This window comes from Salvia hispanica, chromosome 2 (assembly GCF_029641045.1).
Source record: "Salvia hispanica isolate PSC_SH4W2 chromosome 2, Shi_PSC_v1, whole genome shotgun sequence".
Lineage (NCBI taxonomy): Eukaryota > Viridiplantae > Streptophyta > Magnoliopsida > Lamiales > Lamiaceae > Salvia > Salvia hispanica.
The window spans coordinates 31,278,219-31,350,307 of NC_142693.1; the positions used below are offsets into that span (position 1 = coordinate 31,278,219).

The 72,089-nt window shown below is 35.7% G+C and overlaps 4 protein-coding genes, 1 non-coding gene and 1 pseudogene across 5 annotated transcripts; 4 read left to right on the forward strand and 2 right to left on the reverse strand.

Annotated features, from left to right (window-relative positions):
• Positions 1–11,319: 11,319 nt before the first annotated feature.
• On the reverse strand, positions 11,320–12,276 carry LOC125192498 (proline-rich receptor-like protein kinase PERK8). Its single transcript, XM_048090096.1, has one exon. The coding sequence runs from the start codon at positions 12,274–12,276 to the stop codon at positions 11,320–11,322; it is 957 nt and encodes a 318-aa protein (XP_047946053.1).
• Positions 12,277–23,431: 11,155 nt separating this feature from the next.
• Positions 23,432–24,271, reverse strand: LOC148932174 (uncharacterized; annotated as a pseudogene).
• Positions 24,272–28,919: 4,648 nt separating this feature from the next.
• LOC125192508 (uncharacterized) lies at positions 28,920–29,887 on the forward strand. Its single transcript, XM_048090106.2, has one exon. The coding sequence runs from the start codon at positions 29,034–29,036 to the stop codon at positions 29,694–29,696; it is 663 nt and encodes a 220-aa protein (XP_047946063.1). The 5' UTR covers positions 28,920–29,033; the 3' UTR covers positions 29,697–29,887.
• Positions 29,888–60,859: 30,972 nt separating this feature from the next.
• On the forward strand, positions 60,860–60,966 carry LOC125202872 (small nucleolar RNA R71). Its single transcript, XR_007173209.1, has one exon. It is a non-coding gene; the product is annotated as a small nucleolar RNA R71 (small nucleolar RNA).
• A 2,898-nt stretch (positions 60,967–63,864) lies between these two features.
• On the forward strand, positions 63,865–65,730 carry LOC148932175 (uncharacterized). The gene has a single exon (XM_089065019.1). It carries the CDS (start codon positions 63,865–63,867, stop codon positions 65,728–65,730), a length of 1,866 nt encoding a protein of 621 aa, XP_088921145.1.
• A 3,556-nt stretch (positions 65,731–69,286) lies between these two features.
• Positions 69,287–70,676, forward strand: LOC125204225 (F-box/kelch-repeat protein At3g06240-like). Its single transcript, XM_048102824.2, has one exon. The coding sequence runs from the start codon at positions 69,422–69,424 to the stop codon at positions 70,532–70,534; it is 1,113 nt and encodes a 370-aa protein (XP_047958781.1). The 5' UTR covers positions 69,287–69,421; the 3' UTR covers positions 70,535–70,676.
• The last annotated feature ends 1,413 nt before the right edge of the window (positions 70,677–72,089 follow it).

Consider the following 72,089-nt stretch of genomic DNA (forward strand, 5'->3'; position numbering starts at 1 on the left):
ATGCCTGTGTATGTAACTCACATATAGCCTCTGCAGCACTGCATGCTTTTAATTATTTCAAATACTTTGATAAACTATCAATTTACTGGATGCATATATTTAATGAAGTTATCCATGTACTAACGTACACTCCACTCCTTTCTCTATCACATGTTTCTCATTCATTTTTTAAAATACAATAAATTGATGATTATGTGTCTTTGGTTTACCTCGTTTTTATTAGTTATGTATTTTCATTAAAATTATGTATTTTTAATTATATACACACCTTTCAAAAAAATTACGTATTTTTGTTTTTTTTAAACATATGTTTTAACAAACATATATTTTAAATTATCAAATAGTACTCACTCCGTCCCCGATTAATTGTCACTCTTTTCCATTTCGGTCTGTCCCTCAATAATTGGCACACTTCATTTATACCATAAATGGTAAATAGGTCTCACATTCCACTAACTCATTTCACTCACATTTTATTATAAAACTAATATAGAAAAATGAGTCACATATTCCACTAACTTTTTCAACTAACTTTTCTTTAAATTCCTTAAAACCCTTGTCCGGTCAAATAGTGACAAATTGACAATTAATTGGGGACGGAGGGAGTAGTATATTGTGTCGTTTGGTTGGCACGATTAATCATCGTATAATAATCCACCTATGATTAAGTTATGACATTATTTTAGATGGAGACATGACTTATAACTAATTATCAAATGATTATCCATCTAGATGAGAGTATTTTAGTTGGAAGAGGTGACTATGACTAGTTATCATATTATTATATTAAAATGAATGAAAGAATAAAATAATTTTATCATTCACACAAGAGTACCGAGGATATTGGCATTCTATTTCCAATTCATCTATATTTGTGTAGTCTATCAACCGATGAGGAAGATAAATTCACAATGCAAGAAGGGCCTCGGCAGCTATGGAACCACATGGGAACTGTACCCCCAAAACATTTGCACATAATTTATTTAGGTATGCACATAAACAATTCATATCCTTGGCTCAGCGGTACGCGGCCTTCTATCGCTGGATAGCCTCGGGTTCATTCCCCATCAGCGCCGCCTCTTTTTTATACTTTTTTGTATTACGCCCTTTTTTTGTTTATTAAAGCATTCCATTCAAGTGTTATCACTATTAAAGGGCCTCCCATTATTAAAGCATTCCATTTATGTGTTATCACAGGCCCTTCCATTCCATTTCATTTCCACGTCATCATTATTTTATTTTACTTTTTTTATACTACTACATTTAATATGTTATCAAATTAAACAAATTTATGTAAAAGCAGGAAAATGCATTACTCGCATCGTCCACCATTAGGAGTCCCAATTCTTGGTGTCCCGATTTTAAGAAATGTTAAGAATAGTGTGTGGCAAAAAATTAGTAAAAAAAATTAATACATAATGTGAATTGTGTAGGCCTCAAATGCATAGAATATTAAATAACATAAGAATGAAAATTATAAAAGTGCATGAGATTTAATAAAATAAAAGAATGCGTGCATATGATGGATTTCTATTTTGGAGTCCAATCTTTAAAAAAGATAAACAAAAAAAGGGCGGCGTAATACTAAACAGATTGAAATAGGCGGCGCTGAGAGGAGTCGAACTCGTGCTCACCTGCAAAAGCAGGCAACATACCGCTGGGCGAAGGATATGACTTGTTTATGTGCATACCTAAATATATTAATATTTGGGGGTACAGTCAAACCATTGTTCCCATGTGGCTCCACAACTGTGGGTACCCTTCCATTATGAGTAGACTACACAAATATAGATGAATTGGAAAAAGAATGACAAATTGGCGTGTTTTGTGTTTAGAGGAGAGAACTCAGTTATCTTGTGTGAATGATAAAATTATTTTTATTCTTTCATTCATTTTAATATAATCATGCTATACTTAGTCGTAACCATTCCCACCAACTAAAATACTCTCGTAATTTAATCCTAAATGGATAATAATTCGATCATTAGTTATAGTCACGTCTCCATCTAAAATAATTTCATAGCTTAATCATAGGTGGATTATCATATGATAACTAATCGTGCCAACCAAACGACACAATATACTACTCCTTCTGTTCCATAGTAGTAGAGTCAATTTGCCATTTTGGTACGTTCCATAGTAGTAGAGTCTTTTCCTTTTTTGGTAAAAGTCAATACATTTCTACCCACCTACTTTACTCTCTCTTACTTTATTCTCCTTACTTTTTTTCATTTCCTACTTCATTCTTTATTTACTTAACTCACCTAACACAACTTTTCTTAATCTCAGTGCCGAAAAGGAATGTCTCCACTACTATAAAATGGATGGAGTTCTATTTGATAATTTATAATATATGTTTGTTAAAACATATGTTTAAAAAAATACAAAAATACATAATTTTACTGAAAGGTGTGTATATAATTAAAAATAAACAGTTTTAATAAAAAAGACAAGGTAAAACAAAAACACATAATCATCAATTTATTGTTATTTAAAAAATGAATGAGACACATGTCATAGAAAAAGGAGTGGAGTGTACGTCAGTACGTGGAGTGTATTGAAAGCTTCATTAAATACAGAGAGAACTACACTAATAATCTCTAATCTTGTCGAAAAATGCATCAATGGTTCCCGGAAAAATTTTATATCTTTTTTGGTCCTTAGAAATTACATTTTTAGTACCTGTCGATCTTTTATACCCCTCTTCATTTGAAAAATCTCCTAAATGCCATGGAGGACATTTTTGGTATTTAGAAATTACAATTTTTCAATCATGCAATTCTTTTTTACATACATAAAAATACATTTTCGAATACTAAATATTTACATTTCTAATACTAGCCCATTTTATATTTTTACAAGAGAAAACATTTTCTTTTGAAATAATTCACTCAATTTTTTGAAATAATTACTTTTATAACGTATAGTTAAGCTTTATAATGAAAAAATTACTATAGTTTACTTTAATATTTTTAGTAAAAAATGTTACTTGCAATAGTTCGCTTTAATTTACGTTAGATATAATTCACATAAATTTTAATTACTATACTTAAAAAATATTTTACACTATACTAAGTTTTAATTAATGTAATTAAAATATTTATTTTTCACTTAAGTATAGTAACATTTAAATATTTAAGTAACATTCTTTATATAAAAATTTACTATAGTTCACTATAATATTTTTTCTTCACAAATTTAATAAATTTAAGTAAAATTTTTAAGTAAAAATAAATCCCACAATGAACTTTCTATAGTTCACTTTAATATTTTATTAAAAAATGTTACTATTATATTTAGTTTTGAGATGTACAATAAATAATATTTATTTTTAAAAATAAATAAAGCATAATCAAAATATTTTGTTTTCTTATTTAAAAATTTGAAACTATAAAGAATTAAATATTATTTAAATAAAAGTATCATTGAGTTTTTTAAGAAAATGGTGATGGAAGAAATAATTAAAAAAATTAAGGGGAGAATAGAAAGATCTGAAATGCCCCCAAACTATAAATATTTACATCAGTGGTGCCTAGGGTTATTTTAGTCTTAAAGTATCAAAAATGATATAAAATTTTTATAGGGACTATTGATGCATTTTTCACAAAATCAGATACTATTGGCGTAGTTCACTCTTAAATATATGAGTGTTAGTATGTGCAGTATGGCTGTTGCAAAACATTTAATACACACTCTTTTAATTTTAGTCTCTGCTATATAAAATATTGTGGCAAAAGAAATGTCTCGCTAGCTGTATGCCGGAACGAATGTAGTGGAGTATTAAATATCACAAATGTTAGCCCACGCGCTATGCGCGATACAAAATATTTTTATTTTATTAATTAGACATTGTGAATAATTCAAATAAAATAAAATGTAATACGTTATAGTCACAATATGTTAGATAATTATAAATATAAAATTAAATAAATTTTAAATTAAATCAACATGAAATATTTGTTAATTACAATACTTATATTGGTCTTTATAACAAATAAAATTATCTTCCTTAACTCATACACACTTTAATATTAAAATACTATCAGTATTCAATTGATATAAATATTTAATATACACCTAAAATATGTAATTAAGACAATGATATTTCCATAAAAAGATAAAACAATAATCAACAAAACAAATAAAAAACACACGTATATAAACATTAGAACAATAAAATAAAAGTTAGTAAGTCATGAAAAATAAAGAGAAGAGATATAGTAAAACACAAACCACATCTTCCGCGGACTCTTCTTATGCCTTATTTTTCTCCTTAATCTCTAAATTGATGATTTATGTTGTGTTCATATATGCAAAGATACAAATGTGATATTTTATGGTTTTTGTCTTCTTTGCTTCCTTTCGTTAACTTTAGGTGTTTTTCTTTGCATGAAAATGATGAAAGTGACGAATGTGTAACATTGAAGGTTCAAAATATTATAGATAATCAACAACTCATGTGATTTCTTTATTTGTAAAAAATAAAATATTGTAGCCTTGACAGTAAAATAAAACAAATTAACATAAAGAAAATACTTAGATATGAACCAATATCACTAAAATAGAATCATCTTCAAAATAGGATTTAAAAGTGTTTTTTGCCTTTACCATCTTTTGCACAACTCTCTCTTCACTACCTCCGACTCACATCTTCGGCTCTTCATCTTTCAATCTCTCACATGACACCTACTGCTCATTTACAGTTTCCATAATGATAAAACATGTATTTATAGACAAAAATCACCAACAATTTCTAATACCTTTCAAATGCAACCACTATTATTCAACTAATATAAAAAACGGCTAATTGGATGAATAAAAAAAGTAACCGCTAATCAATTACAATATGATACGTGCATAAATTGAATATCATTATGAATTATTATCATTATCATTATTATTATTATAATATAAAAGAGAGAAACATTATTATAGAATAAATTAAACCTTCTCTATGTAATATTTAATGACATCCGTTTTTAACAGGAAATGTTTAATTGGAAAAGTCAACTATCTTATTTGTATTTAATATAGGAGTATATGATAACATTTAGGAGATCTTTTATGAAGTTCATTTATCACTTTAACCGTTATTTCCATTTAACTTTGGAGAAGTTAGATGGTGTCACTAATTCTTTTGGAATTTGACCAAATGATGTAATAGTTAATTAGAGGGTGTCATTAAATTGATTTTGCATCTAATAATTTAATTATGCATCATTAAAAAGTTTTTAAATTATATCTAGCTAATAAATGGTAAATAAAACAAATATTAATTTATATTATAAATAAAAAACGTTAGAAATCATTGGTATAATCATATTCAGTTTATACTTTTAATTGATTATTATTATTAACTTAATGATGAATAATTAAATTATTAGATGCAAAATCAATTTAATGACACTCTCTAATTAACGGTTACATCATTTGGTCAAATTCCAAAAAAATTAATTTACTACCATATTAAATGAATTAAAAATAAACAATAAGAATAATCATTGTAACTGCTACATTAAAATTTTCCACAACTAAATTTATTTTTAATTATTGCATTTACATCTTTTGCATAAAATAATTATCCAAAACCTCCTAAAAGTCGCCTTTTATATATTTATTTTTAATTATTGCATTTACATTTTTTGCACAAAATAGTTATCCAAAACCTCCTAAAAGTCGCCTTTTATATATGTATAGATAACAAGATCTCATAGTACAAATAAATAAATCAAATTTTTAATATGTCCATTTCTAATCTTATGTCAAATATGAAATTGTTATATAGTTATTAATAAATATTTATTACGTCCAATAGTATATGTAATTATTTTTTACTATGTAACTTCAAATATTTTAATAATTGAGACTGCATGTATAAATGATGCTTTGAGCTTCAATACTGAACATTAATTAAATCTATTATATTTAGCTTTTATTTTAATTCTTAGTAGAATTAAAATAGTAGTAATAAATAAAATAGTGAGTAATATAAAGTTAATGTTGGAATATAGTGTATGAACCAATAATATAACCTGCAGGGATGAAGGTAGTAACTATTTGAATTATAGTAGTATCTTTTTATATACAGTACTATATTGAAATGACGTCATATTTCCACTCCATTGGTTGATCCCTTTCTTAGCCATTACTTCTTCTTTGTGTTCCTTACTAGTACTACTATTTTACCCTGTAATTTATGTTACATGTTTCAGTATTGATTTATATTTTAATTGTTATTTATTTCTGCCAATTGTATTTAGTTCATAATTTATATTTTTACTAATTATTTATCCTGATTTTCCTTATATTTTATATTATGTTTAAATATATCTCATTTAATTTTAAATTTTGATTTTTAATTCTAAAAAAGTATTTTTATTCCATTTTATCATTTACCTTGAAAATAAAAATAAAGTTCTATAAACAAAGGTACCTAGAAAAGTAATAGAAGTTATATGTATGATATGAATGATTAATAACATCCGGGTGGAAAAAAGAAAGAAATTATATAGTGGAGTAGTTTATTTGACGTTTCGATCCTCAGTCATATGGAGTAGTTTATTTGTAACAGTAATGTCTCCCAACCGAAAAAAAAATGAAATCCCCCCACCACCCAACCGAATTGTTTGGACTTCGCCTCTTTTTATACCAACATTGCTGGATAATTAGCGTAATTGAAGTATTTATTTTGGTGGAACGAAAAAGATAAGATTAATGTAATTAATAATGATTAAATAATTCATACTATAAAATTGATAAAGAAAACCGTCCAACTCTATATACTAGTAACTGATAGTGGTGCTTTAGAGCATCTCCAATGCTAAATAGGCCAGCAATAGGCCAATCACTCTCTCTCCCTCCCACATCAGTAGTACTAAAAATCTACCTACCACATCAGATTTAGGCCAGCCATAGGCCAGCCGCAATAAAAATAATTCACAATATACTACATTTACGGAATTAAAATCACGATTAAATTACCGAATTAAATTTACGAGACATATACGAGAAAATTCATTAATTTTATTTAAATAGAAAAAGTACATTAACTAAAAATCAAAAAAATTACATAATAAAAAAAAAATCCGGGTTTCCACACACAAGCCACCGCCCCACTCTACTCCTCACTAATTTATTAAAAAAATACATAAAAAAAAATGTTAGTATGCATTGAATCCGTTATAGTTTGCCGCTAGCCGAACGAGGGTCAAGGGGGGCGACGCCCCCTTGCCATGGGGGTCCGGGGGCGCGGAGAGGCCCCTGGCCCGACGGTATGACATGTTTCTGTTTTAGGTCTTAATTTTGTATTGGGCTAGTTGTTGTTGTCCATCGCTAGATGTTGCTTTTGTACAGAAATTTAGAGATAGAGAAAATCGTGTTTATATAGTTTTTCAAAAATTTTAAAAAAGAATTTAAAAAAAATTTAAAAAGAATTTTTAAAAAAATTAAAAAATAGCACTGACCGATCGCTGGCCGATCGGCACGCCACAATGCCGGCCTGCGCATCGGCCAGCGCGTCGCGATCGGCCAGCCCACGCCGAAATATCGCCGATTTCCCGCTGGCCGCCTCCAATGGTTCGGCTAGCCGGTCGCTAGCCGACCATTGAAGATGCTCTTATAATGCCAATCCATCTTTAAATTACTAATTACTATTAAATGATAGACATTAAATATTTATATCAAGGCACTTATCATTCAGTACTGAATATCAATACAATAAAAAAAATGTCAATTAAGTATAATTGTTATTTAATAACAAATTAATTATAACTCACTTTTAAAAAATATCTCAAAACATTAAATTCATATAACTATCTCAAATTAAAAAAAAAAATTTCTCACAATATATATCAAAGTAAATGTGATTTCATAAGGATTCTAACGATCGAGATCCCAATTGTATATATTCCGATATCAAAATTTGATTTTTTTTATGAAACTTGGAATTTTTCGACTAGCAGATTAATAATATCAATATAACTGTCTTAATATGTCAACGTAATATGTGTATAATGTTAATACCAAATTGTGTTGACATATTAAAATAATTGGGTTAATATGTTTAACATACTATATTGACATCTAGATTCAATACCCTAAATTTGCAGTATTCTTATCTTTTTAATATTAAAATATAAAAAACGAAAAATACACATGGCAATTTATAGACTATTAGATCTCTAACATCTTATAGTCGTAAATAAGTTGTAGTTTAAAATTAAGAGATGATTTAGCGATTGATCACACTTCTAAGTAATTATATGATATGATTGGTTACTATATATTCCAATATTAATTTTATAATTATTCACCATTATATTTGTTATTTTAAATTTATTGATCGAGAAAGCAATACAAAGGCTAAAATATATCATCCACTCTCAATTGTTAACTAAAATTTGAAGTTACATATTACTAAAAATATACTCCATTATATACACTAATGAATGTACTTATTAATAACCATACACACGAATGAAGTCTACGAGTATCTATCATATGAGTAGTATATTTATTAGTATATGTTTAGGGTCTTTGATTGATATGAAATATGGTGGCCAAGAGGAATTTTTATGAGAAAAGGTTGAAAAGGAACACGAAATGTAATTTGTGCATAAGACATAGACTGCCCACAATATTTTTTGGGGAAAAGTACCAAAGGACAATTTGTGTAGTTCAATTCTTTTATTAATTGTTGAACGATTTAATTTGGGAATTGGGAGTGTACTAATACTCGGCAGAGATCAAAAGAGAGACAAGACATAAAAACAAAAGTGAAATTCAACCAGAGGTTTTAGAGTTTATGATCACATATAGTTAGTTATCTTCATTGTTGTTTGTTAGTTTGTAATCTTATTCGCATTGAGAGTCTGGTTTCGTCCGTGAATATAGATATTACATCGAACCACACAATGTGTATATATATATATTGTGTCGATCATTTTCTTGCTTTTTACACTATTCATAACATTATTAATGAATTGTAGGGATAGTTTTTTATATTAGTAATTGGATAATTCAATTTTCAATTTATTAATATAAAAATGATGAATTGTAGGGATTGTATTCAATGATGATACAAGTAGTATATCTTTATGTATTTATTAATATGAATTTATTTAGCTAAAATAAGCATTAATGATATTAGTAATTATTAGATAATTCAATTTTCAAGTAACGATGCCAAAAAAACCTTATTAATTACTTATAAATTATAATATAAGCACATACCTTGGTCCATCATTTTATACTAAATAATAAATTTGATTCGTTTTTATCCTTTTAGTCAAAGAAATGTGAGAAGCGTACAACATGTACACATTTTGATTAGATTATAAACAAATTTAATCTAATAGAAACAAATCTATACCTATATAAAAGGTGAGTTTTGAGCGCTTTTGAATAATTATTTTATGCAAGGGATGTAAATATAATTATATTTATTAACTCTTAGAATTGTATTAATAATATTTAATGCATTATACTAATTATCATATAATAAGCATTAGGGGTGCGTTATATGGCTAAGTATTTAAGTTGTTAACTCTGGTAACTCATTAATGTAGTGTATTAAAAATGTCAATACGGTGACATTAAAATGTCAACATATAATATCAACACAGAAGTTCAACAAAATCATGTGTTGACATTTTAATGTCATCGTGTTGACATTTTTAATACATTGCGTTAATGAGTTAGCAAGTTAGCAAGTTAAGACAGATAGCAATTGATCACACCTCATAAGCATTATGTATCCAATAACAAATTTAGAGGAAATACTATGCGATAGTTGACATAGCATAACTAGGTTACATTGAAATAAATACTGCATTATATTAGAGATGAAAATAATTAGGTTGTGGAAAATGAAAAGATTTAGGAGAAGAATATGAAAAGATTAAGAATAATACTAATATATTTTTTAACTATAAATACTACTTTCGAATCTATACATATATAAAAGATGAGTTTTGGCATTCTTTTAAGATATTTATAAGTTTTGAGATTTAAATATGAATATTTATGAGTTATGGGTGATTGAGTATAAAATAGATGATGATTGACATTGTAATTATAAATTTTTAATTATTATTTAGAAATTAATTATAAATTATTGCATGTATACAATGTGAAGTAACGGCCAATCATCATGGTGGACTAAACAAATCTGCATTGAAACTCATTTATTCATAATAAGAAACGTATTATAAATTTTAATCCATGGCTAATAACAACAAAAATGAATAAGAAAAGTCAAATTTTGTAACCTCTATTGTCTTAATTTTATAATTATTTTGTTTTAATGTCATAATCTCTCATGGACTAATTTTGTGTCTATAAAAGGCATAGAGTTGTGGATAAATCACATACCAACAAAAACATTTTCCATTCTCTCTCAAGTTCTCAACATTTTATTGTACATTTTAGGAACATTGTATTACTCAATTTTCGGAGTCTCATCGAGTTCATCGGTGCCTAGCGGGTTTGAGATGTTATGTACGTTAGGAGGATTTTATCTTTGGGATAATACGTCAATCCGGGAGCACTAACCGTAATGTAATTTGTCTTGCTGAAAGAGGGGTTTTCTCAACTGGACATATATTTCAGTTTATTTTATAATTTTTATTGTAATTTCCATTTCATGTATTGTTGTTTTTTTTTTCTTTTGATTGCAATAGTTAGAGTACCGCGTGTATATATGGTTCGAGAATTTTATCCCGATATTTCGTACAATTCTCAGAGAGGGAAGAATCGTAACATTCTTGACCCGAGAATTTTATCCCAGTATTTCTTACAATAGTTAGAGTATCGCGTGTATATTTTGTGATTTACATTTTTTAGTAGAGAGATATGAATGATTGTTTTAAACATATTTTTCAAAAGTATCAACGCATGATACTTTCTTCTTCGTTGTCCAAATAATTATTTTTGTCTTGGTTCTATTTTAAATAGTGGAGCATATTTATTAAATTTTTATTTATAGTATATTTTTCTATTTTTAATCTTATATAGTTATATTATTTTTTATTATAATTAATTAATAAATAATTAAAAATAATATGATGAAAATATATTTCGTTGCGCATCGCGCAAGTGGGTTAATACTAGTTTAATCTAATTTGCGAGTGAGAATTCATAATAATACCGCGGATAGGTAAGTCAAATAAAATACTCCTACATATATTACAATAAAGCACGGGAATACGATACATTAAACAAGCAAATTACATAAAATCTAATAGAAGGAAGAACAGGATAGTCAAACACAAAGCAGAAAGTTTAAGAAAGATAGTCAAACACAGAGAGGACATGGACGCCCTAAGCATTGCCAACAGCATTCCTCCACCTTGCATAATTGGCGGCCCTCGGGCAGGCCAAGAGCACATCGCGGATCTGAATAAAATTTGGGCGTTGGGCCACGTCTGGATTCAAACACCGACGCGCAATTATGACACAGTCCTTTAGAGCCTCCGGGATGTTTGTGTTCTCTCCATCCAGTGCAGCAATCATCACGTCGGGCGCTTGCTCCAAGTCTCTGAAATCTTCGTGTAGAATCTCTTCGGGCAAAAGCCCTCGAACCCATGTGTCCAATCGGAATGCCCTTCCGAAGCGATCAATCTCAAAGGCAGGACGTCCACTCAACGTTTCTAGGATAACTACTCCAAGCGAGTAGATATCCAAATGAAACTTAACATTTTCAGTCTCATCGGGATTCAAATAACCAGGATCAGTGTAGCCCATGGACAAAATAATCGGATGGGGCTCTTCATCGATCATTATTGCAGCCCCGAAATCACTCAATTTAGGAGTGAAATCGTTCAGCAGCAACACATTCTCCGATTTGACGTCCCGATGAATGTAGCCGCACACGTGGACGTGAGTCAGCGCTCTACAAAGGCCAAGCAAGACCTTGATCCGTGTACACCATGGGAAAGTTGTCATTGAGTCTGGACGCCGAAGATGGTAACTCAGAGTTCGATTCTGAGCATACTCAATCACGATGGTCTGCAAATCTTCACAAACGCCTAGAAGGTTAATTACATACCGACTTCGCACAATATCGAGCACGTTAACCTCTTGTCGAAAATAGTCACCCCGCAAAACCATTTTGAAGGCGGCTGCACGGGTCCTCTCTCCATGGCGTCGGATGGTCCCTCGGTAGACCACCCCAAAGCCACCGCGGCCAAGCTCGTGTCTATTGCGAATTGCGTGCTGGATTTGTGGTACAGTGAATCGATAAATATTGTTAATATTTGGGATGGGATTGAAGGCCATTGAGATAGAAAAGAAACTACTGTAGTAGAAATAAAAGGAAAGAAGGAAAGTGTGGTTCTTTGTTGTGGATGACATAACAAAATATATATAGATGATTCACCGGCGGATCTACGTAGGGTACAGCTGTACACCTAAAATGTACCGTTAATTCTATATAGAATCTACTTATTTACATCTGTAGCTGTTGGCCGAGCGGTTGAAAGCTCACCTCTGCCACTTCGAGACTCGAGTTCGAAACCCACTTAAAGCGTTCTCATATATACTATTCTCTTTGGTGGGAATTCTCTTACCATTCTTTATTACTAATGCCTTTTATAATGCGGTAATGCCTCTAACTTTTTCTATCAAACATATTTAAATTTCGTAAGTTCTAATATATTACAACTCAAGGGGTCCGGATCCGAATTACTACTTATTAATAGTTGCATAGTTTTTTCGATGTTTACTTCACCATAACTAGTTGTGGCATGAGTAAAGTTATAAGATATATAAATTATGGTTAATGACAAATAATATAGGGGTGATGACAATAATTAGAGATATAAATGATTATTGTCGTTAGCGTCAACATTGCAAGAGCCAATATTGTTACTAATACTCATAATATCAACTACTATGCATATACGATATGGAGTATTTGTTTTCATAATAATAATAATAAAAAAAAATAATGATTTATCTTGAATAATAGTACTAATAAATACAATAACTATTTAGAGAATTTTACTTATTTCCTGCAAAGTGTGTATAATTTAATATTATTAAAATGAAGAGTGAACTATAAAATTGACCTCTACGTATGACAAGTGGAACGCTAGAAGTATCCATGTTTAAAAAACGCATTGTAAACCTCTAGGTATGGGTATAATATCATTTCAGACCATTTTCACTATTTTGAGTCTTTTATACCCTTTTCCCCTCACTTTTAATCTAAATGTAATTCCCAGGGTGTTTTAGTCTTTCTCATTTTTATTATTATGTACTATGTTTATTTTATATTAAAATGTTATTTTTATTTAATCCATGAATATTATAAATTTGATTAGATTGATAAATTAAAATAGTTATCAATAGTTATCATAAGAATGATTTATGTTTTTATTTTAGTTAAACTAGATGATGGATTGTCGAAATATTAGGATTTATGTTTAATATTTTAGTTAAATATCTTCTCTTTAATTTTAATATTAACCTAATTGAGAAATTAGGATTTATTTTAGTTTAACTAAAATATTTTTTTCTTCTTCTCAATAGTTAATTTACATGAATCATTCTTATGATAACTATTGATAAGTATTTTAATTTATCAATCTAATTAAATTTATAATATTTATGGATTAAATAAAAATAATATTTTAATATAAGGTAAATATAGTGTATATAGTAATAAAAATGAGAAAGACTAAAACATCCTTGGAATTACATTTAGGTTTAAAGTGAGGGAAAAAAGGTATAAAAGACTCAAAATAGTGAAAAGGGGCTTGAAATGATATTATATCCATACGTAAAGACTTACAATGAGTTTTTCAAACATGGGTGCCTCTAGCGTTTGACTTGTCATATACAGAGGCCAATTTTGTAGTTCACTCTGAAATAAAAACTATGTGAAATAGAAACACAACTGTGCAAAAAATTATGGTCTATATAGGTGTCAAACTAGACTCTCTCAATTGCAAGACTTAAATCTCCGCCACTTGCCCCAACAAAGCTACATACAACTTTTGTAAACCTCCAATATATACACATTGACCCCCAATGCTCCATGTACGTCCACTACTCCATGTTTCAAATTGATGACGTGGTTAAGTTAATTAGTAAATTATTGAGAAAAATGATAAGTACTCATGTGTTGTTGAACTTTTCTTATGTCACATTACATATAATATCACAAAAATTAGATCCCATGAAGAATTTTAAAATAAATTCACGATTTTAAGGTTTAACTTTTTAAAATTGTGGAATAAATCAAAACTGATCAAAATTCATGATTTTTTCAAGCAATTCACCGTTATTTTAACTTTAAGTTTTAGTGGAATGAAACGACTACATGGATTGTATTACTAGAGTTTAGGAGATATGTAATAGAAATACAGCAGTACTCCCACAGTTCGCTATTAGGAGTCTCATTTTTTGGTGGCACGGGTTTTAAGAAACGTTCAGAAAAGTGGATGAAAATAAGTTAGTGGAATATGCGTCTCACTTGTATATATTAGTTTTAAATGAAATGAGAGGGGAATGAATTAGTGGAAGGTGGGACCCTATTATTATTTATGGTAAAAGTGAACCGGGACTCCTATTCGCGAACAGACTAAAATGAATAAATGAGACTCCTATTTGCAGACGGAGCGAGTGATATATTTTGACCTGTTTATTTTGGCGAAAGTTTTACCAATAGTTTACAAAACATAGTCAATTTTAGGATTTTGTTTAAAGACAACAAATATAATTGGATGCTTTGTTGCATGCATAGTCGGTAACACACAAATAGATAAGATTTCAAACTTGAGAGAGTGCGTATGTGTTATACTTCATCAATTCCACGTTAATAAAGTCATTTTTCTGTTTTGAGCATTTCACGATAGTAGAATTATTTAAAAAAGTACTCCCTCCGTCCGCAAGTAGGAGTCCCGGTTCCGTAAATGTTTATAGGGTCTCACCTTCCACTAACTCATTTCACTCCCATTTTATTTAAAACTAATATATACTCGCCCTCCGTCCCACTTAAAATGAAACATTTGGAAATCGGCACGGGATTTTATGTAGTGTTGTTTTGTGAGTTAATGAAGAGAGAGTAAAGTAAGAGAGATGAAAAAGTAGAGATAGAGTTATTTCCATTTTAGGAAACGTTTCATTTTTAATGGGACAACCAAAAAAGAAAAACGTTTCATTTTTAATGGGACAGAGGCCAGAGGGAATATATATAAGTGGTACCCCTATTTCACTAACTTTTTGCCACACACTATTCTTAACATTTCTTAAAATCGGGACACCAAGAATTGGGACTCCTAATGGTGGACGATGCGAGTAATGCATTTTCCTGCTTTTACATAAATTTGTTTAATTTGATAACATATTAAATGTAGTAGTATAAAAAAAGTAAAATAAAATAATGATGACGTGGAAATGAAATGGAATGGAAGGGCCTGTGATAACACATAAATGGAATGCTTTAATAATGGGAGGCCCTTTAATAGTGATAACACTTGAATGGAATGCTTTAATAAACAAAAAAAGGGCGTAATACAAAAAAGTATAAAAAAGAGGCGGCGCTGATGGGGAATGAACCCGAGGCTATCCAGCGATAGAAGGCCGCGTACCGCTGAGCCAAGGATATGAATTGTTTATGTGCATACCTAAATAAATTATGTGCAAATGTTTTGGGGGTACAGTTCCCATGTGGTTCCATAGCTGCCGAGGCCCTTCTTGCATTGTGAATTTATCTTCCTCATCGGTTGATAGACTACACAAATATAGATGAATTGGAAATAGAATGCCAATATCCTCGGTACTCTTGTGTGAATGATAAAATTATTTTATTCTTTCATTCATTTTAATATAATAATATGATAACTAGTCATAGTCACCTCTTCCAACTAAAATACTCTCATCTAGATGGATAATCATTTGATAATTAGTTATAAGTCATGTCTCCATCTAAAATAATGTCATAACTTAATCATAGGTGGATTATTATACGATGATTAATCGTGCCAACCAAACGACACAATATACTACTCCCTCCGTCCCCAATTAATTGTCAATTTGTCACTATTTGACCGGACAAGGGTTTTAAGGAATTTAAAGAAAAGTTAGTTGAAAAAGTTAGTGGAATATGTGACTCATTTTTCTATATTAGTTTTATAATAAAATGTGAGTGAAATGAGTTAGTGGAATGTGAGACCTATTTACCATTTATGGTATAAATGAAGTGTGCCAATTATTGAGGGACAGACCGAAATGGAAAAGAGTGACAATTAATCGGGGACGGAGGGAGTACTATTTGATAATTTAAAATATATGTTTTTTTAAAACATATGTTTAAAAAAAAACAAAAATACGTAACTTTTTTGAAAGGTGTGTATATAATTAAAAATACATAATTTTAATGAAAATACATAACTAATAAAAACGAGGTAAACCAAAGACACATAATCATCAATTTATTGTATTTTAAAAAATGAATGAGAAACATGTGATAGAGAAAGGAGTGGAGTGTACGTTAGTACGTGGATAACTTCATTAAATATATGCATCCAGTAAATTGATAGTTTATCAAAGTATTTGAAATAATTAAAAGCATGCAGTGCTGCAGAGGCTATATGTGAGTTACATACACAGGCATGCAGTGCTGTTGCCAAAGTCCAAACAATACAAACTAGTAAAATGTTTCTAAAGGTCCAGCTGTGTTTTGAACGGCCAACATTTAACACACAGTACCAATTAATAATTGTTTTTACAGGTGCAGCTGTGTTTTTTCAATATTTGGATTTTTCCACAAATAACATTGAATAAGTAAATACGTTTATATTTTTATTATTTTATTTTCCTTTTTACTCTTCCTCTTCTACTACTAAACTACGTAAGTTATAAGTACTGTGTATTTAAGGGGTGTTCATTTTGTAAGATTGTATCACATGATTAAATATGTAGTGTGTTTGGTTTATGAGATACAATTCCACAACTCAATCCTAGACTGATAATTATGAGATAATTAGTCATAGCTAACCCCATACGACTCAAATAATCTCACAACTCAATCCTATATTATAACTTGGTATTATTTTATCTTTGAAACCGAAAACCACCTTATAGTGTCAAATGTTAATTACACTAATTATCGTATACAATCAATATCTCATACTTGGTTTCACAAGCATATGATGTTCTTACTCATCGTGATCCGTTTATTGTTATACCACATTCTAGTGTCAGCTAAGACAAGAACTGACTTCGGACTGATACTAGCGACCGTTTGCAATATCTTTTTCATATTTATCTAGTTTGAGAATATTGTTAATTAATTACTTCTACAGACTACAAGGTATCGACCAAAAAATCTTTTGTAACCATTAGTCTACCAATCAATCAACAACATAGAAGAACTTGTTTGTTCCACAATTTTCATTTTCATGAATTTAACCAACAAATAGTAATAAGTGAAACCCTTTTCACAAGAAATTTCTTTTCATGATTTAAGTAAATAAGGATTTGTATCAAACATGATTTTCTATATCTGTATACATACCCTAACAAAAGCAACAACGTCAGACGACAGAGTTAGTAACTAATAAAATTATTATGAATTTCGTGTATGATTCGTCCGACTTAAAAACTAGTACTATTATGTGGAGTAAAGATTAACTACACAATACGCAGTTCGATTCTCTCTAAGAAAAAATAATAAGAAAACTCGAAAAATTATTTATAGTCAATAATAATCATTGAGTGTGTGGGCAGTGTTTGGGTCGCATGGGCCGAGATATGGGTGGATCTGATTTGAGTGGCCACGCTTGGGCCGTTGATGGGCTATCATCAACTGATTATGAGGTGAGTTGGGCAGGTGATGGGCTTTTGTTGTGGGCTTGGGAATCACAATTTCTACATTATATGATCACACGGTGGATACATTGTTATAGTACTCTTTGTGAGAAATGGCACGAGATTTTAGGAGATGGCACGATATTTTAGGAGATGACATGGTAGATTTCTACATCATATGATCACATTGTCACACTTGGAAAATGACACGAGATTTTAGGAGATGTTATTTTGTGTGTGAAGTGGTGAGAGAAAATATAATTTTATAATTGATGTGAGAAGGAACTTTTTCCAAAAAAGGAAATGTGGCATTTTTTGTGGGACAAACTAAAAAGGAAAGTGTGACATCTTTTATGGGACGGAGGGAGTAATATATTACTGGTGAGTAAAATTTTCATTACAAGTGAATAAAATGTTTATGGTTAGTATTTCTGCAATCAGAATTGATTATCAAATAATTACAAATCTATAGAGGGGCGTTATATTGTTAACTCACCCTTAAATATCTAACTATTAGCTCTAGGCACCAATACAGTGAACATAAAATGTCAGTATTATGTCAATTAATAATAAATTAGTTATAATTAATGGAGTACTACAAATACATATTAATTTCTTTATTGGTATTTAAGAATTTATATAATAATACAAAGATTAAAATAATTTATTTTTAGATAACAGTACAAAGATTTAAATAATTTGTTCTAAGATAATGTATAAAGATTTAATAATACCATAAAATTGTTTATCCTTAAAAATCATTAAAAATGTATAGAAACATTCGAAAATCACATAACAAACATTTGACATAATATGTGTACTTCTTTTGTGCCATCTATCTGCATTGTGAGTGGACAATTGTCCCACATCATGGACAGGTGCATTCACTGGCAGACACAAGAGCACACAATCGACTATCGTGTTGGAGGCGGTTGCTGACAAAGAATTGTGGAACTGGCATGAGTACTTCGGTGTCGCTAGGTCGAACAACGACATTAATGTGTTGAACGACTCTCCACTGTTTAACGAGCTGTGTGTCGGACGTTCGCCGAACATTGAATTTGTTGGAGCATATATACTCTTGTAGGAGTAATATTCATTTTTGTAATCTCCCGATTTAGAAATGGGCACAAACCTAGTTTGCAAATTGTACAAGGCTTTGTATAGCCTCAAGATTATTACTTTCACAACCAAATCTATCTTCTTATCCACATGGATGGTATTCTGATGACTCGGTCAAATCAAGGATAAGTTTATAAGAATATCGATCAACTTGTTAACATTTCTCACTTCAGACAGGATCTTGGGAGGTACATCATCATTGTGATTCTTTATCGTTGTTGATTTCAAGCAATATAGAACATGAATGTTCTGTTGTTTTCTTACTTTATTGTTAAAGTTTGGTGCTCTTGTACCAACAACAAGAATTTTGAATTAAAGGATCTATATTTTTGACATGTTGAGTTCAGCTCTAATTTACATTCGTCTTGACAATATTATCCTCTTGTGAAGACATTTTAGAATGGATTTCATGATATGCACTAAGATTAAATCGCAACAATAAAAAATCAATCGAATGGTTAAGTGTTTTTCTCAACATTAAACACACGTATGAATTCATGAAATCGTCATATTATAGTGCTTGTTTCTTCTCTTGTTCGGTGTCTGTAGTGATTTTGAGCTGTCCTTGGGTACTAGCTGCAAGAGTCTGACAGTTGGATTGTTATATCTTGTGCTCTCCTCACTTTTTTTTATTTTAATTAGTGTTCTTTTGGTGCATCTTTTATCAAGTATAAAAAGAAATACTCCAAATCAAAGATTAATCAAAGAAGCACGTGAGTTTTCCATTGGATGTGAATATGTGATACATAAAACTATTTACCGTTCAAAAACCAGCAAAATAGCTACATATAACATAAAATATTTGGTTTTTGACACAAAATTTTATATAATATTATTTTATAAGTTAATAATGAGAAAGTAAAATACAAGAGAATAAAAAATAGAGAGAGTGTTATTTCTATTTTTAGAAACGTTTCATTTTTAATAGGACTGAAGGAGTATTATAAAAAAATTCAATTCTTTTAAGACCAATTGAATTCAATCACTAAGAGCATCGAATGTGCCCCAAAAATAATTAGCTTCAATCTTATTCCCTCCATCAGTGACTAGGAGTCTTGTTTTTCTATTTTAGTCCGTCAAGAATCTCGGTTCACTATTAATGAATCAAACATCATATATAAAGTGAAAGAGATTTCCTAAAATAGAACGTCCTTATTTTAAGAAAATAACCCCAAAAGGAAATAGTATTTATTTTTAAGAAAACGGAGATAATAAATGAATTGAATACTTTCTCACATGTTTATTTTATTCACAAGGTGCATTATCTTCCTTATCGGTTGGCAGACTACACAAATATAGATGAATTGGAAATAGAATGATAAATTGGCGTTTTTGTGGAGAGAGAGGGAACTCGGTTCTCTTGTGTGAATGATAAAATTATTTTTATTCTTTCATTATTTTTAATAATAATTAAAGACTACTCACCGATTTATAATATATGTGTAGTAAAAAAATTCTTCTATAAATTAGGAAAATAAATCAAATTTTAACAACTATAAATAAAATAAGCAACATAATAATTTGAAGATTATCATCTCACTTATGTAGTAAAGTAAAAGTAGTGGCGGAGCCAGAAATTTTGTGGTGGGGGGTCCAAGAAGAAGAAAAATTTTAGGCTCATTGTTAATAAATATAGGTATCTCTTCTCGATGATTTTGTCATCGAAATTAGTAGTAGGAAGACACTTTTATGTTTTGCCTTTTTTCATCATTTAGAATTATAATGTCTTAAAAATAAAGGAATGTTTTCAGATATTTAGTACACAAGAAATAAATGAATATCAAGAAAATTAATCTAATCGAGAATAATTGATATAAGAACTTTGTGACGATTCTAAAAAATCGAACTCAGCACTTCCTGCACAACCATGATCAGTAGCCAGCGTCACTCACCAACTGCGCTAACAAGTCATATGATTAATGTTTCTGAATATATATAATACAACTAAAACTCAAATGGCTGGGGGGCCAAGAGCCCCCATGCCCCAGAACTATGAAATATAATTAATCCATAATTTTAGTTCAAATTTGAAAAGTAAGAAGAGAGGAAATCAATTTTTTAAAAAAAATAAAATAAAAAGTAGGCTGAATGGAAATAAAGTTTGTTAAATTTGTCCACTTACTACAATTAGTATTTTAATACATAATTGTCCGTGAATGTTGTCCAATTAATTTTTCTATTTCGGTCTGATTTAATCCACATAATCTGATTTACTTAATTTTAACCTAGTTTACTTGATGTTACAAAATATAGTAGTAATACTAGCTCATGATATTTTGATTGTATATACTTTTTGAGAAAAAATAAGCAATTAAAATGCCATGAGTGATTTTAAAATGAGTTACCTAATCCAAACTCAGCTCTATCAAAATGAACTGATTTTCATGGGTTAATTTAATAAAGATACGAACTTAATAAGGTTTGACTTAAACTGATTAATTTTGAGTGGGTTCAGGTCAGATTTTCCTATCACGTGAAACGTTACTTTATACCCAATAATTAAGAGCAATTCTATGCTCCTCCGTCTCATACATGAATTATAGTATTTTTAATTATTATTGTGAGTTTGATTTAATTAGTTTACAATTATAAACGAGTTTAATCTCCTAACTCCTTTTCCACACCACCTCAAATCATTTAAGATAAATACGAATTGTAGAATAAATTAGAAGAAACAAATTTAGTAGGAGTAGAATGAATCAAGAGACGATTTGGAACAAGAAAGATGATAAATTAAAAGGAAGACTCTTTAATGGGTTATTATTATGTGTATAAGAATTCAACCAATAATATATAGTGTCAATCATCAACAATAATAAGACAACATTACAGGTAAACACGCATTTTGTTCTATTGTTTCTTTTTTTTACTTTTGCGTATTATGTAATTATGTGTAACACAGTATTATGTAATTATGTGTAACACAGTTTACATACCAGATCAAAAACTCTTGATATACTATTGGATCGGGAGCTGAATATACGGTCCTTATCGTCGGTAGATCAATAATGTATTTGTTCGTGTGAATTACCTCGTCAATAACATTTGGAGCTGGACTACAAACCAAAGAGATGGTTTGGCTTCGACTCGACTATATTTTGTTTGGATTTTGGTCTTGCTCTGGAAATTCATTTGAAACTTCATTCTATGTATGACGGTCAATATTAGTTACTACACGACTACTAGTATATATTGAAAAATTAGCAGCAACTGAAGATGTGATTCATTGAAAAAGAGATTAGATATAAATATAAAGGAATTTGTGGGATAGATAATAGATGAGAGAGAAACTTGCGAGTAGAATTGTTAACTGGGCCGGGCCAACCAACATGGCCCAAGTCTATACAGGGCCAGCCTAGACCCAACCCATCAGCGAATTGAAGCAGGTCTATATTAACTATTAAGCTATTGATTAAAATAGACTCTAACTGGATCATTTTCAATCTCTGGCCAACCCAGGCCTAAGAGCATCCTAAATGCCGTTGGCCGGAACGCACCTGGGTCCCGGCGTGCAGCCTGCAGCATTGGAGGGGAGCATGTAGCAGCCTGAGCCGCTCCTGGGGACGGAGGAGAGAGTCCATGGGCCGTGCCCGGTTGCGTCCCGACCCAGCGTTGGGTGCTCCCGATATGCGCTCACTTCCGGGCCGGCCTAGGATTGTAGGGTGTTCGGGCCGGACCCGTGACCCCTATGCATTTTTCGTATTAATTATTTGTTAAATTCAAATTTTTTGCCTATTTATATACCATTTCTTCAACATTTTCCTAACAATTTCTCTCTCTCTCTCTATTCTATCTATTTATTTTTGTTTGTAGGACTCGTAATTTTTATTTCATAGGTTTGTAATTTTTAATTTTCGACTGAATACTGGATATTCAGTGTTTTAATTGCCAAGGCTTCTATTTTACGAGTAAAATAGCTTGTAGTAATTGTGAATAGCGTAACTTAATAGTTCGGACTTGTATGAGACTTGGGATCTAAATTCAGGACGGGTTAAAGATGCTCTAAGCCCCACTCACTTTGTGCCAACGAAAATGTAACATGCCCTCTTTTATTTTATACTACCAATCAATGACCAATTTGTGAAAATAAAAAACATCATTATCTCATGTTTATTCTCTTTCCACATAATAAAAAAAAAAATAACACAATTAAATACGTATCATATATTATCCAAAAAATAACTCATCTTCATTGGAGTAGAGTTTAGACCGAATATAATACTCAGAAAATACTAATAACTCTGATTGTGACAATAATTGACGAGAAATCCTTTAGTGTCAAAATCGATTACTTTCAGCATTCAACCTTTCTGGATCGAAACATATCACATAAATAGAACTGAATGCCAATGCACCAATAGCCGTAACAGAATTGATGTAATCATATTTCTAATAAATTTGTTACATGACACGTCAAATTGCATATCTCAAACCAATTACTGGGAAAATTGGCACAAATCAGCACAACAATTACAGCTAATTACTCTTTTACAAGTTGAATCAAGAATCTTGTTTATTCAATTCAACTAATCTATAATACACCTAATAAGTCTAACAATCTGTGCAAATGAATTCACTGCAGCAGCCAAGAATCCTTGAACTGATCCAGCGCAGAATCCCTAAAATTATTCACCTTCATCAAGCAGAAGTGGGTGCAGAACTCTAACCCTACACCCGCACACACCCGATCCGTCTTCAGCAAATAGCACGCGGGCCCACACTTCGTCCCCCTTCCCCTGCACCACAATTTCCCAAGCCCTCGTCACCCCCAATTCCGATTCACTCTCTCTCTCTCTCTCTAACTCCACCACGAAGATCAATCCATCCGGCGACTTCGATTCCCCGCTCCGCCACCCCTCTCTCGCCGCCGGCCATTCCTCCGCCACAGCCTTCTCCGTCTCAATCCTCACCCCGCCGTCCAATCCGGAATAGATTTGCAACAATAATGTGCTTTGTTGGACGGCCTAGCTATTTCACAGTTTTGATCAAATTTTATCTGAGAAAGAAGGATTTTAAATCATACATATCACATGGCAAATAAATATTGAGTTATTATACACTACATAGTTATTATGAACGCATTCAAATTAGTACTGTACTATTTAAAACGAGGAAGTCGAGAAAAGATTATGAGTCATCAACACTAGAAAATTATGGTGCAAAAACAGTCTATTTTGGTGTATACTACCACCGTCAGCAAATAGGAGTCTCATTCATTTTCGGTACGAATTTTGAATTAATCTGGTGGGTGGTATGTGGAGACAATCACTATTGAAGCAAATAAATTTTGGAGTTAAGTTTACATAAAAACACGAATATTGTGAACCCGTGACATGACAGAGTAGCCATGTGAATTTGAATTCCAAAGTTGTTTCACCTATTTCAATTTTAGTAAAAAAGATAAATATATAGATGCAGTTCTGCAACTATTAATGCAGTGAAGGTTTTAGCGTATTACTGCAACAGTGTTGTGCAGTGTGGTGTTGTGCCACACAGTGATGAACCAGCTTATACACTAAAACATTCACTGCATTAATTGTTGCAGAACTACGTGCATATACTACCTTAATATTTTTTTTTTCCTAAAAATCAAATAGGTGAAACAACTTTTGAATTCAAATTCACATGGTTACTCTTTCATGCCAAATATTCACAATATTCGTGTTTTTAGGTAAACTTACTTAACCCCAAAATTTATTTGCTTCAATAGTGATCAACTCCACATACCACTCACCATATTAATTCAAAATAAGCCATTGGGATTTTCTTTATAATTAATTGTATACCTATGCTGCTACGGATGATATAGAATTTAGGCGGAGATTATTTTTTTTTGGTAAACTGCCAGTAAAATCATAAATTTACATAATTTTAAAAATCGGGCGCAAAACTATGAATTTTAACATATTTTTCAATTATTCTATGACAAAATATATCGATTTTCTGTTTGCTGTTGTTGGTTAGATGCACTTCACACAATACGTGATTTCACAAATTAGATCTCATGAAGAATTTTAAAATAAAAGTCATGATTTTCTGGTTAATTTTAAAAATTGTGAGATGAACCAAAATTTGATCAGAATTCATGATTTTTTCAAGTAATTGACCGTAATTTTAATTTTAAGTTTTAGTGAAATGAAACAGGTACATGTATTTTATTACTAGAGTATAGAAGATATGTAATGAAATACAGTAGTAATATTGTGAACTTGTGACATGAAAGAGTAACCATGTGAATTTGAATTCCAAAGTTGTTTCACCGATTTTATTTTTAGGAAAAAAGATAAAGTAATATATCGATGCAGTTCTGCAACTATTAATGCAGTGAAGGTTTTAGTGTATTACTATGGTGTTGTGCCACACAATGATGAAATCAGTTTTGGTGAACTCAGAAATGTTTGGATAATCTTGATTTGAGTATTTCATTATACATAAAAATAAATGCGCCAAATGTAAGCATTTTACATTGAGTAAAGACCAAAACTGGTTCTAAACATATGGTTATTTTACGATTATGGTCCTAAACTTTATCTTTTGAATTTTTTGGTCCTGCATATTTTAAATAGGATCACAATTGGTCCTCCGTTAACAATTCCGTTAATATTTAACGGTCAACGATTTTAATCACAATTTTGACCAACTTAAACAATTTTTTATTATTTAATAATCAAAATTATTTTTTATAAATAAAATCATAAATTATTTAATATGAAAAAATCAAATGAAATAGAAATAATTATAAAAATCCGCCCTCTCAATCCACAAACGCACCGCCCTCTCAATTCCACCGCGATAACTTAATTGGATTTCAGAATTTCGGCTCCTCCTCCTGCTCTTTCGGTGGCACCGTCGTCAAAGTAAAACTCTTCGTCGGCGCACGACACGAATTGCAACAGCACCACGACGGAGGAGTCTCAAGCGCCGTCGCAGCAGCGGGAAGAAAGCGGCGGCGATGTGGATTTGGAGCTGTCGATTGGGCTGCCTTCGCAGACTAAGTATATGAAGAGTGCTTCTTTCAACTCCGTCTTCGTCGGCCGAGTCGAAATCGATTCACAATTTCTTGTGCCCGGCGGCGGAGGTGGTGGTGGCGCCGCCCTCCTCCATGTGCCCGTGTCGGAGTCTAGGTTTTCAGAAGGAGCAATTTGGTAATTGCCAATCTTGTAACGGATTATATAGATACTTATGATTTTTATAATGATTTTTTCATATTATTTATTTCACATTTTAAATGAATATTTATTAAAATAATTAGGTAGTAAGAAATCATAATTAACAGTTTAATGTGGTCAAAATCGGGATTAAACCTGTTGACCGTTAACAACTAACGGAATAGTTAGTCCATGCATGACCAATTGTGATCCGATTTGAAATGTGCAGGACCAAAAAATCAAAAGATAAAGTTTATGATCAAAATCGTAAAATAGTCATATGTTCCGGACTACTTTTGGCATTTACTCTTTTACATTTATACTTATATTTTAACGTCTTGGCAATATTATTATCCATTTTCGTTATACAGAGAAATTTCACGCACCACAAATATTAATAAACGTTATTATTGCTATTTATATTATTTTTATAAATTTAATTAGTACTAAATTATAATAATGACGATAACGAACGTAACACCTCTGTTTTGATCTTTTCTCTCATTTTCATTTTCATTTTCATTTTCATTTATATAAAGCCACACCGATATTAGTCATTTTTAACGGTAAATATTTAATGTAACAAATTGCACAAAAATTCCCATAATTACATCACAAATTACATGACAGTATTCAATAACATTAAAGTTTAAATTTTACACTACAGATGTTTAATGTCACAAGTTGCACAATATCCATGTTTCTATGCAAAGTCATTAAATACAAATAATTATTTGGACCAATATGATTTGACTATGTATTTTTGGACCACCAACCTCGTCTAACAGTGTGTGCTAATGAAATTTTATTCAACAAATTATTTTTTTAAAAAAAAACTATGCTACTACTATATATGGACGATAATCATGATATTACATGGAATTAGGTAGTGGTAGAGATCTGTACTTATTTTAATTTTGAGGGAACATATTTTTTAGTTCACGAACTTTGCCAAAGTATCATTTTAGGTCCGTGGACTTTGAAAATATCATTTCAGGTCCATCAACTATGGGTTAATATCATTTGAAGTACTTTTTTACTATTTCCAAGTTTTTTTGGACGAAAATACCCTCGATACCTTAAAGGGTATCTATTTTTAATAAACTTTTCATATACTCATATTTTATATAAATATCTTTACAATATATTTTTGATGAATTTTCTAAATATAATTTGACCTTCAGTATTATCACTTAATTATATTAAAGAATTTTATTAAAGAATTTTCTAAATATATATTAAATTCGTCACTTTTTATTAAAGAATTTTCTAAATATAATTTGACATGCAAGTAAAATTGCTTCTTCAATTTTTATATTAAAGAATTTTAAAATTGAATAAAGAATTTTTCTTTAATAATAAAAAATTTAATAAGAATTCACTTAATTACAAAATTAAGTGATAATATTGAAGGTCAAATTATATTTAGAAAATTCATCAAAAATATATTGTAAAGATATTTATAAAAAATATGAGTATAAGATAAGTTTATTAAAAATATATACCCTTTAAGGTATCAAGGGTATTTTTGTCCAAAAAAATTTGGAAATAGTTAAAAAGTACTTCAAATGATATTAACTCATAGTTGATGGACCTGAAATGATATTTTCAAATTTCACGGACCTAAAATGATACTTTGGCAAAATTCGTGGACCAAAAAAGATGTTCCCTCTTTAATTTTTAATGGAGTGGAACGTGGATCATATTACTAGAAAATATTCACGTGTATGTTCTTTTGAGTTTAGTAATCAATTTTGCGTAAAGCCAACAACATCTAGTTAACTTTGATATAACCAATTTTCAGCTTTTATTTTAAAAATGTACTCCACAAAACATATGTTTTCTCTTTAATGATTTCTAGCTTTGCAAAAAAAAGTTTAATTTATGTTTCGCTTGAAATAATTTAATGTCCGAAACCAACTCAACGGAGTCTTAAGTGTGGATTTATAATTTAATTGAAATAATCTGATGTCAGAATAATGAACGAACTTAATGGAATCTTTGAGTGTGGATTAGTTTAATTGAAGTGATTTTCTCAAAAAATGACCCGGTAATACATGACATGATAGAATTAGAAAGATGATTCTTCATCTCAATGCTAATTAACTCTATTAAGCAATTTTACATTTTTCTTTTTCCTAAAATAGAAAGTGGGGCCATGTGAGACACGTGAAAAGCTGAAGCGTAGAACGAGCATCGTGGTTAAGGCACACGCCTCTTCTAAATCACCACGCTTTTTCAACTAGCATTTGTATTGTTTGCGCATGCCAAATCCTCTCCTTTTCTATGACATGTAACTCTCTCTCATACATACACACATTTTACTCATACATATATGAATTTAAACAGTAGACTGTTTTTGTCCAATTATTTACTAGAATTTATTTTAACGCGTTCATAATGCTCATGTACGAGTACAATAACTCAATATTTATTTGACATGTGATATGTATGAATTAAATTCCTTCTTTCTTAGATAACATGTGATCATAATTGTAAATAGGCCGTCCAACAAAGTACACTAAAATTAATTTTTTTATACTATATACAATGTTATTAATGTACAAAATTAGTGGAGTAATTAATTACAAACTTATAACTATAAAATACCCCTGTTTTCATATTACTCAACCAAACAAAAATCTATGTAGGTGGCTTATTTTTGCAAGGCATTCCAACTATTTAATATTGATTTCTTTACTCGAAAATAATTTAAATGATTAAAAGGTTGCAAAATTCGAATGTAGGAAGGCGATAGAGATGTTTCCTAACCATAATCAATTAGAAATTATTATTATTATTATTATTATTATTTAAATATATAGCGACGAGTCTTTCTTGTACGACACTAACGTCGGAATCTTCTGCAAATCTGAATCTTCTCTCTCTAAACTTTTCTCTCTCTAAACCATCTAATTCCCCTTCCCCAATCGCCGTCGTTTCAGAAAGATGGCGTCGATCGGGATCCCCACCGCCGGAAAATTAACGACCGGCCGCCCCTCTCTTCATCCCGCAAACAAACCTAATCAAAATTTCACCCCAATCCGAACGAAGAAATTCAAACCCCCACGGCAATTCCCCTCCGCATCGATCGGGCCAACACTTCCCCCAGCTCATCACGGAAGCGATGAATCGATCGATTCGCGCGATCCTCCGGCGAAAATCGATTCCTGGCTGCAGGATTCGGTGCCGGATATTGTTAAAAACCTAAAACAGGCGCCGCTGCTGGTGCAAATCTATTCCGGATTGGACGGCGGGGTGAGGATTGAGACAGAGAAGGCCGTGGCGGAGGAATGGCCGGCGGCGAGAGAGGGGTGGCGGAGCGGGGAATCGAAGTCGCCGGATGGATTGATCTTCGTGGAGGAGTTAGAGAGAGGGAGTGAATTGGGGGAGGAATCGGAATCGGAATCGAAATTGGGGGTGACGAAGGCATGGGGGATTGTGGTGCAGGGGAAGGGGGCGGAGTGTGGGCCCGCGTGCTATTTGCTGAAGACGGATCGGGTGTGTGCGGGTGTAGGGTTAGGGTTCTGCACCCACTTCTGTTTGATGAAGGTGAATAATTTTAGGGATTCTGCGCTGGATCAGTTCAAGGATTCTTGGCTGCTGCAGTGAATTCATTTGCACAGATTGTTAGAGTAAAATTAGGTGTATTATAGATTAATTGAATTGAATAAACAAGATTTTTTATTCAAATTGTTCAAGACTACTTTGTTGTGCTGATTTTCCCAGTGAATTGGTTTGGGATATGAAATTTGATGTTCATGTAACAAATTTATTAAAATACGATTACATCGATTCTGTTACGTGTTTGTTTATTATCCACTCCATATTTATTTATTTGGGTTATGGAGCACCAATAATGGTGCAAGTAATAGAATACGGCTATTGGTGCATTGACAATCAATTCTGTTTATGTGGTCAATTTTTGACAATATGTTTCGTTTAAGAAAAGGTTTGAATGCTACGGTAGTCGATATTGACGCCCTCAAAATTTTCTCATTCAGTTATCGTCACAATCAAAGTCATTTGTATTTTCTGCTAATATTTTAACGAAACATTATACAATTAGGATGTGAATGGTATTATGGTTGGGGTAAAAACCCATAAAAGGCTGGAAAAGCCACTATGCGACTTCCTTCTCCCACGCTCGGACACCAGAACAAAAATGGCGGATTTCGCCGAATTGATATTAGTTTAGGCACTTGAGGCATTTCACTATCGCCGAATATTGGTGTGATAATTTTTTCTCCGCTTCTCCGAAAATCTAAATTGGATCTTTATACCTAATTTGTCCTCTCACTTTTCCATCTCTACAAGCACATATCCACAACAATACGACCAACGGACAATCATTCGTGGCACGGCGAATTCAGCGGGTAAGCCGGTGCTGCAATGAATCCCTCATTTTTTTACTCCCTATGGAGTATAAAAGAACACCATCATCTATGGAGTGTACTCATATGAAACGAGAGTTGAGCAGTTTTAAAAGAGATAAAATGATACCCGACGGACTTCCCTCGTATGCACTGACGGAACCAGCATAGGGCCAAACCCCCGCTCCAGCGGGGGTTGCCTAGCGCCAGCCGCCCATTTATACATAGGATAGGAGAGTTGAATAGGTAGGTGGTAGGGGAAGGGAGAGGGGCATAGTTCAGACAGAAATTAAGGGGAGGCAGAAATAGGGGAGAAGAGGGGGTGCACAGAGAGGAGAGAAAAAAATAGTTTTCTACTCCCTCCGTTTCTTCATAGTTGAGGCGGAACTTTTCGGTACAGAGTTTTAAAAATAAATGTTGAGTGTGTTAAATAAATAGATAAAAAAGTAAGAGAGAGGAAAATGTAGAGAAAATGAAGTATAAAGTGAATAAAGTAGAGAGAATGAAGTAAGAGAGAGCAAAAAGTCACCATATATGGAAATGAGTCAACTATAAAGAAACTTTCCGAAATGGAAAAATGACTCGACTATGAAGAAATAGAGGAAGTACTATTATTTGCTTGTTCTCAAGGACGATGGAGGGTGTTCTTGTCATTTCTTTCCAAAAGTAAGGCCATTTTAATCATCACATAATGTAATATAATGTTGGCCTACAACGTGTGGAATAGGTGTATAAGAGTGTCGACAATGGTGGCCCTAGCCACCATTTCTTGGGCACGCCCAACAAACTTGGCCCCTGCCCTCAAAACTTGGCCATCACAGTGGTGACCCATTTTTTGTTATATTTCTACAATAAAAATTATTTTCATACATTTTTTGTTATATTTTAATATTACTAGAATTAAAATTATATGCCTATATAATAATTTTTAAAAAATGCAAGAATTTAAAAATTAGTGAATTGAAACCAAATTTTCGTCATATTATAGCAAGGGGAAAATTATACAACGATATTTTTTAAAAAACAATAAAAAAAAAGACGCCATCGCCCGCCTACTTGGTGTCGTCATCGGAATCCATCACATCTTCTTCACCACCGCCGTTGCCGCCGCCACAGGTGGTTTGGAGGGGGGGGGGGGGGGGGGAATGGGACTCGATCTCCACGGTTAGGAAGACGAGAAGTTGTCAAATCCCACGTCTCTATAGCCAGGAGAATCATCACCACCTTGAATTGTGCGTGAGTTTAAAAATGATAGATATTGAAATTATAGTTTAGAATTGGAGATGTTAAAAAAAATGGGAGGAAGTAATTTATAAATCAATTTTTGAAATTTTAAAAAAAATCGAATTGGGCAGCGCCGCGGGTCTCGGCCCCTGCAGTGGCGGGCCGAGTCGCGCGCCCAAGAGCCTCGGCCTGGCCGAGAGCTCGGCCCTCTCTCGTCCACCCCCCTGGGCCTCGTCCACCCTGCGGCTCGGTAGTGGCGGGCCGAGCCCTGCCCAACTCCGGGCCAAGGGCCGCGGCCCTCCCACCGTGGACACTCTAAGCATCTTCTACCAAACAACAATTTACAAAGAATTGCTATCCCTAATCATGAAAAAATCGTGGTATCTGTAAACTCAATAAAACCTTTTCAGCGAACCAATCGTACCCTTAGTATTATATGGAGTATGTCACAATCAAAATCAACAAGAGTGGTATTTACTGCTAATGTTATTTCGAAATACTCCGTATTATATTTGGTTTATACTCTACTCAACTGAAGAAAACTTAATTTATGGATAATATGCAATTTTAATTGTGTTATTTTGTCTATAAAGTGAAAAAAATAAATAAACAAGAGGCAATGATTTTTTTTCATTTTAAAAAATTGGTCATTTTGATTGTTATAAAATACTCCATCTGAGAACATGTTTTAATACATAGTGCTAGTGGATAGTGGATTCCACACTATTAGTAGTTTAATTGGATTTTCAAAATAAAAAAAATTCATATTTTTCGAGAATAAACTAAAAAAAAATAGTTCCTACTTTTCAAAAATGAAAAATATTTACAATTTTGTTGGCACGAAGTGAGTGGGGCTTGGGCCCCGGCTGGACTTGAGATTGAAAAATGGTCCAATTAGAGTCTATTTTAATCAAAAAGCTTAATATAAAAATATAGAGTGAACTACACAAATGGTATCCGATCTTTCACTTAGAGGGAACATCTTTTCTGGTCCACGAACTTTGCCAAAGTATCATTTTTGGTCCGTGAACTTTGAAAATATCATTTGAGGTCCATCAACTATGAGTTATCATCAGTTGAAGTACTTTTTTTATTAATTCCAATTTCTGAACATAAATACCCTCAATACTTAAAGGTATATATTTTTAATAAACTTATCATATACTCATATTTTTTATAAATATCTTTACAATATATTTTGGACGAATTTTCTAAAATATAATTTGACATTCGATATTATCACTTAATTTTGTGAAATGGAAGTAAAATTGTTTCTTCAATTTTTTATATTAAAGAATTTTAAAATTGAATAAATAACTTTTCTATAATAATAAAAAATTAAATAAGGATCTTTTCTTGCATGTCACAAAATTAAGTGATAATATTGAAGGTCAAATAATCTTTAGAAAATTCATCAAAAATATATAGTAAAGATATTTAACAAAAAATATGAGTATATGATAAGTTTATTAAAAATATACAACCCTTAAAGATATTGAGGGTATTTTCATCCAAAAAAACTTGGAAATAATAAAAAAGTACATCAATTGATATTAACCCATATTTGGCAGACCTCAAATGATATTTTCAAAGTTTACGGACCTAAAATGATACTTTGGCAAAGTTCGTGGACAAAAAAAGATGTTCCATCTATTTTATATCGTTTTTGGTACCTATTAATCACATTTTTGGTACCTGATGCAATTTTCACCCCAAAATGCCCTCTAAATAAATTCATTTTTCCAATTGTGTCATTGAGGTTATTTTGGGCATACACAAAACTAAGTACCAAAAGTGATACTATAATACCAAAATTAAGACCACACGAGTTGAACTACCCAACGCACGATTTGGAGTTAGCAGCAGTGGTACATGCCCTAAAGATTTGGAGGCATCATCTCTACGAAGTGAGATGTGAAATCTTTACGGACCACAAAAGCTTAAAGTATTTCTTCGAGCAGAGAGACTTGAATATGCGACAACGAAGATGGCTCGAACTAGTGAAGGATTATGATTGTGGTATCAACTACCACCCCGACAAAGCAAATGTGGTGGCAGATGCTTTGAGCCGCAGAGATCATTCGCAAATAGCTACGTTCCTAACGGAAGAGGAGAGCTTGATACGAGAGTTTAGCAAAATGCGATTAGAAGTGATAAGAGCACCTGAAACAGTGGAAGGGAGAATTGCCACTTTGGTGGTCAAACCAGATCTGAAGACAAGAATCGTTGCAGCGCAACGAATGGATGCGGAACTAGAGGAAATCCGAGTTGAAGTGAGAACCGGCGAATCCGGAAAATTTAGTGAGGAGTCCGACAACGCCCTCACCTTTGAAGGAAGGTTGTGCGTGCCGAACAACGAGGATCTCGAGAGCGAGATCATGAGTGAAGCTCATGAAACTCCATACACTGCTCACCCTGGAAGCACGAAGATGTACCAAGACTTTGAAAAGTCCTTTAGGTGGAATGGCATGAAGAGAGATATTGCGGCATTTGTGGAACGTTGCTTAGCCTGCCAACAGGTGAAGGCATTACATCAACGACCGCATGGGAAATTACAACCGTTGGAAATTCCCGAGTGGAAATGGGAGCATATCGCCATGGATTTTGTGACGGCCTTGCCAAAGACCCTAAGTGGGAATACCGCAATTTGGGTGAATAGATTGACTTACCAAGAGTGCGCATTTCATACCGATTCCGGTAACCCATGGATCGAGCAAGCTGGCTCGGATCTATATCAAGGAGATTGTGCGATTGCACGGAGTTCCAGTGACAATTATGTCCGATCGTGACCCGAAGTTCACATCGAAATTTTGGATTAGTCTACAGCGCGAGCTTGGAACGCAACTGAATTTTAGCACGGCATTTCACCCGCAATCAGATGGGCAATCTGAGAGGACGATCCAAACTCTCGAGGATATGTTGAGAGCCGTGATACTTGACCGCGGTGGAAGTTGGGAGACCGTACTACCGCTAATTGAATTTGCATACAATAACAGCTTCCAAGCAACAATCAACATGGCGCCTTATGAAGCCTTGTACGGAAGAAAGTGTAGATCGCCGCTCTACTGGGATGAAGTTGGCGAGCGACGGGTGCTAGGACCCGATGCAGTCGAGGAAATGATTGAAATCGTTCGACAAATTCGTGCGAGAATAAAGGAAGCTCAGGACAAATAAAAGTCATACGCTGACGTCCGACGGACCGACTTACAATTCCAAACCGGTGATAAGGTTTTCCTGAAATTGTCCCCGTCGAAAGGGATAACACGTTTTGGTGTTAAAGAAAAATTAAAACCACGTTTTATCGGGCCTTACGAAATTCTAGAAGGAATAGGACCCGTGGCCTATCGATTGGCGCTACCGCCAAGTCTTGCAAACATGCACAACGTCTTTCACGTATCGCAGTTGCGAAAGTATGTGTATGATCCAAAGCATGTGATTCACTACGAAGAAGTCACGTATCTTGGACCGGAAGGTTCAGAATTTGAGAAATAAATCCATTGCTAGCGTGAAAGTGCTATGGAGGAACCACGATTATGAAGAAGCCACATGGGAGCTTGAGGACAAGATGAAGGAATTGTACCCGGAACTGTTTCCATGAGGTACTAAAATTTCGGGACGAAATTTCTTTTAAGGGTGGTGGAATGTAACGCCCCACTTTTTCAAACCCTAATTTTCGGGTTATAAAATTTTTGCATTAAATTCCTTAAATGCTATGATATGTGAATTATTGATGAGTAATTAATTGCGTATGAGAATTGAGATTGAGTTGAATAGTCAACTTGTTGAAATGTTGACGTGGCTATTGAATAGTCAAAGATGTGGAAAAATGATGTGGCCGTTGAAAGGTCAATGCGTTGAGAAAATGGAGGGGAAGTGAAGAGATGATTGACTTGAATATGTGAATATTTGATGCGGAGTAATATAATTTTGGGGAATTATTATTTTTTTTTCTAAGGGATGAGTGAGAAAAATAATAGGAGCATTACTTAAATCATGTGGAATTTTCGGCCATTATTATTTGGAGAAATCCTATTTTTCTTGGATTTAATTATTTGTTTGGGATAATTATCCAAATTAAATCCAAAGTCCAAATACTCTATAAATCCTACATGGAATTTTCGAACCACCACTTTGATTTTCCCATGAGATTTTCGAAAATCTCATATATTGGAGAAGAGGGAATTAATTATATTATTGATCCCTTATTTATTCTCTTCCATGAATAAATATAAATATGCTAAAATATCCTAGCATATCTTGCCAAATCTAGGAAGATATTGCATATCCTAATTAAATTAGGATTTGAAATTCAAATCCCTTGGAAGAAGTCAAAATCACGCCACTTCTCCTTTTAAATTGGGGAGTATTTTATTTTATTCTTGCTCCGTGATATATTATTCTACTCCGTGAAATATTTGAATTAAATTATAGGCTAAGTAATAGCCTAGAATTCGAAAATTCTCTCCTAACCACCTCCAAATTTTCGGCCCCTATAACCAACAAATCTCTCCATATCTCCAAAATCTTTTATTTATTTAATTATTGGATATTATTATTTTGCACTCTATAAATAAGAGAGAGCCCTAACCTTAGAGATCAAAATCAGCGCCCCCACTCCCTCACTACTTTCGAAAATTTCTCCCCCACTCTCTCCAAGTTTTCTTCAACTTTTCTACAAGATTTCTTCATCAATTGAGAAGAATTCAAGTGAAATTCAAGAGATTATTGAAGAATCAAGACTGATTCCTTGTTTCTACCGTTCGTTCTTTTGGAAAAGGTACTTTAAATATTGACCATCTCTTCTTCTACCGATCAATCTGTATTATTGAGTCCGCATGCATCTAGAACGAGTGAAAGGGGTTTTTATTGGTGAATTTTGCGATGCATGGATGTGTGTGTGTGTGTGTGGCCGAGAGTGTGTGTGTGCACGCCTCGATCGGCGTGCACAATTGTTGTGTTCGTGTGTATGTGTTGTGTGTGTGGAACACTCATGCGTGATACGAATTATTGGTGATTTTGGAATGAGTATTTAAATAAAAATGGTATGTTAATCATACTTTGATTTTGATATTGATGATTTTGAAAATAATCGATGGGAAAAAGGGAAACGTGAGATCATGCATGATTTGAAATCCATGATTGAAACTGATTTGTGATACGCCTAATTTAAAGGTGATACTTCGCGCTCTCAGCGTGATAAACGAGGAGAAGAGAATTCTATCGAGCTAAACCGACGAGGTGGGCTTTCTTTTAAAATAAGGACATTGTCCTAAAATGATATTGATGAGAATGAAAGATGTATTATCATGCCTTGATTTGTTTTGCCGTGCCTATCCCTCGTGGCTATGCCACTATTGTTATAATCGAATTCAGATCCTTGTAGAGCCGCAAACTCTACTTGGGTTAGTGTACACCAATGTTAGACCGAGAGTCAGCGTACGGGTTGGCCGGTCTAGTGACCTGGATTGCGGCCGCATTCCTTGTCATGTAGAATGAGGATATGGTAAACGTCTATGAGAAAAATGGTTGCGCGACCGTGATATTTGAGAAAGAAGATATTTTGGTGCCTCGGGTCTTTCTAAAGTTAAAACCCCGACGGACGCTTGAAAATGGCATGATAATAGCTATATTTGTGATAAAACTGTTTTCGGCAATGAGCCCATTGAGTATGATTATCGTACTCAGCCTTGCATGTGTTTTCCTTATGTGCAGGTTGAGTGGTGACGAGCGGGCGGCGGTGTTGAGTAGGAAATAATAAAGATGATCTGTTGGTACTTAAAGTGTCGTTGTGTCTCCATACATAGCCTCACTTCTTTCTTGGTCGCTTCCGCTATTGATTATGAAAACTGTGATCTTTTATTGGGATAAATACTTCTATTTTCGTGGGTATATTTTGGGATATGAACAGTTAGAATTATTTTTGGAAAACTTTGTTAAGCTTTTATTTCAATAAATCTTTTGTTGGATTCCATTGCTAAGGCATGATTCTTCCTCTACTTAATTGTTCATTAAATGCTTTGGCCAAATCCCTTTTAAATGAAACCCTAGCCTATGATCTTTGATGCATTTAAGTCTACCTAGTTAGCGAACGCCACATTTATTATATCCTAAATGGGTGGGTCGTTACATATGTATTTCACTCTAAAGTATAAACCCACTTCAATTTATTGAAAAGCTAGATCTGGGCTAGCCCTGTATAGACTTGGGGCCGTGCTGCTTGGCATGGTTCAATGACAACTCTACTTGCAAGTTTCTCTATAATCTATTTCCCATCCAACAAATTCCTTTGTACTCCAATTAATCACATCTTTTACTGCTAACTTTTCTATAAGTACTACTAGTATGCTAATTCTAGGCTACAAAAATTCTAAGCATTCAATGAACTAAATAAAAAGTCTCTAATGTTTTCAAAAGTTACATTGCAGGCCCCTAGGGAAAAAAAATACCTCCACATAACCCTACCCTTTTACATAATCACAAATCGGATATTTGTAGCCATTTTTTGATCTATATTGCCCAAATGCCTTCAGGGGCATTTTAGTCAAATAAGAAAAAGCTGCACACCTACTCCACTGCCTTGCAGCTACACTCTGCAATGTCATCATATTTGAAATTTTTTCCTAAATTTCCGACGATATACATTTCGTTTTTGATATAATTAATACACTTTGCAATGCTTCATAATTTTCACTCTTAAATCATTTCATTTTTGACACTACAAACATAATTCCCTCTGCATACCAGCCCTACCGACGGTATACAGCTTGGGTATGCCTCCCTCTCTCGACGATTTTTGAAATTGCTGTAAACCTACCGGCGATTACTCGCTTATTCATCCATTCATCCATAGCACGGTAAGCGTACACACAAATTAGGTAAGTTCCAATGTGACCGGTAAAATGTCGGATGGTTTTTGTGTGTTCCTACAGCTGATTTTGGTTGTATTCAGTTCAAATTAGGGTTTGTGTGTATCGGTAAAATGTAGTATGTTTTTTCTGTGTTCCTGCAGCTGAATTTCAATTTAGGGGTTTATGTGTGTTAGGGTTTAGGCTGTGTCGTTCTAATTTTTAGGCAAATTGCTGAATTTTGGGTTTTATTTTTCAATTCAGATCTTGTTGCAATGTCTTCTTCTAGTTCTCAATCTTATGGGTCAAGTTTCAATTGGAATTGGCCTCGTCCAGAGATTGTGAACTGTAATCATGATCTTGAGGCTGAGCTAGTAATATCTAGGACGACTGCTAATCCTGGTCGACGGTACTATCGTTGTCCAATATGGAAGGAAGATGATTGCAGATTCTTTCGTTGGTTTGATGCCGGTCTATCGCCAAGCCAAGACGCTTACTTCCAAAGAATCAAGGTCGAACGAGACAAGTTTGAAGAACAACTCCGATGCAAGAATATTGTGGAAGGTGTTCTTGAGGATAAACTGCGCATGAAAAGTGAGGAATGTGACGAGCTGGGAGACATAGTCTGCTACATCCTTCCCATTGAATGGGTATAAGACATTCTCGTACAAAATCGACATTGTTGATTGTCGCGATAGCGTGAGTGCATGGGATCCCAGTCAACTGCCATGATCTGCACGAGCAAGTAAAATCACGCATGTTCACTACATACTGGGAAGACGGTCCAGTCACCTGGTACGAATCCTCTCCATTACATGTTGCTCTCCAAGAAGAAGCCCTGTCGTACAGCTTATCCACAATCTCTTTGACAACAGGAGGCAGAGCATGATCGTATGTCTTGACCCACTGGCCTCTAATCTGAATCCTCTCCATTTGACTCGTCCGGATCTCCTCCAACATGGTTATAATGGCCAACTCTCGAGCAATTGCTATCTTTGAATTAAAGGTCTCGCATATATTGTTCAAGATAACATCACAACAAACATGAGAAGAGAAATACGCCTTCACCCATTTTTCTTTTGGAGCAACACCGAGCAAATATTGATGTGCTTGAGGATATATAATCCTCAACGCCTCCATCCGCTCCACATACTGTTCGTGGGTTGTACTTGATGCAAGCTCCCACAATAGTTCCTTAAAGTTCTCCCCAATGAATCTCTTCTTGAAGTTGTTGTATATATGCTGGACACAGAATCGATGCTCGCTCTGTGGGAAATCCTCAGCGATGACTTTTGCAAGACCCTACCAAATTCATGGAACACATCACCCACCCATTAGCTCATACATGAGTAATACCAACACACAACACCCAGTAGCACATGTATGCTATACAACAAACGACAAAATCTATAATCACAAACGAACTATTTCATCTATATGCCGAATCACAGTTGACGCATTTATTATTTAAAAATCACAATTAGAGTATATAATTTCTACTGAAATCACATTACTCGTACCTTTTGTTGATCAGACATGAAGACGTATCTTGGGGCATTATCGTGTATGTGAAGGTCCTCTGATAGGCAGTCGAGAAACCATTTCCACTGTGCGTAGCTCTCGGCCTCAGTCACAGCCCACGCAATAGGCCACCAACCGTTGTTTGGATCAATCCCCATGGCCGTCATAAGTTGTCCCCTGTACATACCTCTCAAGAAACAAGCATCTAAGAAGATAATTGGACGGCAGAAACGCATCCAACCAGATTTCAAAGGCCCGAGGCAACAATAAAACCTCAAGAATCTGGGGCCTACCAATTCAGGCTCCCTGAAGTTCACGTAGTGTAAATGCACACTCGAATCAGGGTGTGTCCGTTCCAATTCTGACTGGTAGTAGAACAATCGCCGGTATTGGAGTCCGACCTTGCCAAATATACCCTCTAATGCCATGTCTCTTGCGCGATACGCCTTCATCCTACCAACTTTCAGCCCGAACTCCTCATCCACACACTGCCGTGTAGCTGCCAATGGAATGTGGGGATTCGCTTTGATTTTCTCCATGTAACGCGCAGCTAGCCACTTGGACGTGAGCCATCTCTGCTCCAACACTTGCGAGCACGTGTGAGCATGATCTCTATGCATATTCATTACCACATAATCAATATTGTTATGGGTTTCAATCTTCCTTGCATACACATACCACTCACATGCCTTGCCTTTACAAATGGCACAGAGTCTCTTCCCATCATTTTTTATGACATCCACACGTCGTCTGGTCATTATGGCGTACTGGCGCATGACCTCATAGAAGAAATCGCGATCCTTAAAAATATCACCAGGTTTCCAACATGGAAGCTCATTGGTCAGCTTGAATGGAGTGTATTTTAAACCCTTCTTCTTGAACCCCTCCAAATCTTCAAGATCTTGTAGATCTTGTAGCTCATCCACTGTTTCTTGCTCACATAGTGGGTTTTTATGCTTCGAATTCCGTTATTCCACAACAGGGGAGTACTTTCGGCGTTTCTTTGCCCCTCCATTGCCCTCACCATTCAGCTCTCCAGTACCTTCTTGTTCGGTGTCTGCATCCGCACTCCGCTGCTGTTCCACTTGTTGCTGACATAAGCTCTGATAATAAGATGTAAACAGTTGCTCATCTCGACACATGCTTGCCAAGGAGATAAAATGCCCGACCCCATCCTCATCATCCTCATCATCAGACTCACATCCCTCGTTATGCAGATGACAACCGTCGGGAACATACTCAAACGAAGGACAATAAACATCATCTTGGACAACTTGATCGGGTACTTCTCCTGCAGTTGGCTGGGCTTCTTCTGAACCTACACCAGTTGGAGCTGACTCTTGCACAGAGGTGTGAACTTCGTCCGTGAACAGTTCATGGGTAATGTCCTCAAGAATCGGGATAAATGAACTGTCATCCCGAATGTCCGCTTGTAGTTCACATTCACCGTCCATCACCGGTTGGTACACCTCTTCAAGTACATTTACACCCACAGTTTCATCTTCAGGGCATGACGAACCTCCAATTACCTCCTACGCAATACAAAAGTGAATCAATACACTGACAAATTATTTGGAGGGGAGGGGACACTGGGTCCATATGCTCAACACAACCAAACAAAATACTAAATAACAAACGGGCTACTACATCATTTATGGAAATCACAACTGACAAATGGGTAACTAACATCAATCATTGTGAATCAACATCACAAACGGGGTACTATGATATGAATCATTTAATATCACAACAAATTACCTCTTGCACGTGTGCATGGAGGTCTTCTCCTCCAACTTGTCCAACATCTGCCATAGGTTCAACAACATCTGGTATTGGTTGTTGTACAACTTCAACAACTTCGGATGGTACTTCGGTTGGTACTGCTTCGGATGGTATAGCATCACATAGTGGGGCTTCGGATGTTACTGCTTCGGATGTTACGACGTCGGATACTACTGCTTCGGAGGAAACCTCTGCAAAGGCTTTCTCCAAATTTTGACGTGCTACCTCATCATCCCTTTTCCACTTCGCACGGGCATCTTCCAGACTTTTTACAAGATATTCATCTAACTCAATGTCCTTATCATACCACCCAATCATCAAAGGCTTATTGTTTAAACCCTTTTGCTCCTGCATCATCTTCCTCAGTCGAACCTTTGGGACAGTTGGTTCAGCTTCAGCTTCTTCAATCTCTTCAATAATAACTCCTGTGGATTTCCGCGTCGTGAATTCGAGAATCGCTTGCGCTTCCTCTTCCATCTTTTTCAGTATAGCAGCAGCTCGGGTTATCTCCAAAACGTATATGTGAACTAGTTTTGTGCTAGTAGCAGCAACCTTGAGGAATTCGATGAGGTGTTCATCGTCAACAATGGGCATCAATGGACCTCCTATTACTTTGCCCTCACAGCCAGGACTATACTTTGGATGAACGTAATAAAACTCGCATATTGTCTTCATATCATACTTTAACTTAAGTACCATACTAGACAAGTCTATCAGGAAGAATTGGTAAATATCGCAGTCGTCAAAGAAAGTCAAATAACCACCAACATACTTCCCAGGAGCCGAAGAACGAACCAACCACCATGATGGAAAGCAACCGAAAACTTCCCAGGAGACTCCCCTGTTAATCAAAATCAGACAAAATTAAACTTGTGGCAAAATCAGACAACATTACACTTGTGAAAAAATCAGACAACTTTAAAATTGTGACAAAATTAGACAACACTAAATAACCTAACCTAACTAATTACCAACAAATTTCGGAACCCTAAATCACAAACTGAGACTATGTATCAGTGAAATTTTGTGATTTTGAAAAATTTTGAAAAATTCAGAACTCAATCTTACTGTATTCTTCTTCAGGATGGAAAAAATCCAGTTCAGGATATGTGACATCCCAAGTCTCTTTATCCACATCGATGACCTCCGGTCCATGTCTACGCGGCGGTGATACGCCCGGATTTTGCACTGTTTTAAGGCCATTATTTGGTCCGTTTTTGTTATCAAAATCATTCTACATGTCCATTATTTGCATATTCTATACATTTTGGTATTTTGACGTGTTTTATGAGAAATGTGCATATTTGAGCCGAAAAGGGGAGTAAAAACGCATAGTCTTGAAATCTGGAGTCAGACGGCGACCAGCGACCGCCGCGAAGTTGTACGGCGACCGCCGGCGCCCGGCGGTCAGAGCTATGTGGCGGCCCGCCTCAGAAATTTACGCTAGGAGAAGAGTCTCGCCCGGCAACCGCCGGAGGACATGTGGCGGTCCGCCACCGAAGTGTCAGAGTCTCTGGACTCCAACGCGGCGACCGCCGGAGAAAGGCGGCGAATCCGACCAGCCCTAGATTTGCTCCAAGATTTACCAAATTTTGAAGATCTTTTCCTTCTATGATGAGGAATAATCTTCCCCTATAAATAGGACCTCAAGCTTCATCAAAAAGAGAGAGTTTTTCCCAGACAACAAGAACACATTCATAGAGATCAAAAGCTAGAGTACTTCAATTGTGCAAGGAGTTGGAGAAGGATTTGAAGAACATCAAGAACGACAAGGATTCAACCTACGGGTTTTATTTGCCTTAGTTTTATGTTCAAATTGTTTTCCCTTCAATCTATGTTTTTAGTTCATTCAGTCATGTGTAACTAAACTCATAGGATTCTAGGGATGTGTTAGTAGCAACTTTGGTTATACAATTCCGTTTTCTATTTAATATCCGTTTTGTTTTTACTTTGTTTCTTCCCTAAGTTAATCATGATGCTTCGTAATTGAGTGACACAATTATGTATGATTCAATACAACTTGCTTCATAACTGTGACAGAGTTCTAGCGAGTTAGATCCACTTTGTAGACACTACAGTTAGCTTCCTTTAAAACGGCACTGTTAATTGAGAGTGAGGACTTTTCAAGGGTCTTAGGAGCTTTTTGGAGTTACGTGTTAGGATTGACAACCCTAATGTTAGTAATCAACGTTTGTATCGCATGAGCATAAGCTAGGTGACTCGTCCTTTCAAAGTATTAACTGTGCTAGGATATTGTAGTTTGGAATTTGTATAACCATAAAAGTGAAAGCACATCCCTGGAATTCCCCTTATCTCTATACTTTTCTCTCCGTGATTTGCTTGCATTTAGTTGTTTACTGTTTTTAATATTTACTGTTTTCAAAAGTCTTCAAAAAATTCTTGTTTCTCCAGATAGTAATTGAGTTCTAGTAGAAGATAGACACTTTGTGTACATCTTCCCCGTGTTCGATACCCGGTACTAACCTTTTGCTATACTATACCTACTCTGTATACTTGCAGGTATTTATAGTGCAAATAAAAAGTGCATCAAGTTTTTGGCGCCGTTGCCGGGGAAGACAATTCACTTTGGAGTGATATCTTCAAACGAACAATTTTACTACTTTGGATTTTACTGCTTTCAAATTTTATTTTATTTTTTTATTTTTTTTATTTTATTTTCGTTTTTATTTATTTTATTTATTTTTATTTTTATTTTATTTATTTATTTTTTTTTTGTTTCTGCAGGTTGTGCAGATTTACGTATCTGGAGGAGAAAATAAGATGGCGGAGCCTACCAACCACGATCTTATCGTCGCCCTCCGAAAGGAGGTGGAAGAGATGCGAGAAGAGAGAGCTCGGGCAAAAGCGGAAAAAGAAAAACGAGCAAGGGAGGTAGTTCCAGTCTTTAATATGTTTAGTCATGGTAACATTGTGGACATTCCTGCAGGTCCGCAGATAGAGGCCAATAACTTTAAGTTGGGGATACCCTTAATCAATAGGGTTGAACAAAATGCCTTCGCGGGAAGAGATAATGAGGACGCGAATCGACATCTCACCAAGTTTGTGGAAATAGCTAATACAATCAAGATCAATGGTGTTGATGATGATATTGTGAGGGTAAGACTTTTTCCCTTTTCCTTAACTGATGCTGCTAAAGAATGGTATAATTGTCTGTCTACAGATAAAACCACCAATTGGAAGGATCTAGTGGTACTCTTTCTCGACAAGTACTACCCGCCTGGCACCATCCTTAAGCTTAAGTGTGAGATTTTTCAATTCATGCAAGGATCCGATGAGCCTCTATATGAAGCTCTCGCACGTTTCAAAACTCTCCTCCGCAAATGCCCGAACCATGGTTTTGGAATAGACCATCAGGTAGGAATCCTTTATAATGGGTTTAACGAAAAAATCTCTAGTTTATTGGATTCAGGGGCGGATGGGGGATTCTTGAGGAAAGGAGGAGTTGCTGCTATGGAGGTGATAAGTGAATTAGCTACCAACAGTCGGGGTTGGTCCAAAGAGAAGCACAAAGCTGAAAGGCTAGATGCAGTGAAGAGACCATGTGGGAATGAGACATCTCAAGAATTGGCATCCATCAGAGCAAGACTTGAAAAATTAGAAGCTACAGGCAAAGAGGGGAATGTCATCAAAGATGTTAAATATGTCCAAAATGGGGGATTCAATGTGAGCAAAGAAAAAGGAGTGGAGCCACCTACCAATGGAGAAAAATATGAGATGGGCATCCAAAAGATCTTGGAGGTGATGCTTGAGGATAGAAGAAACAATGAGGCCAAGATTGAATTTATAGAGGAGAGAGTGAATAACCTCGAGCAAGGAATAAGTACAATTATCACTGCCGTCACGAACATTCAAAATCAAATGGACCAAGTCCACAAGAAACTTGAAGAAGACAAGGGAAAGGAAGCAGCACGAGTGGCGGACATAAACAAGAAGTAGGTCGCAAAGCAGAAGAAGGACGAAGGCAGCACCTCCGGAACGAAATTTGAGGACTGCCCGACACCCAGCGGACCGCCGCACACCCCGCGGCGGGCCGCCACTGAGAAGGCAGAATCGTCCACTAAACAGGAGCTCGTGCGGCACAACGGGATTGTACTCCCTTTTCAGCCAAAGAGGAAGTTCAAGCTTGAAGAGCAGTTCAAGCAATTCCTTAACATGTTTTGCAAGGTCCATACTAACATTCCACTTGTTGAATCATTGCAGGAGATTCCAAAATATGCAAAACTTTTGAGGGAAGCGGTGATGAGGAAGAAAAAGCCGACTAAAGCCGACCTTAAGCTACCGCATCATTGCAGTGAGATCATCCAAAAGGAAAGGGCAATGAAGCAAAGAGATCCGGGCCAGTTCATCATTAGGTGCCGAATTGGAGAAGGAAAAGTTGATAAGGCCCTCTGTGATTTGGGAGCAAGCATCAACATCATGCCGCTGAAGTACTATGAAAAGCTCAACATCGGGCCACTCAAGACCTCGGATGTGACCATAAGGTTGGCCGATAACACGGCCATCAAAACGGTGGGTATGATTGAGGATGTTTTGGTGAAGGTAGACGATTTCATCTTTCCTGCCGACTTCATTATTCTTGATATGAAAGTAGACAAGAATGTACCTCTAATCTTAGGCAGAGATTTTCTAGCCACATGCAAAGCTCTTATTGATGTAGGTAGAGGAGAAATCACAATAAGTGACCATGGAGGAAAGTCGACCTACAACATCGAAAGCGCGATGCTTAAGTATGAAGAGGCGAAACAAGCTAAGATGGAGCATGATTGCAGGGAGGTCATGGTGACCGAATTTTCTAAGCCTTATGATCCATTTGGAGGGGAAGATCCTTCTAACCCTACTATTTTCATTGTTAACACTTTACCTCAAGCTCCTAAAAAGGGCGAGCCTAATCCTACTAAGCCTATCTTGCAGGAAAAGCCCAAGAGAAAGAAGAGGAAGAAGACTCCACCTCAAGATGACGCTGAAATCTACGTGATCAAAACCTCGAATGGAAAATTCAAATGGTGGAAGAAAGTTCTCAACAAGTTGGTTCCATTCGCGGTGGCAGAAACTAAGATTGTTGGTACAAAGGCATCCCAAAGGAATCCTCACGATGGGGGATAACTCATGAGCTTCAAAGAACGTCAAGCTAAAGACGAAAAATAAGCGCTTGTTGGGAGGCAACCCAACCTTTTTTGAAAATTTTTGTTTAAGTTTTTAATATCTTTTTGGTTTTGGTTTAATTTTGTGCTTTGCAAAAATTTTCGCAGGTTCTGACCTCTCCGTGGCGACCGCCGCAAGCTCTGCGGCGGTCCGCCACCTGAACGCTGGAAAGCATCTTTGACGTGCGGCGACCGCCGAACAGCTGCGGCGGACCGCCACCTGGGCACAATTTTCCAGCGCGATTTTTCGAAATTCTTCGAATTTTCGCCCCGCTCAACCCCTACGCGAAATTTTTCAGGGTACGTTTTTTTTCAGTAGTTTACTCACGTCCCTACCGACTCTACAAACTTATTTTACATTTTGTTGTAAATAAGTTTGGGGGGATGAAGTGGTGGACCGTGAGTTTGGATCGTGAGTTTAGGGTTTTCTTTTTGTTGTTAGTTTGTTTTTGCTTTAATTTTCCAAAAAAAACCCGTAGGAGATTTTTTTTGTGTTATAAAAATGTTTTCCTGAATCCATGTCATGAACATAACATGAAGAACTTAGAAACACGCATGCTTAGGGACACATTAGACCGAGTTGCCAATGATATTATATTCCATCTATGTTTAAGTGTGGCTTAGCATTTTGATATGATGGTTGGGTGAAAAGGTGCATAATTAGTGAATTGCTTGTTCGCCTTGAATCATGCTTTTACCTTGTGAGATTTGAACTTTAAATTCTTTCTTGTGTGATTTATCTGTATGCATGTATATGTTTCTAGAACTTGCTCCTAGTCTGCCTAAGTTTACATAGTGTTTAAGTTGATTTAGGAGGATGTTAGGCCATCTTTTCTTAGCTACTTTTATATCCAAAATTTTCGACCCTCTCAAATTTTTCCTTTGGAGCCAATTTTGAGCCTTTAAGCCTTTTCTTTGAAAGCCAAAAAATAAATGGGGACAATTCCTTGGGTTAGTATAGTTTTTGTTATCTTCTTTTGTAAAGGAATTGGAAAGATAAGGAGGAAAGTATAAAAAGTAGTGTGCTTAATATTAAGAAAGTACAAGTTGTGAAATTGAGAAAAATTCCAAATATGTGCTTGATCTTAAAAAAAGAAAGGATGTGCAAGAAAAAAAAAAAAAAGAAAAAAAAAATGTGTGAAAGGTTGTGAAAAGAAAAAAAAAAAGTCAAAGGATTGAAAGTAAATTGAAGGAGAAAAATAAAGTGTTAGAAGTGCCTTAAGTTTTAGAAAAGTGGGAGTCATCTTAACTCTACTTGGGATATTTTTATATTTGAGTCACTTTTTAGCCAAATATTCCTCACCTACCAAAGAGCCTACGTTACAACCGAAAAGAAAGACCTTTCGGACTTTTGATGCTTAATCACATTGAGTAGAGGAGGGATTAGACTTTGAGCAAGCATATGGTAAACTTTGCATGATGCATGATTTGAGTGATTTACACTTTACCTTTATACACTTTGAGAGTGAGAGAAAGAACACTTCCCATCTTTGGAAGTTTGCCACATGTGAGTGCTTGAATTCAAGGTGTCCCGCGAGTTAGTAATGAAAGTGCACTATTAAGCCCTGCTTGATTTGATTGTGTTAATCCATGCTTAATCTATTCTTTCATCTTTTGAGGCAATTATGACGTCTAGTCCTTGTGCATTCCGTGCGTCTATTCTTGTGTCTTTAGTGTTTTGTTCGAGGACAAACAAAAATGTAAGTTTGGGGGAGTTGATACGCCCGGATTTTGCACTGTTTTAAGGCCATTATTTGGTCCGTTTTTGTTATCAAAATCATTCTACATGTCTATTATTTGCATATTCTATACATTTTGGTATTTTGACGTGTTTTATGAGAAATGTGCATATTTGAGCCGAAAAGGGGAGTAAAAACGCATAGTCTTGAAATCTGGAGTCAGACGGCGACCAGCGACCGCCGCGAAGTTGTACGGCGACCGCCGGCGCCCGGCGGTCAGAGCCATGTGGCGGCCCGCCTCGGAAATTTACGCTAGGAGAAGAGTCTCGCCCGGCGACCGCCGGAGGACATGTGGTGGTCCGCCACCGAAGGGTCAGAGTCTCTGGACTCCAACGCGGCGACCGCCGGAGAAAGGCGGCGAATCCGACCAGCCCTAGATTTGCTCCAAGATTTACCAAATTTTGAAGATCTTTTCCTTCTATGATGAGGAATAATCTTCCCCTATAAATAGGACCTCAAGCTTCATCAAAAAGAGAGAGTTTTTCCCAGACAACAAGAACACATTCATAGAGATCAAAAGCTAGAGTACTTCAATTGTGCAAGGAGTTGGAGAAGGATTTGAAGAACATCAAGAACGACAAGGATTCAACCTACGGGTTTTATTTGCCTTAGTTTTATGTTCAAATTGTTTTCCCTTCAATCTATGTTTTTAGTTCATTCAGTCATGTGTAACTAAACTCATAGGATTCTAGGGATGTGTTAGTAGCAACTTTGGTTATACAATTCCGTTTTCTATTTAATATCCGTTTTGTTTTTACTTTGTTTCTTCCCTAAGTTAATCATGATGCTTCGTAATTGAGTGACACAATTATGTATGATTCAATACAACTTGCTTCATAACTGTGACAGAGTTCTAGCGAGTTAGATCCACTTTGTAGACACTACAGTTAGCTTCCTTTAAAACGGCACTGTTAATTGAGAGTGAGGACTTTTCAAGGGTCTTAGGAGCTTTTTGGAGTTACGTGTTAGGATTGACAACCCTAATGTTAGTAATCAACGTTTGTATCGCATGAGCATAAGCTAGGTGACTCGTCCTTTCAAAGTATTAACTGTGCTAGGATATTGTAGTTTGGAATTTGTATAACCATAAAAGTGAAAGCACATCCCTGGAATTCCCCTTATCTCTATACTTTTCTCTCCGTGATTTGCTTGCATTTAGTTGTTTACTGTTTTTAATATTTACTGTTTTCAAAAGTCTTCAAAAAATTCTTGTTTCTCCAGATAGTAATTGAGTTCTAGTAGAAGATAGACACTTTGTGTACATCTTCCCCGTGTTCGATACTCGGTACTAACCTTTTGCTATACTATACCTACTCTGTATACTTGCAGGTATTTATAGTGCAAATAAAAAGTGCATCAGGCGGCGCAGGCGATGATGAACGTGATGACGAGGCCGATGTCGGTGGTGTTGGTGTTGGCGTTGGCGATGGCGATGGCGTCGGTGATGGCGAAGGTGCGGGATGTTTTTTACGCCGACTCCCAGTTCTCGAGGAGGAAGCACCGGCGGACCCACCTCGCTTCCGTTTTAGGGCCATTCATGCAATAGACTTCAAGGATGAAGGGAGGGTTTACAACAGATACTGAGTTTGAGTTGGTAGGTGGGAAGTGGTATGGAGGGAAAAGATTGTAAATTGTAGAGACCGCAAAATGTGAATATTTTAGAATGAATTCAAATTTTCATTTTAAGTCTATATGTGGAGTGAAGAAAACGGAAGACGAAATGGCGCCGCTGCACAAAAACGTCCAATCGCTCGCGTCATGAAAGTAGATGGCGCAGCGCATGCAGGCCGCCAATGTCAGACGGTGGGTTGAAATGACTAGAATGCCCTTTTAGGGCTCAAGGGCAATATAGACCGAAAAAACACGATTTGTGATTATGTAAAAGGGTAGGGTTATGCGGAGGTATTTTTTTTCCCTATGGGCCTGCAATGTAACTTTTGAAAACGTTAGGGATATTTTATGTAGTTCACTCCTTCTAGCTTATGGTCAACTAGATGAGCAAAAAATATTGAGTTATTGGGCGAGTGTTCTAATATTGAAAATCATACATAGAATGAAGTCTCAAATGAATGTCCAGAGCAAGACCAAAATCCAAACAAAATCAATAGTCGAGTTGAAGCCAGGCGATTTCTTTGGTCCATAGTCCATCTCCAAATGTTATTGACAATGTAATTCACATGAATGAATATATTATAGGTCTACCGATGGTAAGGACCATATATTCAACTCCCGATCTAGTAGCATATCAAGAATTTTCGTTCTGATATGCAAATTGTGCTACACATAATTACATGACACTCAAAAGTAAAAAAAGCAATAGAAGAGTGTGCGTGTTTTCCCTTAATGTTGTCTAATTATCTTTCTTGTTCAAAATCATCTCTTGGTTCATTCTACTACTCTTTCTACTTAATTTATTTCGTATCCACTTTCCAACTAATTTTTTCTACAATTTGTACTTATCTCTAAATGATTTCAGGTGGCGTGGAAAAGAAGTTGGAGATTAAACTCGTCCATAAAAAATAAAAATATTATCATTGATGTATAAGATGGAGGAGCAATATTAGAATTGCACTAGTAATAGGGTTGGTGATTTTTCAATTATACGAAAATCTAATACGAACACACACAAAATTAATGAGTTTAAGTCAAGCATTATTGGATTCCTATTTTTAACAGAATGACCCGTTAAAAATCCATTAATTTGGATAAAGTTGGGTTGAGATTAGGGAATCCATTATACTCCTTACTCATAATATTTTAATTGTTTATACTTTCAAATTTTTTATAATAGGTGTTATTCTATAGCACCATCAAGTAATTCAGGTTTAAATTACGTAAATCAGATTTTTATCGTGTAAACCAGGTTTCATTGTGCAACATTAGGTTTTAATCAGGTACTAATTATGTCATACAATGTTTTCATCATATAAATTATATTTAATTGTATAAATCACTTTTTATTATGTAAATCAGTTTTTATCGTGTATGTCATGTTAAATCATATAACACCTAATTTAATCGTGTAATATCATATTTTAATCGGTGTAAATCAGATTCATGTGTTTGTCGTGTCGATAATGCCTTCGTATCATGTGCGAGTCGGGTTTGAATAGCAAATCAAATTTGTATTCGAATTGATAATTTTCCTAATAATTCATTGATAAGTCGTATTCTAAACCTTGGTAATTGGTCAGTATGTCGTGAAATACATGTATTATCTGCAAAACAGTTGCTCAAGTGTGCAGGATTAAAGGATCCAAGTCAGTGGGAGACGATTCAGGTGACGCAAGTGAAAAGGGCGCCAGAAGACTGCAAAACTGACCAGGATGCATGCCAGAGAAAAGGCTCAAGATGGAGAAGAAGGATAGCTGGGATGATCATTAACAAGGGCAAAAAGGTCAAAACGTGAAGGAAGTCTACCCTAAAAGCAAGGGCAAGCCTCCCTATAAAAGAAGCCACTTGGAGAGAGAGAAGGAGTTCCTTCGAGTTCGGGAAAAAAGTCCAGCCACCACACTTAGTTAGAATTATCTCTAGAAGATCAGTTCCTTCAGCATTGTCCAATCTCTCGTTCCTCGCCACAGCCATGGTCACTTGACGTCCAAGAGTCTGCCGGAGAAGTCATCGATCCACCGTTCCAGCCAGTTATCGTAATAGTATAGCAGTATCATCGCCCGAAGTGGCAAAAACAATCATTACTTGCTTTCTAGTTTAATATTTACTTGTTTTCGTCGTTGGTTTATTGCAAACACTCATCGTTATTGCAAACACTCATCGTCCTAGAATGACTTCACGTTGTGTAAAGGAAAATGAGGATGAAAGACTGCCACTACAAATACCTTCATCTGTGGTAGTTGGCACAGAGAATGCCAGCTGCTTGTCAAGTGATGAATCAGCGAACATTAGCAGTGTTACTTCACTTTCACTTAAAGGTTGTTTGCTCAAATTCTTATTTTGATTCTATGGTTTGGTATATGGTAGTTAAACATCTTAGAGCACTCCCACTGGCACTCTCTTATTTCTCCCTTATTTCTCCTTAACTCCTGCCACATCAGCGCCACATCAGCATCACATTTTATCCCTAGTTTTTAGCCAACTGCTACATTGGTTTCTCCCTTATTTCTCCCTAACTCAACATTTCATTTTTACATCATTATTTTTTATATTATTTAATTTTCCCTACAAATGTATTTAATAAATAGACTAATAATGAACAATTCATCGTTATATTAATCATTGGAAAATATAATACAACGAGAAAAAAAAAAACTACAAATAAAAACCGCAAATAAACAAAGATTTAAAAAAAAAAAAAACTAAGACGGAGGGGCCGGAGGGGCGTCGGGCTCGAGGCCCATCTTAATCTGCAGGCCTTGGATGCATTTCCAGAGGGCCGCCTTTTCTTCAGGGGTCCCGCCGCCGGTGAAGTACAGCGTGTACATCTGCGACATATTGGCGACATTGTTCGAATAAGTGGCTTTTTCTAAGTCGATGTGGGGTTCCGAACCGACTTCCGACGTTGTGCCCTTCCCCTTCCGCCTCCCCTTCGCCTTCTTCGCTCCCTCCGGGCGCTCGTGCGGACCATCCCCACTCAAGTCGATGTGGGTCGCTCCGAAACGCTAAGTCGCGAGCGCACCGATTTCCCGTGCAGCGCGGCGTGCATTCCCGTCCGGAATTTGGGGAGATCCTTCAGCTTATCGTAGATGTTCCAATACTTGAACCCCTTCGACAAGTACTTGCCACAATACCTCTGCATGGCCTCATCTCGGACCATATGCTCGTTCTGGCCACTGGGCATGTCCGCCAACAAGTTAGAATAAATACCGTTGAAGTGGCCGCAGTCCCTCATGAGGCGCTCCCAATGCCGACGGATCGCCTCGCTGCCATGGTCCTTCATTGAGGTAGTCTTGTGGCTCCTGTACTTCGCGGCAACCCGCTCCCAGAATATGATCTCAGTCTGGTAGTTGCTGCGCTCCGCGTTCTGTGACGTGTCCGCCCAGCAGGTGGCTATCAGCTCGGACTCTTGCAGAGTGTAAGTAGTCCTTACCCGCTTCGGCCTCTCATCGGAACCCATATCAGTCGCAGGCGGCTCGGTGGGCGTTTCTTCCACCTCGAAGTCCTCCGCGCTCAGTGTCGCGGCCTGAGATTCTTGGTCGCCTGGGGTTGATCCGGGGGTGTCGAACTGGGGCCGATACACATCGTCGGCTGGAGAGGGCATTCTGCCGGCATAGTTGAAGTACGGAGAAAGTCTCCGCGCCGGAGGAGTCTGCAAAGGAGACGGACCCGCGTATGGAAGTTGGCCGGGAGGAGAACCCATCGCCAACAACGAGTGCATCCACTGCTCGTTTGCTTCATCCGTGTTGGGAATTTGTGAACTCGACTCTTTCCCCTTACCCTTACCCTTACCCGAGCGGGAATTTTTCTTCCAAAAGCTCATAATTTGATGAAGATTGAAGATTGGGAGAAGAGATTGAAAATGGAGAGAATGAAGATTGTGGGTGATGAATGGAGGAAGTGGAGGAAATATTTATAGGGGTGGGATGTAAAAATAGCCGTTGGGCCGAAAAAAAAAAAAAATTTAAATATCGCCGATTTATCGCCGAGCGTCGCCCACAATGGCCGGCGATCGCTCGGCGATAATCCGGCGATAAAACGCCGGTTGGCGAAAAAATGGTAACATTATCGCCGAATTATCGCCGTTTTCACCACAACGGCCGGCGATAATCCGGCGATGTTCGGCGATTTATCGCCGGATTTTCGCCACCCCCATTGGGAGTGCTCTTAACAATTTCTTTTGAATAGTATTATTTATGCTCGATAGCTGATGTGGATTTTGGTTCGATTTCAGCTGCTAATATAGCTTCACAATGGTTGGAACTTCTACATCAAGATATAAGAGGGCGGCTTGCAGGCAGGGTTTTGTCTTTTTAATAATATAAAGTTTCGTATTGGCAGTGTACATTTTCTGATAGAGATTGGTCTTTATATGCAGCACTTAGACGCAGTAAAAAGAGAGTTCGTGCAGTTATTAACACAGAATTACCCCTCCTGATATCCAGAGAGTTTTCGTCTAACCAAGAGAATAATGTACAAATGATAAATTCTACTACTAGCCATTTTGACCAAGCAACTGCTGATGCTCACTCTGCTAGATGGAGCACTCTTTTTGGTCAAATGGATAAAGCACTTTCCGAAGAAGAAGGCCATCTGGTGAGGCTTCTTAGCATATTTACTCGAGGAATCATGCATAGGTTGCATTTCTTGCATACATGTATTGGATCTGTGTTTACAAATTACAACTTCTTTCAGGCATTCCCAACTTGCTCACATATCTTGTTTAGGCGTTTATCTCTTTTTATTCCCATTCGACATATTTGTCGTTTGTCTCATTGGCTGTGCATTTGACCGCTGTCTAATTATCATAATTCCTTCTGTGGACTTATGCTATCAGCATTTGGTGAATCTATGCAACATATATTGGTGCATTGACAGTTCACAGGTGTAGAAAAATTCAAACAACCCTAATCACAACTTCGAGCAACATTGAGAGTTCAGTCTAAACACATGGTAAAAATCACAATGAAAACCATGGAAGCATGCTCTCGTTGAGCGGAATTGAAATTTGTAGACGGATCATCAGAATGTTGATTGGAATTTTTTCCATCTCTTTTCCTCTCTTTTTTTTTTTTCCCCTTCCAAGTCTCTCTAAATAATCTCTCCAAAGCTGCCTCCAAACTATTTGAAAACTGAATTTGGTCAGCGTCTTCGTACCCGGCCGGGTGGCCAATGTTGAGGGCTTGCTGGAATTTCCGCGCCATGGACATGTTACCCGGGGTTGGAATTATTAGGCATAAAATTCACCCACGTCATGGACATGTTACCCGTGCCGTGAACCAAACAAAACACCTTTTACAACCTACACTTTCACTCCCCCAAACTTGAGATCTTTCCTAGACAAGATTACATCTTTACAAAGCAATAGAAATTCTAACTTTATTTCACCTTGTTTTTCTCTTTTTATTTTAAATTCTTTTTCATGGCCTCGACTTTTACAATTTGAAGACCGTCTTTTCCTTTACAAAGAACTTCATTCTCCACACTTATACATTACATCAAATCTGAAAAATCTCTAAACTTTGATAGAACACCACCCAACACTCACAACATAATCAACAAAGCTCAACTTATATTTAGCACTCAAATAGTAGTACTCCCTCCTTCCCAAAAAAGTTGAGTCGTATTCCTTTTTAGTCCGTCCCAACAAAGTTGGGTCATTTCTTTTTTTAATATAAGACAAAACATCTAATCACTCTTTTTTTATTCCATCATTTACTTTACTCTCTCTTATTTTTTCTATTTTTTTCATCTCTCCTATTTATTTAATATAAATTATTAATCTCCGTGCCCAAAAGTTTTGTCTCAACTTTTATGGGACGGAGGGAGTAAGATTTATTGATGAGGCTAAAACGAGGCTTATTTTAGTACCTATGTGATTGGCTAAGTGTTTGCACAAAACAATGGGGATTAAGCTCAAAGTGGCTTCTAGGGGATCATTAGTTGGACTAGGCATGTGAATATTTGGCAATGAAGTTCATCTAGTGCATTATCGTCCCTTATCATTAACACATATGAATGCAAGCACGCAACTCAATACAGCAAATCAATCCAAGATAATTCCCACAAGACATATGACTTTCATACTCTCTTCAACTCAAGAAATCGGTTGTAGTCACAAAATGCTCTTTCAAATAGATCAATGCACAAATTCCATGCATCCTAAACATCAAAGATCAAATAAAATCAAGCAAGATTTCCCATCCAGAAAGCCGAAGATAAAGCATGCATCCGTCAATTACATTGATTCAAAACACCTTTAGCATACAATACACTCAAGAAACATGTATCATGCATAAAATTCATTCAAACTCTAACAACCCTCCCAAACTTGAATGCTTCATTGTCCTCAATTCAAGCAAAGAAAAACATAAAAAAAAAGCAAAGGGATATAAGACTCCCCAAACTTGGCATGATGTCCCTTGCATAAGAGGGGGAGAGTGGGTGTATCTTCAATTGTAGGTGTGCTCCCTTATGAACTGTTAGAGTTTGTATACTAGAAATCACGTTTCGAGTGATTGAATACTGTAAAACTCTTATTTTATTTTCCAAGGAATAAAACATATTTTTTTGTCATAATGTTGTTATGTTTTACATTTAATGGATGTTAATGCATGTTTAAATGTATAAGTTAACTTAACAAAGTCTAGGTCTTTGTTCTAGTAGACCGGTTGTGAGCGGCGTCCACTTTAAGGTAACACGGTCAGTCCTAAATAAAGAAAAAGATGAATTTCACAACCTAGTTGGAATTAGACTATCCATCGAGAAAGGTTACAATGTCAGTCCGCATATTTCTAAGCCTTACTGAAATAAGATGACATTGGTGTGGTATAGCACTGAACGGATCTAACAGCAAGACTTGTCCTTAGGCTATCTACTGAAAGGCGAGGTCTTGATAAATATTTGTTTCTTAATCAATGTAGGTTAGCATTGAGCATACAATATTGATTATGCAGTACTTTGACTTATCAAATGGTGTGGGTTTTTCGTAACCCAATAAACCTGATATATTGGGTAGTGGTGATTAATATCTAGCGGTGCTAGGATTGCTATTATATTGAATCGTGTGCGAGGAGAGTCTCGATTGATAATGTCCTCAAGAGGAGCGCGAAACAAGGTTTTATTATTCGGAACCTAGCTAGTTGGAGTTTGATTACTCTATGAATAATAAATAAGCGTTTCATGCTAAGTCCACTCTTGGAATTAATAAGAAGTTAATTAATTAAGTCCATAGCAGACATTAATTAATTAATGGACATTTTTATCTTAAGCGAGAGAAATGAAAGTTAAACGGAAACCCAGATTACTTATACTTTCGGATTTGGATGAGGAGAGTTCAATATTACTTCTGTAGTGGCTGCTCGTAATATTCCAATTAAGCTTATATTAAATTGTGTGTTCAAATTTAATTATTAAAAAGTAAATTGGATGAACCCATATCCAAAACCTTCCATAGATCCCTGTCTGGGCCCAAAAGGAACTTAATATAAATAGGAGAATAAAGGAGACAGAAATAATAAGTTTTAAACACTGAAATTTTCGCCCCCCTCTAGCTGAAGAGGAGCTCGAAATTTTGTCATATTCCAAAAAGGATTTCTTTTGTCTTCTTTATTTATGTCCTAGTATTCTGGTGAGATCAGCACACACTGATATCGGAGTACAGTTCGGGAACCAGAGAGAAGATCTGTGGTCTAATAGTCGAAGCGTCACGTGGAGAAGCTGCTAGCCATCTTCAATTCTTTGGAGAATTAATTAGGTATTATTTATGCTCCGTAGAAAAAAATGTTTTAGGCTTCAATATTCTTAAAGAATGATTAATTCAAGTTATGAGCATGATACATGTGAGAATTACGCGAATAGATTTTGTCTAAGTAATCCGATAAATAGATCTGATTATCATATGATTTATTTGTGCGATTAATAATTGTTAAATTATGTTAATCGGTCGCACCGCTTCTGCTTCCAGTTCCTTCATGATTATTTGTATTTAAATTTCGCGAATTTCATGTATGCATGTGTTATTTGATTACGAAGCATGTCCTTGTATTTTATTGTCTATTTTATGCATGATGAACTCAAGAACATTCGAATCATGAACTTGAATTATTCGATCACAAGAGAAGTGCGATTCGTCGGCGCTTTCGCCGGGACGAATCGCACAACATGCGATTGGAGAAGGGCGTCGATCGTAGTGGGAGCAAAGGAGGCGATCGACCGGCGACCTGCTGACGAGCGTGGGCTCGTGCACGCCGCCGGTTAGACCGCCGATTCCGGATTGCCTCACGGATTGCGGCAGATCAGTGGGAGGAGTGAGACAAATGCGCGGCAACGCGAATACGAGCGGAGGGCTCGTCCGCGCCGACGTCGTGATCGAGATCACCTACATCCTCCGGCTCTGAGGCCGTCGACGTCGCGATTGGCTGGCGTTGTCACCGGAAATCGCGAAACCCTAACCCTAGAAAAACCCCAACCTTAGTCGCCCGCCCCTAGCGGCGCACGACCGAGAGCAGCCGCGCCAAGGGCGGCGGATGCTGGTTCGCGCGAGACCACCGGTGGAGTGGGAGCTCGCTGGAGCTACGCGGCCATGGCTGCGTGGCTGGTTGACAAAGACAGAGGGAGTGTGTCGGCGGTTTTCCGCCAGTAGAGAGGGTGGAGGAAGCAACGCGCCTTCGGGTGCGGGCTGCCGGCGGCGGTCGGGCGACGTTTTCTCTGTTCCGGCGTGCGTCTCGACGGCAAGTCTTCGAATCTTTGCCGTGTTGATTCGTGCAAACCTCGAACAACAAGATATTGACGAAATATTATTTTAATGAAATAATATTGGGAAGATTTCCCTAGATTTTAGGAATATTTCGATTATTTTCTATATCTATGAATATTTTATATCCTAGATGATATAGATGAGAATAATTTAATAGTTTCCTAATTATTATATATATCTAGAATCCTTAATAAGATTGATATATATAAGATAACATTAAATAATATAAAATTATATTCTTCCTAATCTTGAATATGGAAATTATATGAATTTAATTTTTCATGTCTAATTAAGATTATAAATAATGTACTTTATTTTAGATATATAGTATGACATGAATAAGAATTATATTCTAGATTAATTAATTCCCAAACTAAGATACTAAAGATAATAAAAGATTTAATTATCCAGTCAATTAAATACCAACAGAATTTAATTAGTCTTAATCTGCCTTAAGGCTAAAGGATAATTAATGAAAAGCCATAACCCAAATATCTAAGTGATAATTATGAACTAAATGTTTATATATGGTCTCCATCGATTGGACTGCCAAATTTTGTGAAGCTGATTTTCTAATATTATTGCCACCTGCAAAGTAGGGACAATAATCCTACGAAAACAGTAAGTTCATAAGGGCAGACTTCTCACATAATAAATGGAATGAACTAGAAAATGGTTCCAAATATTGTCTTGAATTATTTTCTTTCTCTTATTCTTCTCGATTGGGAAAGGTGGTGGCGGAATACGATCCGGGAAATTGAATAAACTCTTAGGATCCATTGCCGGACTCAACGATTTATTCTTCTTTGTATCATGCTGACTTGTATCTTCTTTTTCTTGTCGACCATTTCTAGCTTCTGCAGTGGCCCACTCACTCCCCTCATCCGCCCCTGCGTGTGAGGTTTGTAAGCCTAACAACTTGTCTGCCTCTGCGTGCAAGATGTTTAGGCCACTATGTACAACTTGCTCTCCAAGTCTCTCTAACTCTTTCCCACTTCTCAATGTGACTGATTTGCATTGCTCATTAACCTTTGGGTTCGTTATCGTGGTGCTTGGAATAGCTCCATGGGGTTTGGTTTGTACAGCCGTCGCAAGTTGGCCTATCATCATCTCCAAGTTCTTCATTGTGGCATCAATGTGGCCAAACTTTTCATTAACTTTTTCCTTAAAATGCTCATTCTCATTTTGACTCTTAGTCATGAAGGAGTAGATCTGCGCAACTTGATCATCACTTGATGGCTTCTTCTTAAATCCCGGAGGTTGGGTATTGCTCCTCCATTGATTACCCGCACTGTTGGTAGGACCTACTTGATTCCAATTTATTTGCTGAGGTCTCCAATTCTGTTGATGGTATTGAGGTCCTAGATTGTAACCTTAACAATTATCCCCAATATAATTCAAATCTTCCACAGGAGGTCCTTGCACACTTAGACATTGATCTGTATAATGTCCTCCTTGGCATACTCCACACTTCATCGCAATCACAACTTGGGGTTGATGAATCAATTGCAAGGATTTGACAGCTCCAGCCATTGGAGCCTCAATTGTTGTCAATCTTTCTGCTTCTTTAGTAGCACCAAATGTATCTCCCGCAGTTGCCTTTCTTGGATTATGCAAATTCATTTGATTGTTCACCAATCTCTCCAATAGATTTCTCACTTCATCATGGGTCAAATCATCCAAGTTCTCACTTGAACTCACCAAGCATGTGCCTTCATGATTGAGTGCCTCGTAGTTTCAAGAGACCATGCCCAGGTGCTAGTCCATGACTTGGGCATTTCCTTAATAAGTCTGTAAATCTCTTCCAAACTTCGGCAAATGACTCATCAAATTTTTGTCGGAATGATGCGATCTTCTCTCTCAAATTTTCTATCTTCATTGAAGAATTGTACTTCAAGAGAATTTCGACTTCAAAAGTTGCAATGTTGTAGCCCGGTAGTGAGTCATACCATTCCATTGCTTTCTCTCTCAATGAGAAAGGGAATATAGTTCTCTTGATTCGATGATGCTCCATATTTGGCTGTCTATGAGAATTTGTCAACTTATAGAAGACATTCAAATGGCTCATTGGGTCATCATCATCACGACCATGGAAAATATTTCCTTCATTCACCAAACTGATATAGTGAGGTGGAATGTTGACATTGTCATTTGTGTAGGAAAACTCCCCTGGGTGTTCGACTCCCGATCTAAGGATATCTCCAAACCTTCCCACAGATGGTTGGGCATCATTGTTATTGTTGTCAGCCAATAGATTGAGCTTCTGACTCTTGATAATCCTTACTTTCTTCACTTGACCCAAAGAGTAGGTTACTTCTAACTGCGGATAAATCTCAATCTCTGAACCTCTCAGCCCTATCTTTCTATGATAACTGTGTAATCCAAACGGCGGTGTACCCTGTGATCTTGTGTGCATTCAAAAATTTGTGTTTTTTTATTACTAAAACCTGCACAATAGAAAAGAAACCAAGCACATACACAAAATATATTTCACTACTACTGAAAGCGAGACCTCTCGACAACTTCGGGGTAAGTCCTATAAAACGTGTGTGCTTTAGTGTAAAATAAAATACCTAATTACTCCCTCCGTCCCGGCTAAGATGACACATTGCTTAGCCGACACGAGATTTTAGGAATTATTGGTTAAAGTGTTTAATTGGAGAGAGAATAGGTATTAAAGAAAGATGAATATTTTAATAGGAGTGAGAAAAAGTGGTTGAGTGTATTAATTGGAGAAAGAATATTTCCAAAAAAGGAAATGTGTCATTGATAGGCTAGTTTTCGTCACTCGGATTTGATCACTTTCGCACTTATAAGTTGAATATTTGCATGAGAAGATGCTATTTTGGCAGGGAATTGAGCATATGGTTCGGAGGCATTGTAGAAAGGCATTTGTAGTGGAGTGATGCAAAAAGGAGGCAAAAAGTGCAAGAATTTGAAGAAAATCAGAAAAATGGCAAACTGCCCAAGCTGTCAGCTTGGCCAAGCTGGACCCGATGGGAAAACTGCATGGGAGCCACTTGAGCACAATTACAAGACTGCTTCCTTGTTGTTACACGTGTCCATATCCGTCGCTAGGGCATGAGAAAGGGGAAATAAATTTTATTGGAAAAATGTAACAAAATACTGAACTATGCTTTTCCCCAAGACACTTACCACTCATCACTTTAGTTAGCTTAGTTTTAGTTTACTCTCTCTATAGGAAACCTTTTCTCTCTTCCTTAAGAAGAGAGATTTCAAGTTCAAGGCTGCTAAGATCTGTGAAGCTTGTAGTAGATTCTAGTTTCTTTAATGCTTTAGTCTCTTTGTAGCACTTGTGTTGAAACTTAATTCCAACATCTTAACTCTCTAGTTAATGGTTGTTGGAGGCTGATCTTTAAAAGCTTTAATTGGTGTATTTATTTCTCTAGTGTTAAAGCATTTACTCTTAGTTCTTGTGTTCTTGTGTTCTTGTTGAGTTTATATCACCTAGATTAACTAGTTTTGCATGTTTTTAAGTTTAATGTTTGTTGCTTAATTTCTTGTCTTGTTATTCATCCTCCATTGTTTTTGTTTTTTAAGCTTCTTTCGTAATGTTTAAGTGCTTTAAATTTCAGCTTTTCATTTGGTGTTTTCAATGCATGTTTAGGTAGTTTACTTGTTGATCTTGTGTTTCTCTTGCATTTTTAATTATGTAGCAGCCATCTACTCTCTTTCTCCTCCATATTTTCGTGCCTTATGATGTAGAATTAGGAGCCAAGATCAGCTTTTAGAAGTCAAGTTCTTTGTCCATTAGTTGTAGGCTTTTATCCATTGGTTTTACACCTTGGGTAATAGGGTTTAGGAGACAACAAGTACATGATTCCTTTTCATTTTTGGTAGTCCATTTAGATTAATTAGTTTCTGCACTCAACCTCCATTTGCATGTGATTTAGTTTACTTTTTTGGAGTTAATTAGTTTAGCTACCTTTAAGGGTCACAATCCTAGTTTCTAGACTTAGTTTAGTAGCTAATACTTAGTTTATTTTCATTAGTCTTTTAACTTAGTTCCTTTTGCTTTCTGAACTTAGGATGCTCATGCAAGTTGCTGCTCTCTTTTTCATTTCCGAAATGTTCTTATTTTCGCCACTGCTGAGTTGCCCAGTTTACCAACTTGCCCAGTCTGTTTTCCAGTTTAAATGCTTTCTTTTAATTGCATGTTATTTGTGCTTTTAGTTCTCAATCCTAGCTTAAGTGTTATTTATATTTTGTAGTTTAGTTCCCACCCCCAATTTAGAGCGTGGCGGCATCGCCAAAACCTTTCTAAGTGTGGAAATACATAACAGATGCTACCGTTCCTCGTGGGTTCGACACCCTAACTTACCACGTACTAATTTATAGTATTTTGGAAAGTGGGAACTTATACATCTTGTTGAATAAGAAGGGACACGCGCCTACGACACGCGTGCAAAACCCCCTACCTTTCAAATGGCGCCGCTGCCGGGGAACGGTGTTGTTTTCTTGTTATGTTTTTCTACACTTATTGTATATAGATTTTGACTTGTTTTCCTTTTGTTTGTTGTTTTTTTTTTCTTCCTTTTTTATTTTAGTTTATGAGTAGGTCCTCCTCTCCAAGGTTGTTGTTCAATATTGGAATTAAGAAGACGATGAAGAGGCTGCGTGAGGAAGCCGGTTTGAGAAGATAAGCAGGGCAGTTCCTCGAGCTGCCCAGTTTGAAGTGTCAAAAAGTTTGGAGGAAACCAATTCAAGAGACAATGATGAGAGTGGTGCGACATTAAAGGGCTTCATGGATCATTTCACAGACCCTTACGATCATGGCTGGGGTGATTACTCCTATTTTCAATGGACCAATCCAAACCAACAATATCAAGGTCCACCACCACAAGTACATCACCAATCTTTCCAAGGGTCAGACGAAAATTATGCTTATTGGCCTCCGGATCAAAGTGTTTTCCCTCCGTATTACCAGCAACAAGAATTAAGCCAATATCAATCAAATCATCCGCCAATGCCGCCCAAGTGCTTAGAAGAAATGATGGAGAACCTAATCACATCCCAACAACTCATGCAAAACAATTTGCAATCCAATTACAATGTGGTGCATGAGATGCATGACGAACAATATGAGCAAATGATTAGTCTTGATAATCTTGCACGCCAAATGACACAATTGGCGACTTCCATCAATGATATGCGTGGGAATGATGGAGGAATTTCGGTTGAAGTGCAACCATCAAGAAAGGAGAATCTTAATAAGAGTACCCTTAGGTTCGGGAAAGAGTTGAAAGCTTCATTCAACAATAACTCAAACAACGGACTGGGGGAAACATTGGAACAGGGGCCCAGATTGCCCAGTGCAGCACACTGCCCAAGTCAGGGGATTGCTTGGTTTGAAGATGAAGAAGATAGTGATGAGGAGATTGAAGAGAATATCATCATTCGACCCGATGAACCTACACCCATACCTTTGAGACCAGAATCGTCCATCATGAAGTGGTGCGACAAATTGGAGCTGGCAAAGTCTACCAGCAAGCTGACCGATCCAGGCGAATTGCCCAGTCTGAGCGCAGAGGAGGAATTGGTGCCGTCGGAAGTTCGGTCACCAAAATTGGAGTTGAAGCTGCTGCCCACCAACCTCGAGCATGTCTTTCTTGGGGAAAGTGACACTCTCCCTGTTATCATCGATAGTGATATGGAAAATGGCCAAGGTGAGAAGTTGATCAAAGAGTTGAAAGGTCCCAACTTTCTTGAAGCTGAGTTTTTGCAAGATATGTATTCATTGCCCTCAATTGAAGAACAAGTTGAGCTCGAAGGACTTAGTGAATGTAAGTTGTTCAACACTCAAGAGCTTAGTGATGAGGAGATAGAGGCTGAAATAATGACTTGGTGCAAGAAGAAGAATCACACTAACCCACCTGAGAGATGTAAACTGCCCGATCTTAAAGAACTGCCCAGTCAGAATGACCTGCCCAGTACGAGAGACAAAGAAGATTTGGTACCATTGGAGATTTATTCACCTAAATTGGATTCAAATGAGACCATTACCACGATCAGTAGCCTAGACAAGAGCCAAGAAGAAGAGCTAACCAAAGTTTTAAAGAGGCAAAAAGAGTTGATTGGTTGCACTTTGGCTGACGACATCGTGAGCATAAGTCCACATGTTTGCATGCTTTACACGAGTTCAGAGAAGGGCTCCAAACTCTACAGAGATCCTAAGAGGAAGTTGAATGCTTCTACTTGGAAGGATTGGAATGCAAGATTCGACGATGCATTTCCAAAGAAACACTCGTGTGCTGCCCAGTTTGTTGAACAGGGCAGTCTGGATGCCATAGTGGATAAAGTAGTCGAAGCTGAAGGAGCCGCCGAGCCAACACATGAGCCTGGGATCGAAACCAAAGGAGGCAGCGGCACCAGCTCTAGCACCATCTGCCACATCAGCCTGTACCCCCCGCTTTGTGCGGGGGAGGTGATTTCTATCCAACCCTCTCTTTTATTTGTTGTATATATGTGTTACATGTGTGATGTATATGTTTACTTTGATGTTTTTGTAATTGTGGCCTTGCCGACCTTGTTTTGTACATGTTGTGGCCTTGTCGGCCTTGATGCATGCTTTGTGGCCTTGCCGGTCTTCGTGATTGTTATGTGTTGTTAGTAATATTTCTCTAAACACTTGGTCTACTTGCTCTCGAGCAAGCAATGCCCAAGTGTGAGGAGGTGGGATTCTTGTGTGTCGTTCTTGGTTTTCGAAGTTTTATGTGATTTGTTTCCTTTTCCAACATTTCAACCAAACTTGCTTGAGGGCAAGCAAGATCCAAGTGTTCGGAGGGGGTTTGTTTTGTTGTTTGGTCGTGTTGAATTGTGCCGTTTTTGTAAAGTTTCGTGTTTTATCTTTTTCCCAAGCCTTGATGCATGATTTGGTAATGATCCCCCTATTGAATCGTAGCAAAAAAAATACTTGTTGAATTGTAAAAAAAAAAAAAAAAAGAAAATGACTTGCTTTGTTTTGAAAAATTTACTTCAAGAACTTGTGGTTTTGATTGAATGAAGTTGAGTACGATGGAAATGTGAAGCACTACCACTTGCATAAAAGCCTATAAATGGTAAGGTTCAAAGCCAAAAAAAGTAGAACACTTTCTACACTTTCGTAAGTAGTACTTCATGTGTCGATTCACAGGGAGGTAGGAGATTGTTTAAAACTTAAAAACTTAAAAAGATGTAACATAAAAATTTGATTTTTGGTTTTGAACGATGTTGACAAAGTAAAGAAAATGGTTAATTATTGAAAGATTTTTCATTCCTTGTTTCGTTTCACCTTCCATTCCTCTTCCTACACCGTAAAACATACTTTTGCAAGCATCAAACTATATAAATTATGTAAAGTTATGAGAATAAAAATGTATAATTTGATTCACATCAGACGATACGAGATTTCAGGATGTTTTGTTTTGTGTGTTAGGTGGAAAGAGAAAATATAATATTTATATTATTACAAGGGAGAACTTTTTCTAAAAATGAAAATGTGAAATCTTTAGTGAGACAAATTAAGAAAGAAAGTGAGATATCTTTTATGGAAAGAAGGGAGTAAATTTTACTGCAATTTTACAAAAAAAAATGTCTAAAACTTATGTTTTTCTTTAATAACCTACAATTTTACAAAAATTTTTGTAGTTTTTCAGAATATGTCCTCGACAAAGAATTAGAAAGTATTGTAGTAAATTATATAAGATGTTCTATCCATCTCGATAAGACAATAAGCTTGATATAAATGTGTGTGAGTAACAATTTTATTATAAACAGTTCAAAAAAAGAAACATACTAATTCTATCAATTGCCACATAATTAATAATTTGTATAAATTAAAATTCTTTCTTCCTAGAAAAGAATTTTAATAATAGCCTATCAACGGCCCAAGCGTGCCTACTCAAATCAAATCCACCCATATCTCGGCCCAAGCGAAACAAACACCACCCCCCACACAATCCTAGATTATTCTTGATTATAAATAATTGTTTGCTTGGTTATATCATTTTTATTCCTAGTGCCCTAATTGTGTGTATGTAATGAACATGGAAAACCCAGATCTACACATTCAACTTTTTATCTTACATATTGCACAAAAAGTAGATTTTTAAAAATTATTTTTAATAATTTATAAAAATAAAAAAGATTACCAACAAAATAAAGTTTTAAACTATCTCTCTACTCATTAATTTTACTTCAATAATATTTAGACGAAAAATACATGTTGTTAATCCTACTACTCCATCATAAATATATAGTTTCCAATAAGATTAGACAAAAAAACAATACTTTCCAATAAGACTAGGTAAAAAATATATTAGTAATATTTCGACATTATTAGTAGTGAGGGGTATGTTATATTGCTAACTCACCCCTAAATTGCTAACTACAACTAAATGATAAACATTAGATTTTTAAATTAAAGGTGAAGATCAACCCTTGAGTATTAATATTATGCACAAAAAATATCAATAGAGGTATTAATGTCAATTAACACATATAACATATATCAAATTAAAGATAATTTTATAAGGATTCCAACGATATCCTACATGCATATGTTCCGACGTCAAAATTTGAAAAATAATTCGAAGATTTTTAATTTTTTTGTACAACAAAATGTCAATATACTATATAAAATATGTCATTATAATACATGTAGAATGTCAATAAAGCAATGGGTTAACATTCTTAAAGCATTGTGTTGACATTCTTGTGTTTATAATTTTGAACACTATATTGACATTTTCATCCAAAACTCTAATTTGGAGTTTTTTATTATCTTTTTCGATTTAATTAATAAAAACAAAAATTACACGTGGAAAATTCTAGACCACACGTTTTCTAAAATTCTGTGGCCTTAAATTAGTTGTAGTTAACAATTAAATGATGAGTTAGCAATTGATCACTCCCCTTAGTAGTGAATAGTTTGTTTGATTAGATATATAAATTTAAGAAAATTACTATATTTTTTTTCGAAAGTAGCAAAGTTCATTATAAGAGCATCCACAATGGGGCGGAGGATGTGACGGACAATGCATCCTCCGCCCCTTAGTCCACCATTGCAGCACCACGGACTATGCACATTTTATCCCCCGCGCCCTATGCATCGTCCGCGGACTATGACACGGAGGATGCATCCTCCGGCCTATCCTCCGTCCCTTAGTCCGTCATTGCAGGGGGTGCTGACTATAGGGCGGAGGATGCACACATTTTTATTTATTTTTAATTTTTTTTATTTTCTTGTATATATAGCACCAATTTTTTTACTTCATTTCACACCTTTCACTCCACTCTCTTCCTCATCTCAATTTCTCTCTAAATTCAGTAATGAATTCCGACAATTTTTCATTTTTGCAAGTGGAAGGGCCTATCCTCCGCCCCTTAGTCCGCCCCATTGCGGATGGAAGGGGCGGAGGATAAAATGTTGATGTGGCAGCACATAGGGCGGGGCTTAGTGCTTCGCATCCTCCGCCCCATTGTGGATGCCCTAATGTTGACTAGAAAATTCATAAATCGAGCACATAATCCATAAATTAATCATATAAATGGAAGGAATAAGCCCACAACCTTGTGATTTGCCTAATTAAATGAATTTATTCAGCTAGATTATAATTTTTCCTAATAAATAGATTGTATATTCATCACTTGTGTATTCATAATTTCTACAATATACTCCTTCCTCTGCGAATACACATCCCATTTAATTAAACTTATTTTTAATTACATTTCTTAAAACTACTGCCTAAACCAAATAAGACTTTGCGAATACACGTCCCGTTTAATCAAATTTATTTTTAATTACATTTCTTAAAACTACTGCCTAAACCAAATAAGACTTTGGACCTAACGGAGTATATAAATAATATAGGAAAGCCTTGCATTCAATCTCGACTTCATCTTTTTCATGATGCCACTATTTATAATCGAAGGAATAAGAAAAACAACAAACTCCACAAATATAGGAAATCATAACAAACAACACTCTTCAACCATGCAGGTTTCTAATTTTTTTTTATCACAATCGAAATTCTAACCACAAGAAAACAACCACAGAAACTCAAAGCACTGAGGTAAACAATTTCTGAATTTTATGTGATCTTCTTTATTTGTCAGGTATTGATTTTCATGGTATCGACAATGTAGTATGTACATTAATCATTTTATTAATTTTGCGATGAAATTGGTGATTTGGTTTTAACAATGATAGGTATCAATTCAGATATATCCTTATATAATCTTGATTGTTTTGGTTGATCCTTAAGTGATGAAATGCCATCGTCGATAACTCGGACTTGAAGCCTCGAAGTTGCTATAATTATATGTCGCACCCTCAAACCGGAAATCATGGATCCCACATTGCTAGTAGACAATACATAGCAATAACAGATGATGTGTTGATAGAAATTCTGTTGCGTCTGCCCATAAAATCTATGTTGAGACTCAGAACTGTCTGCAGATTCTGGCGCGACGTTATCGATTCTCCATATTTCAGGAAACTGCACACTCTCAATGACAACAACCTGCCAGAGGACACAGTATATATACAAATTTCTTTTGATCATGAGGGTATTGAGCCGAACAAAGTATTAGTAAATCTCCAACTCCAACACAACCACAAGGATTTAATGTCATATGAATATGCTAACATCTATTGGGAATTAGTACCTACGATAGTTGGGTCAGTTAAGGGTCTAATCTGCATTGACCCCAGGAATATTACAATTCCTTTAGCTATATGCAATCCTTTTCTAGGCCAAGTCAAGAATCTCCCACTTACATCTTTTGGCCCCTCATGTTCAATAGGACAACGATCCGTTGCAATTGGTTTCGACGAAGATTACAAAGTGGTGCAGGTGCTTACGTGTCTTAAGCACCGTTGTCTTCATGCTCAACTGTATTCAAGGACGGCAGATTCTTGGAGGGAGTTAGCAGTAGACTGCAGGATCACTTATAGAACAGAATTTTACGAGGTTAGTCCCATAAAATCATGTTGCAAGAATGGCCACTTTGCGCACTGGCTTATGGGAGGGCATGGTTTTACGTCGAGAATACTGTCCTTTGACATGAAGAATGAAGTGTTTCGGATAATCACGTTGCCAACTGTTTTAAGTGAGTGTTCGATTTTTGCAGAAGATGAGCACTCATTTCGCTACTTTACCTTTGGATGTGAGACTGGTGATAGAGTTGTGCAGATTTGTGAGTCGAGATGTGAAGGAAGCAAATTCAGTTGGAATCGTGTGATGACGGATGAGATAGTGCCCTTTGCGGCACCTGAGCAGTGGAGGGCAGGTTTTGTGTTTTTCGAACTTCCATACTGCAAATGGGGATCGTTTGTTTATGATTATCATGCACGTGAGTTCGTCTGCAGGCATTACTTGCCGTCGTCGCACTCAAGGTTTATTGAGTGCAGAGGGAGCTTAGTTTCAGTTTGAGAATTGTCCATGATTATTTCCTTTTATGATTTTGACTCGTTTTCTCTTCGATTTATTTTTCAATAAATTTACATGATTCGATCGTTTGAACTTTATTTTAATATGATATATCTTTTTAGGGAAATAGAGAAAGTATTTTCTTCTTTTATGGACTATATATTTGAATTTCTTTATCTTTTGTAGAGTGAAATTAGGTTTTATTGATTCTTTTTGATCTCTCTTATTCTGTCATTATCTAGTGTAACTACATGAATATGATCGTGTCACTAACAGATTCATGTAAAGTGCGAATCGGGTCAAAATTTATATGTAGCCAGTTCAGTACTGACCCGGATTGATGATTATTTTTTAAAAAAAATAGGTCATGTCTGGATTTGCATTAACCAGTGGAGTTATTAAATTTCAATTTATTTGGTTTTTTTTTTTTTTTTTTTTTTTTTTTTGCACAGTATGTTAGTTGGTTAATCTTTGATTTGAGTATTTCTTTTTATACTTGATAAAAGATGCACCAAGAGAACACTAATTAAAATTATAAAAAATAATAAAGTGAGGAGAGCACAAGATTTAACAATCCAACTGGTAAGACTATTGCAGCTAGTACCCAAGGACAGCTCAAAATTACTACAGACACTAAACAAAAGAAGAAACAAGCAACTAATATGACGATTTCATGAATTCATACGTGTGTTTAATGTCGACAAAAACACCACTTAGGCTGTGTTTGGTATATGGAATTCAAGCTATGAAATTGGAATTGGGAGTCCTAATTCCAATTTTGCTGTTTGGTATCATAATTTTCTATGAATTTGGAATTGAATTCCAATTCCAATTCCATCAATTCCACTATTTCAATTCAATGATTAAAAAGAAAGAATTCAAAATCCACAATTTCAATTCTACGGGTCAAAAATGAAAAACACGTGGATCCTATTGCGGGTCATAACAAAAAACGGGTCACTCTGATTTTCTCTCAACTCTTTTCATATTTCTTCTGCGACCACTGCGCCCTAATCTGGAGAGTTGATTTCAACAGCCGATCATCAGGTATTAATCTCGACTGAAAACCTGAATATCTCACCACATTTTGTGTAGTATATTATGTCATTTTGTTTTCAGATTTACCATTTCTTTTTACGTAACAGTGATTAAAAATTTAGAAAGAGGGACACAGATTTTCTTTGAATAGGGCTTTAAAATCTTGGAACCAACCTCTGTGTTAGTTTGATTCATTTTACTTTGGGATGTTGAATTTATGGGATGGATTATGGATGATTGATTATGTGTATATTCTTCATTTCATTTTCATTAGGGCTATAAAATTTTTGTTGCTGATTTAATTTTATATTTTTTCGGAAATATTCAATATTGACACTCTTTGTTGATGAAAGTTTTCAACTCTACCTCTCCTCAAGCTACATTTTTTGCTCTGGTAACAGAACAATCATGTTAGGAGATGTGCTCTGGTAGTTAAAAAGAATGGAAGAGTGAGAAGACTGCCATGTGTAGTAGAACAATCATGTTCCAGGCCATCATTTAGAAAAGTGCTCTGGTAGTT

Excerpts from the sequence above, each read along its gene's own strand:
- LOC125192508 (XM_048090106.2), top strand. The coding sequence starts at position 29,034 with ATGGCGTCGATCGGGATCCCCACCGCCGGAAAATTAACGACCGGCCGC.
- LOC148932175 (XM_089065019.1), top strand. The coding sequence starts at position 63,865 with ATGGATCATTTCACAGACCCTTACGATCATGGCTGGGGTGATTACTCC.
- LOC125192498 (XM_048090096.1), bottom strand. The coding sequence starts at position 12,276 with ATGGCCTTCAATCCCATCCCAAATATTAACAATATTTATCGATTCACT.
- LOC125204225 (XM_048102824.2), top strand. The coding sequence starts at position 69,422 with ATGTCGCACCCTCAAACCGGAAATCATGGATCCCACATTGCTAGTAGA.